General features: G+C 37.6%; 1 protein-coding gene and 1 long non-coding RNA gene across 2 annotated transcripts; both read left to right on the top strand.

Moving 5' to 3' along the window:
- Nucleotides 1–48,046: 48,046 nt before the first annotated feature.
- Nucleotides 48,047–51,002, top strand: LOC114155800 (gastrula zinc finger protein XlCGF57.1-like). The gene is made up of 2 exons (XM_028035909.1): nt 48,047–48,324; nt 48,894–51,002. Exons 1-2 carry the CDS (start codon nt 48,267–48,269, stop codon nt 50,075–50,077), a joined length of 1,242 nt encoding a protein of 413 aa, XP_027891710.1. The 5' UTR covers nt 48,047–48,266; the 3' UTR covers nt 50,078–51,002.
- Nucleotides 51,003–67,005: 16,003 nt separating this feature from the next.
- Nucleotides 67,006–71,409, top strand: LOC114155849 (uncharacterized). Its single transcript, XR_003597845.1, has 2 exons — nt 67,006–67,053; nt 71,335–71,409. It is a non-coding gene; the product is annotated as an uncharacterized LOC114155849 (long non-coding RNA).
- Nucleotides 71,410–72,089: the final 680 nt, after the last annotated feature.

Genomic DNA, 72,089 nt, shown 5'->3' with positions numbered 1-72,089 from the left:
ATTATGACCTGGAACAGGTTTGCAAAACATGTGAAACATGTCAGCTGGAACAGAAGATGCCGCAGCATGTTCCATTGCATCCCTGGGAGTTCCCTGGTGAATCCTGGAAGAGACTGCATATTGACTTTGCTGGACCTTTCCTTGAAAGCATGTTCATGATTGTGGTTGATTCATATTCGAAGTGGTTGGAGGTATTTCGTATGCCACACATCACATCACAAGCCACGATTACAAGGTTGAAGAGACTGTTTGCTTCGTATGGACTTCCTGAACAACTGGTCACAGACAATGCCACCACTTTTACATCTGCAGAGTTCCAAATGTTTGTGACACAAAATGGCATTTTGCACACAACAAGTGCGCCAGGACACCCTGCCACAAACGGTTTGGCTGAAAGATATGTGCAGACATTTAAAGTGGGCATGAAAAAGCTTGCCAGCAAATCAGGCAGCATTGAGGACAAACTTTCATTGTTTTTGCTACAGTACCGTGTTACGCCAAACTGCACGACAGGCCAGTCTCCAGCTGAATTGTTCTTGCACAGACACATCCGCACCAGACTGGATTTCATCAAACCTAACATCAAGGAGACTGTTCGCAGGAAGCAGTATCGACAAAAGGCTCAACATGACTTCACAGCCATGGACCGTTCCTTTTCTGTTGATGATGCTGTTTATCTTCGCAACACAGGGGGAGGAGTTCACAAGTGGACACCTGGACAGGTTGTTAGACAAACTGGTCCAGTCTCTTATGAAGTAAAAGAGTGGTACTCGAACACTGTGCACAGACGACATGGAGATCAGCTTCGTACCCAAGCTGTAGTTGAACCAGATATTAAGGACATTGAAACACCAACAGAAGAGCAAAATGATGTGAACATTACACCGGAACAAAGTGCTCTGGACTCTGGGGAAACCTCCTGTTTCCCCAGATGCTTCAGTGGTTGTGAGGCGTTCCACACGACCACGGAAGATGCCGAAACGATATCTTGAATAGCCTTGTGTTTATCTAGGCATAATAGTTATGCATGTTATGTTCTGTTATGATTCATGTTGCATTAAGGGTTATATCTGAGTTAGATGCAGAGGTAAACAGAAAGAAAAAAAGTCTTGAGTATCAAGTAAATATACATTTGGGTCATTGTTTGGTTCTACATAAAAATGCACTTAAGCTGGAATGAGTGATCTTTAGTTTATTTTAGTTAATATAGATGAAAATGTTATTTCCATCTAAAAGGGGGATGATGTGGTGTATTTACCCCTGTGATTACCTGAGTTGGTACAGTCCTTATATTCTGTGACGTGCAAGCGCGCTCCCTGTAGTTACCAGAAGGATAGCACAACAATAAAGAGCTACGAACACAGTTCGAGCCTCCTCTGTTCTTTAAGACATTACAAAGTGGAAGAAAAGATTTTACGTTTTTTCAAAGAGAACTGGCACTGTATGAGAAATCTTTAGATGTGATGATCGTAAGATCCACAAGGTGGCGGTAATGCAATGACATGAATGAACGACAGTCATAAAATCCCAAAGAAGAAGAAGACAAAGAGGACGGCGCATGGTCTGTTTTGTTGAATGTTTGAGTGTTTCTCTAAAAATATCTTCAGTCCAGCTTAAACGAGTTTATCAACGAGCCGTTAACTGCTGCTGAAGAAACATTCACAGAGTTTAAAGAAATCATCGTCAAGTCGGAGGAAGAGATGGATGATCATCGCAGACTGCTGGATTTCTCCCGGAGGCCCCAGATAATCTTACACCGAATAGGTAGGAACCACCAGCGTTTGGATGCAGGTTAAGGTCTAAATGTCTGCACCTTTCTGTATGAGGATCATTTTAGTAAATGTTCTTTTCCCGTATAAATGTTTTGTTAACCGGTAAATGAACGCAGGAATCACAATTACGCTGTGAAAATGGCTTATTGATGTAGAAATAAAATGACCTTTTATGGCTTTTCCTCCTTTAACTAATCAAACTTACTTTTGAAAACAGCAGAAATGTGAACAATGCAGCGCAAGGTTAGTAAAGCAAACAGCATGAAACAATAATAGTGTGTTAGTAGCTGTAAAATGTAATAATTTGTAATAAATAAATTGTAGTGGCGATTGTTTGTCAAACCAAACATCCTATAAAAGTTCAGTCAACAAGCCACTGCTGCACTGAGGTGATGCTTCGTACGAAGGTAAAAGAAGTTCAATGTCCAAAAAACTTGAAAATTGCTTTTATAGTTTGTTTTTTTCCAGTTTGACAAGCAAATAACAAAGATCAAACTTTACATTAGTGATGTGTTGAGTAATGAAGCGGGTAAGACAGAGAACTCACCTAAACCTGAGCAGTTAAAGTTTTTATGTTTTAGTAATAAATCGTTGTCCCTGGTGACATAGCGAGTAACAAGCCAATCACAACCCTCTTTTCTATTTGTTTCTAGTTTTCTTTTGGATCCAGCCATTGTTTCATACAACCAGATTCATCAGAATTTATGTATCAGAATCACAAACATCTTTTACTTGTTTATTCATTGTAAAGCTTCATGTTGTTTTCACGTCGCCTATTTGGGGCCTGCCCATAGCAATGCATAGGGATGCAATCTCTATGCATTGCATGGCAGGCACCTATTGTTCTACACCTCAAAATAACTGCTGCTTAGACTCAAAATAGACAGAATTTTGTCTGCCTCTCTGAGCTGCTCTTTAGAACCACAGTGATGGCAGAATGTCAGAACTACAGACATGGTGAAACAACTGCTATAAACTCATTGCATCTCTGAATAGTGATGCCCCACATGCTACTGACAGCATTCACATTGAATACACATTGAATTAGTACGGCCATTTAATATGAAGCTTACTGAAGATTTCAAAATAAAAGCCTTAATATTCTTCTAAGGTTAGTGCACTACCATCGACAGTGAAATAATGTTAGCCTGCATTATCTTTGCTAATATCTTTGCTGCATTAGTCTTTTAGCTTAAATAAGCTGTTAGCTAATTTTCTTACTTATTAGCCATGTTTAGTATACCGAATGGAGTAAGTAAAGTACAGACAACATGCTAGTGATGCCCCACATGCTACTGACAGCATTCATGCTAACATTAGCATTTTGGCTAATTTTAGCTGATACACTTACTTTATCATACTGAATGGTGCAAGTACATGTTAGTAAACATTCTGGTCATTCTCCTCATATGATTGCAGCTTTCTTTAGCATTGATACTAATTTTTAGATGGATGGAGTTCCTCAGGGCTTCATGAAGCTGCATCTCACCATCACTACTTTTCATTGTTTCCTCTCCTGGTCTGGTCAAAACCCACAGGCCCAACCCAGTGCATGCTGGTCCTGTACCAGTCCCCATACTTACAGAAAATGGACCCACAGTTCTTAATGTCTAACTTACAAAAGTAAATAACAAACACAAAGCAATAAAAACTAAACAATTATTAACCTACAAATAAACTCTGTAAATAAACCCCAAAATATAAAGTGAACTAAAGTCAAATTTTAACCCAAATAAAAGTAATAACTCCAAATTAAGGAATATCTTGAAATGTTAATATTTACTAGTGAATTTCATTAACATTGGCAACTATTATTAATTTTATAATAAATAAAAAATATTTAATATCCATTCATTTGAGAATTCTCCAATTGTCAGCTGGATTTGTCGCCTGATCTGTCTCTCTGTCTACGCTCTTAAATTTTTCGGTGTGGGTTTTTTCATTTTTTTCATTTCTGTCGTAAACGAACGATTTCTCCCATTTACTTCAATAAAATAACGATTGCTTTTTAAATCTGTTTTCTTGTCCAGATTGCCTGCAGTGTAACATTTATTACCAGGAGAGGAGATCCACTCTGGACCAGGAGGAGTTGGAACCTGTGCAGGTGAAACAAGAACAGGAAGAGCCTGAAGATCATCAGATAAAAGAAGAGCAGGAGGATCTAAAACACCAGCAGATAAAATTGGAAGAGAAAGAAGTTTACTGCAGTCAGGCTGAAGAACAGATTGAATTAAAACAGGAGATTGATACCTGCATGTTGGTTCCTGTGGATGAGCAAACAGACCACACTGAATCAGAACCAAACAGGAACCAAGACATCTTCCAGGAAGCTGCTGAAGCTGAGAACCAAAATCAGGAAAGAAGAAAACCTTTCTCATGTGTCATCTGTAAAAAGCGTTTGACTTCAAAATCTGTTTTTGATGCTCATATGAGAACTCATACGGGTCAAAAGCCGTTTTCATGTGTGAACTGTGGACAAAGTTTTAGTCAAAAACATAATTTAACTAAGCATATGATGATTCACACTGGTGAAAAGCCGTTTTCATGTGTGAACTGTGGAAAAAGTTTTAGTCATAAACAGAATTTAACTAAGCACATGATGATTCACACTGGTGAAAAGCCGTTTTCATGTGTGAACTGTGGAAAAAGTTTTAGTCAAAAACCGACTTTACCTCAGCACATGATGAGACACACAGGTGAAAAGCCGTTTTCATGTGTGAACTGTGGAAAAAGTTTTATTCGAAAACCGCATTTAACTCGGCACATGATGATTCACACTGGTGAAAAGCCGTTTTCATGTGTGACCTGTGGAAAAAGTTTTATTCGAAAACAGCAGTTAACTCAGCACATGATGATTCACACTGGTGAAAAGCCGTTTTCATGTGTGACCTGTGGAAAAAGTTTTATTCGAAAACAGGATTTTATTCAGCACATGAGGATTCACACTGGTGAAAAGCCGTTTTCATGTGGAAGTTGTGGAACAAGTTTTTGTCGAAAACAAACTTTAATTCGGCACATGAGGATTCACACTGGTGAAAAGCCGTTTTCATGTGTGACCTGTTTAAAAAGTTTTAGTCATAAAGGTAATTTAACTCAGCACATGACGCGTCACACAGTTGAAAAGCTGTAGAATTATGTTCCATAAATGTCCTATGTTGTATTTGTTAAATGTGATCATTTTGATCTTCACATTTGGATAGTTGGAGATGTTCAACCATGACACATTTTCCTTCATTGATGTTTTATTTTTCTGGTATATTCTGTATCAAAAAACAATAATGATAAACTGTATGTTATTGTATTAACATACTGTTTATGTCAAACTGTATGTTGTGTGTGTACAACGTGAAGAGCAGAGGGCTCAGCACACAGCCCTGAGGAGTGCCAGTACTGATGCTGATAGATGAAGAGGCTTGGGGGCCCACTGACTATTTCATGCATTAACCGAGTTTGACCGGACATGGACTCCCTTCCAGAACATTCTCACATGATTGGACTTGAGGGATTGATTTGTATTATTCTGTACCATAGAGAGTGAGTGGGGTTTATTTTTGTAGTTTTTTAAATCAACAATAGAATGTATATAATGGTTGAGTGTTTTAAAAAAAAATCTACAAAACAGTATTTGTGTTAATTTTGTGTTTAATGTAAAATGAGATTGAATTTGATTTCATTTCTTTCAAATTATGTTAACCAGTTTTACTCTACCTAATTAAGATATTCAAATAAAAAAAATCATTTGTTCTTTAAAGAAATGCAAAATTCACCGCAAACTAATTTTCATGCATTGATTGCACAAAGTACATGTAATTATTTTTAATATTTTGCTTTTTTCTCTTGTTTTAGCTGTAATATTTTGATCTGTTCTGCTGCAGCATTTAGATTACTGTATTTTAATGTTGAAACTTTTTTTATGTTTATATGTATTTTAGAAAGAAATAAATGTGTAACATTTCATTTAACATTAAAGTTTTGAGTTTTTCTTTAGTGTATGTTGTGCCTTATATTTGAACCCAGTAGATGGTGGTACTAAAGCTATACTGGTTGTAGCCACTGTGGTTCCTGTAACTGATGGGTTGCTGGTTCAAACTTCCCACATCCATCTCAGTTGTTGAGTCCTTGAGCAAGGCACCAAACCTGCCTTGCCTGCAGTTAGTCAGAGGTCCGATGGCGCCGATTGCGTAGCAGCTTCTGTCAGTCTGCCCTAGGGCAGCTGGGCTACAATGTAGCTTACCACCATCAGCATGTAAAGCACTTTGGCATCCTCTGCACTAGATAAATCGCTATACATACATTTACCATTGACTAAACACTTGCATTTTGTCTTTTTGTTGTGTTTTGTATTAAACTTGTCCTGTCTGACAGTGTGACACTCAGCATTGTCGAGTACCAAGGTTAAGCCCTAAAGACTTGCATAAGTGGGCCATTATGGCTTCCACCTGATATAATTACATGAAACTTTATTAGAAACTGCTTTGGGGTTATTTTATTAAATTGTAATGAGACGGAGAAGAAAGCTGGAGAGATAAGAAAGGTGAGAAAAAAGTTTTATAGGGGCCCCCTCCTCTCACCCAACTTGATATAAAGGTGATCACAGAGAGGAGGGAGCCAGAGACCAAACCTGACAGACAGACCAGGCACACAGAGACAAGATCACATGTTCCCATTCTCATGTGTACACCCAGACATTCAAACCCATGTACATAATGTCAAAATAAACAAAACAAAAATGGACGCCATACACCCAGTTGCATTTCTCATACACAGAGATCCAACCAGAACCAGGACCACCAGCTTAGGAATCATTCAAACCAAACCCCTATCCCAAGTCACAAACCCAGCCTGCCAACCAAAGGATCCACCTAGTCCCAATGAAAAAGGTCCAGCAGACATACAGCGCACCGGGTTGACTGAAAGAACCCCAACCCAAGAAATGGACTGACCGACTACTTCTTGAAGCCCATCAAGAAAATGCAGAGTGTGTGCAAAGCAGTAATCACAGCAAAAGGTTGCTACTTTGAAGAAACTAGAATATAAGGGGTATTTTCAGTTGTTTTAAACTTTTTTGTTTAGTGCATATTTCCACATGTGTTATTCATAGTTTTGATGCCTTCAGTGTGAATCTACAATGTCAATAGTCATGAAAATAAAGAAAACTCATTGAATTAAAAGGTGTGTCCAAACTTTTGGTCTGTACTGTATATGGTCTAAAAGTGATCTAAGCTTAGATTTAAAACTTATAAGATGATAAGTTTCTCTTTAAAACAAAATGACATTGTAACTGATGCTGTTATTTGTAAAATTATATTAACCCGTTCAACTCCACCTATGTAATAGCTTAATGAATAAATAAAAAACAATTACTTTTAAAATTCATTATAAATTAATTTTCATGCATTAATTTTTCTTGATTGTAGAAAATATGGTTGAATATTTTCTTCAATAATTTGTTGTGTCTTTTGTCTTAGTTATATTTTTCTCTGTTCTGCTGCAGCTGTTTTCTATGATAGATTACCATGTTTCTAATGCTGGAACTAATTTAACCTCCACACATAGATATATTATTAGTGTCTTAGAAAGTTAGTAGAACATTTGCCTTTCCTGTGAAAATGTCGTGTTAGTGCTGAATGTTACTGCTGAAAATTGTAGAAACATTTGAGTTCAACTGCAGAACACTTGCTGAAATGAAATGAGTAGAAGCAGCAGGAAAAAGTTAAACAGTGCAAACCTGTCAGCTAAACTGAATAATTTAAAATCAGTACCAACATCCCTGCTTAAAAAATTAAATATGGCATAGTAATGCTTGCAAACATAAAATATAAGGTGATATATTGAATAATTTCAGTATTAAAGAGAGTAATAGCATTTAACCCATCTAGTGCAGTGGAAAGAAACTACAGTATTATTTAAATACCGGTAGAAAAATCAAATAGATAAAACCGTTAAAAGTCATTTACACTCGACCACCAGCACCGCACAATTCAGTGAACAAGCCGGTGCTGATCGGCTCTCAATAAGCCACAGGATGGGCGGAACCAGCGGTAACTCCGAACAAAGCAGCAGCGATCATTGTGGATATACGGAAACTATAGGAAAGGTTCTGATCTGGTGGAGTGAAGAAACTGTGAAACATGTTGCGGGATGTAGGAGATACGAATCAGAAGACAATATTAACTTTGGATTTGTGGAAAACTGGAATACTAATATTGTATTTGTTTTATTTAGATAAAGTGGAAGAAAAGATTTTACGTTTTTCAAAGAGAACTGGCACTGTATGAGAAATCTTTAGATGTGATGATCGTAAGATCCACAAGGTGGCGGTAATGCAATGACATGAATAAACGACAGTCATAAAATCCCAAAGAAGAAGAAGACAAAGAAAATGGCGCATGGTCTGTTTGGTTGAATGTTCGACTGTTTCTCTAAACGAGTTTATCAACGAGCCGTTAACTGCTGCTGAAGAAACATTCACAGAGTTTAAAGAAATCATCGTCAAGTCGGAGGAAGAGATGGATGATCATCGCAGACTGCTGGATTTCTCCCGGAGGCCCCAGATAATCTTACACCGAATAGGTAGGAACCACCAGCGTTTGGATGCAGGTTAAGGTCTAAATGTCTGCACCTTTCTGTATGAGGATCATTTTAGTAAATGTTCTTTTCCGGTATAAATGTTTTGTTAACCGGTAAATGAACGCAGGAATCACAATTACGCTGTGAAAATGGCTTATTGATGTAGAAATAAAATGACCTTTTATGGCTTTTCCTCCTTTAACTAATCAAACTTACTTTTGAAAACAGGAGAAATGTGAACAATGCAGCGCAAGGTTAGTAAAGCAAACAGCATGAAACAATAATAGTGTGTTAGTAGCTGTAAAATGTAATAATTTGTAATAAATAAATTGTAGTGGCGATTGTTTGTCAAACCAAACATCCTATAAAAGTTCAGTCAACAAGCCACTGCTGCACTGAGGTGATGCTTCGTACGAAGGTAAAAGAAGTTCAATGTCCAAAAAACTTGAAGATTGCTTTTATAGTTTATTTTTTCCAGTTTGACAAGCAAATAACAAAGATCAAACTTTACATTAGTGATGTGTTGAGTAATGAAGCGGGTAAGACAGAGAACTCACCTAAACCTGAGCAGTTAAAGTTTTTATTTTTTAGTAATCAATCGTTGTCCCTGGTGACATAGCGAGTAACAAGCCAATCACAACCCTCTTTTCTATTTGTTTCTAGTTTTCTTTTGGATCCAGCCATTGTTTCATACAACCAGATTCATCAGAATTTATGTATCAGAATCACAAACATATTTTACTTGTTTATTCATTGTAAAGCTTCATGTTGTTTTCACGTTGCCTATTTGGGGCCTGCCCATAGCAATGCATAGGGATGCAATCTCTATGCATTGCATGGCAGGCACCTATTGTTCTACACCTCAAAATAACTGCTGCTTAGACTCAAAATAGACAGAATTTTGTCTGCCTCTCTGAGCTGCTCTTTAGAACCACAGTGATGGCAGAATGTCAGAACTACAGACATGGTGAAACAACTGCTATAAACTCATTGCATCTCTGAATAGTGATGCCCCACACTCTGTAAATAAACCCCAAAAATATAAAGTGAATTAAAATCAAATTTTAACACAAATAAAAGTAATGATAGTTCCAAGTTAAGTAATATCTTGAAATAATAAAATTTACTAGTAAATATTAGCAACATTGGCAACTATTATTAATTTTATAATAAATAAAAAATATTTAATATCCGTTCATTTGAGAATTCTCCAATTGTCAGCTGGATTTGTCGCCTGATCTGTCTCTCTGTCTACGCTCTTAAATTTTTCGGTGTGGGTTTTTTCATTTTTTTCATTTCTGTCGTAAACAATGAACGATTTCTCCCATTTACTTCAATAAAATAACGATTGCTTTTTTAATCTGTTTTCTTGTCCAGATTGCCTGCAGTGTAACATTTATTACCAGGAGAGGAGATCCACTTTGGACCAGGAGGAGTTGGAACCTCTGCAGGTGAAACAAGAACAGGAAGAGCCAGAAGATCATCAGATAAAAGAAGAGCAGGAGGATCTAAAACACCAGCAGATAAAATTGGAAGAGGAAGAAGTTTACTGCAGTCAGGGTGAAGAACAGATTGAATTAAAACAGGAGACTGATACCTGCATGGTGGTTCCTGTTGATGAGCAAACAGACCACACTGAATCAGAACCAAACAGGAACCAAGACATCTTCCAGGAAGCTGCTGAAGCTGAGAAAAAAAAACAGGAAAGAAGAAAACCTTTCTCAAGTGTCATCTGTGAAAAGCGTTTGACTTTCAAATCTGTTTTTGATGCTCACATGAGAACTCATACGGGTGAAAAGCCGTTTACATGTGTGACCTGTGGAAAAAGTTTTTGTCAAAAATCAAATTTACCTCGGCACATGATGATTCACACTGGTGAAAAGCCGTTTTCATGTGTGACCTGTGGAAAAAGTTTTACTCAAAAACATGTTTTAACTAAGCACATGATGATTCACACTGGTGAAAAGCCGTTTTCATGTGTGACCTGTGGGAAATGTTTTAGTCAAAAACACGATTTAACTCGGCACATGAGGATTCACACTGGTGAAAAGCCGTTTTCATGCGTGACCTGTGGAAAAACTTTTTCTCAAAAACATGTTTTAACTAAGCACATGATGATTCATACTGGTGAAAAGCTGTTTTCATGTGTGACCTGTGGAAAAAGTTTTAGTGGAAAACGGAATTTATCTCAGCACAGGAGGGTTCACACTGGTGAAGAGCCGTTTTTATGTGTGAATTGTGGAAAAAGTTTTTGTCTAAAACACAATTTAACTTGTCACATGATGACTCACACAGGTGAAAAGCCGTTTTCATGTGTGAACTGTGGAAAAAGGTTTAGTGGAAAACAGAATTTATCTATTCACATGAGGACTCACACTGGTGAAAAGCCCTTTTCATGTGGAAACTGTGGAAAGGTTTTTTGTCACAAAGTTAGTTTAACTCGGCACATGAGGACTCACAGAGGCGACAAGCCGTAGCAGTGTTTTACATGTGTGTCCTATGTTGAGCTTCACTATTAAATTGATTTGGTTAAAAACTAGAATTAAAGACTGGAGAGATTTCATGTCTATAAAACATCTTGACATTAGGATACGTAGAGATGTGAAGCAATTTCCTTGAGAGATGCTTTGTTTTTTTTCTGGCATATTCTGTAGCAACAATAATGACAAACTGTATTGTTGTTATATAAACCGTTCAATAAAATGACATGGATTATAACAAAATTGGGTGATAAATTGTACTAGGTGGCATTTAATGCCCCTATGGCTACTGAGTATAAACTGATCTTCAGTCTGTTTGTCTTTGTTTTAATGCTCCTCTATCTGCAGCCAGTTGGAACAAGTTGTAACCTGGGTGTGAGGAGTCTTAAAATGTTCTTGGCTTTCCTGAGGCAACGGACCTGTGGAGTTCCTCGAGAGAAGGCAGAGAGTAGTCGATAGTCCTCTGGGCAGATTTTATGATTCTCTGGAGAGGCTTCCTCTGTGCTGCTATGCAGCTGGAGAACCACGCAGAGGCAATAGCAGAAAACGTCTCTTAGAGGTACCTCCTAAATTACACGGGGAGGCAGCCATTTTGGGTCAAGGGGCAAATTTTGGCCATTTTTCACTTTTATTCAAGTCAAACTTTAACAAACTCCTCCTATGGATTTCAACCTATTGGCTTCATTCTTGGCCAGGATACAGGTAATGAGTGGGGCTTTAAAAGTTATCAAAAAAATTAACTTTTTGTATATGTTCAGGTGGCAACGTAGATTGGCGAATTTGGCGTACTCGCCAATGCAAACAAAACGTTATGACTTTCACTTAAAAAGGTCAATTGGCACCAAACTTGGCATGAATGATCCTGGTTGGATCCTTGACAATCCTATGTCTTCATAATCTGACGTCATCTACTATCAAGGTGGAATAACATCCCCACATAAACTCCCAGGTGCATCAAACTTCATTTGTATCATCACAGACCAGAGCTCATCACATTCACATGGCCAATTAGTGACATCACCACAACCCCTTTCAACAGGAAGTCAGTGTTTTCCCACTCTTTTTCTTCCCTTTACTCGACGGTTCATGCAGATTTCAACCTGTGTTTAATGAAGTAGAACAACATGATGGTAAATCCTTCTCTCAACACTGGCTGGCAGCAGCATGTGGATGTGGCTGAATGGTGAATACTAACCCATCGCTGTTTGCACCTTTACCTCAAAATCATACATGCATCATTGTATTTGCACTAAACTTGTTATAATTGACCTTGGTTAACCTCTTAAGAACCCAATGGCATTAAATTGTCATTTCACTCCACTGCGCCCCCTAGGTTATTTCAACAGCTGTATCTCCTTTTTACATGAACCGATTTGCACCAGATTTTTTTGTGCATCATCAGGAAGCACTACTGAACACATGAGTGTATAACGGACAGGTGTGGGAACTGTGTGAGAGCATTGACGGTGGCGCTGATGGAGCTCACCTGGTTTTTGCATTGGTGAAATAAGAACATGTTTAGTTTACATTCAAGGATGTACTTACAGCCAGGCCCTAGCCATACAGGACACAGTCTTTCATCCCTGTTACCTTTTCCCTTTTGCAAGTTACAACAGTAACAACCTGAAGAACTCTTTGATGGAAGAAAACTTTGAACTTAGTGTTCCCTCGCCCGGATGTGGGTCACCGGTGCCCCACTCTGGAGCCAGGCCTGGAGGGGGGTTACAATGGCGAGCGCCTGGTGACTGGGCTTTTATCCATGGAGCCCGGCCGGGCTCAGCCCAAAGAGGAGACATGGGTCCCCCCTCCCATGGGCCCATCACCTGTGAGAGGGGCAAAAGGGGTCGGGTGCAGTGTGTGATGGATGCCTGCCGAGGGAGGGGGCCCTGGCGGTCCGATCCTCGGTTGCAGAAGCTGGTTCTTGGGACGTGGAATGTCACCTCTCTGGTGGGGAAGGAGCCGGAGCTAGTGTGTGAGGTTGAGAGGCCACCCTAGGCCACAGTTCGATGATCGACTTTGTCACCCTTTCATCGGATCTGCGGCCGCATGTCTTGGACACTCGGGTGAAGAGAGGTGCATAGCTGTCCACTGACCACTACCTGGTGGTGAGTTGGCTCCGGTGGTGGGGGAGGATGCCGGTCAGACCTGGCAATCCCAAACGTGTTGTGAGGGTCTGCTGGGAACGTCTGGTGGAATCCCCTGTGAGTCGGAGCTTTAACTCCCATCTCCGGCAAAACTTTGAACATGTTCCGGTAGAGATGCGGTACATTGAGTCTGAGTGGACCGTGTTCCGTGCCTCCATTGCGGAGGTGGCTTATCGGAGCTGTGGCCGCAAGGTTGTCAGTGTATTTAACAAGTTATTTACTTGTTTAAAATTGTTGACAGTCTTTTTTTTTTTTTTGCTTGTCAAATATGAGATTGCTGTAAAGTCAGAAAAACATGCATTATCCTAGCAAAGTTTTTTGTCTCTCTTCTAAAATGTATAAACTTTCAAATTCATCTATGTTATGAATTCGTACTGTTAAATTCTGTGCTATGTCCTGCAAGCAAGAACAGGTAGAAAGAGACAGCTGAGCTCTCTTCTACAATAATGTGCATTGTTGCAGAAGATGTTTTTGATGTGTATTAAACACATCAAAAACTGATTGATCCAAACAAATGAAAATGTTTCTAACTGAACATTAAAATCAGCCACTGTTTTTCACACAATTAGAAGAAATCTTTTAGAAGAAAAGAAAATCTTCTGAAAAGAAACACTGAGAGTTAAGTTTCTCCTCTAAATATTATGTGTTGACTTACATCAATCACATTAGTTTATGTGATGTAAATTTTTCACGAGTTACAAACATGAAATCCTTTAAATTTCGGGTTAGGGTTTACTGGACCCTTCCTAGCAGACACACTGATTAGACATAAAGGTAATTATATTTGCATAGACATAAAATATTGTGGATCTCACCATAAAGGTTTTCTACAGTTTAACAGGTGGTTTCAGCAGATTCATTTACCATGACATTTCTCATGTTGCATCTAGTTTAGGACTATATTTCTATATAAACACAAATGCTTTTAATACATAAATCTATTAGTTAACAGTGATACTAGATACTCAAAAAGGTCCCAGGCTACTTTACTCCCTAATAGTTTAATAGAGTGGTACAAATCATTCCCGGAATAAGACAACTCTAAATAAGCAAAAATAATAATGTTTTTAAGAGTAAGCTGTAGCAGTTTGTATGTGTTCAATTTAAGAGTAAGTAAAAAAAAATGTTGTTTTCTCCTCTGATACATTTTCATTCTTACTATGTCCTATAGTTGTATTTACTTTAATTTCAACAGCGAGGATATGCTAACAAAGGAATCAAGTACCTTAAGTTGCGCTACCCATGTATATTTAATAGGAAGGAATCTGATGGAGGGCTTTTGTGAAAACATGTATATTGGACAGTTAACAGGCTGGAAATTCGAAAAATTTTATAAAAGTTTTTGCTAACCATAAATGTTCCATTCTACACATTCTTCAATCCCTACTGACCTCTTCTAGTCTGAAGAGAAGATACATCCAATTGCAAGCCCACAGTATGCCTGATTTTAGCATTACCAGACATTCAAACCCATGTAGACAATGTCAAAATAAACAAAACAAAAATGGATGCCATACACCCACTTGCATTTCTCATACACAGAGATCCAACAACCAACCAGAACCAGGACCACCAGCTTAGGAATCATTCAAACCAAACCCCTATCCCAAGTCACAAACCCAGCCTACCAACCAAAGGATCCACCTAGTCCCAGTGAAGAAGATCCAGCAGACATACAGGGCATTGGGTTAACTGAAAGAACCCCAACCCAAGAAATGGACCGACCGACTACCTCTTGAAGCTCATCAAGAAAATGCAGAGTGTGTGCAAAGCAGTAATCACAGCAAAAGGTTGCTACTTTGAAGAAACTAGAATATAAGGGGTATTTTCAGTTGTTTTACACTTTTTTGTTTAGTGCATATTTCCACATGTGTTATTCATAGTTTTGATGCCTTCAGTGTGAATCTACAATGTCAATAGTCATGAAAATAAAGGAAACTCATTGAATTAAAAGGTGTGTCCAAACTTTTGGTCTGTACTGTATATGGTCTAAAAGTGATCTAAGCTTAGATTTAAAACTTATAAGATGATAAGTTTCTCTTTAAAACAAAATGACATTGTAACTGATGCTGTTATTTGTAAAATTATATTAACCAGTTCAACTCCACCTATGTAATAGCGTAATGAATAAATAAAAAACAATTACTTTTAAAATTCATTATAAATTAATTTTCATACATTGATTGTTCTTGATTTTAGAAAGTATGGTTGATTATTATTGTCTTCAGTAATTTAGTGTTTCTGTTGTCTTAGTTATATTTTTCTCTGTTCTGCTGCAGCTGTTTTCTATTATAGATCACCATGTTTCTAATGCTGGAACTAATTTAACCTCCACACATAGATATATTATTAGTGTCTTAGAAAGTTAGTAGAACATTTGCCTTTCCTGTGAAAATGTCATGTTAGTGCTGAATGTTACTGCTGAAAATTGTAGAAACATTTGAGTTCAACTGCAGAACACTTGCTGAAATGAAATGAGTAGAAGCAGCAGGAAAAAGTTAAACAGTGCAAACCTGTCAGCTAAACTGAATAATTTAAAATCAGTACCAACAACCCTGCTTAAAACTTTAAATATTGCATAGAAATGCTTACAAAAGTAAAGTATAAAGTCATATATTGAATAATAGAACTGCTCTAATTCCAAAACTACAACAACTACATATTTCAAACCTGGACTGGATTATTCTGCTCTAAAAGCAGAATATTTTAATCCATGTTTGGGATTAGTGAAACCTTTACGTGATTTGTGAAACTTCACTAAAGTTTAAATTACTATTCACACTTGTTCCATGAAGTTTTTTCCAATTCTAATTCAAAACCACTTTATTAATCCCCATGGGAAATTAAATGTTGGTGTAACTCATTAATTCTTCAAAAAATTATTGTAGATGGAGATGGCTGTTGGAAGGAAAGATCTTCTGCAGCCGTCTGTTAAGTGAAGTTTCACAAATCAGATAAAAGTTTTACAAATCAGAAACATGGTTTTAAATATTGTGCTTTTAGTTGAGAATAATTTAATTTAGGTTTGAAGTATCTAGGTGTTGTAGTTTTGGAATTAGAGCAAATCTCATGTGATCGAGACCTAAAAAAGGGTAAAAATTGCCCTTCATTGCGGTCGACTATTGTGGCAAATAAGTCTAAGTAAGTAAGTAAGTAAGTATCCTCTGGTCTGGAAGAATAGGAGTCTAAAACGTAGTTGCTAAGGTAGTTTTTTCTGGACTCTAAGTTTGTTCTAATCCCTGTTTTGGGTTAGACGTCTGGGTTGCTAGATAATTATAAGTATTCTTTGGACTTTCTAAGTATGCTCTAAATTTGTAAAAGTAATGAGTACTCATCAGTTTCTAAGTAATAATAAAAACTAAATGTTCCTGTTCTGGATTTTATTTTTTCTGGATTCCAAGTTTGTTCTAATTCCTTTTCTGGATTAAAATGAGTACTCCGCAGTTTCTAATAATATTTTGTTGATAGTGTCAGAGTCTCACTGAGGAAAAAACTGCGTTAGGTTTTGTATCACTTTATTATATAACTGCTATAACTGATGTATGTTTGCATATAAAATAAAACAATAGAATTTAATTTACAATTTTTATGTCTTCGTGTCACGAGGTAGATCTCAGCCGGCTGGTGAGAGAAAAAGTAGATCTTGGTCTCAAAAGGTTTGGGCGCCACTAATCTGGGCCAAACTCACCACCTTCAATCCTCAGAGCTAAAAAAAGAAATAAATACAAACTATTATTAAAATACCGGTAGAAAATTCAAATAGATAAAACCGTTAAAAGTCATTTACACTCGACCACCAGCACCGCACAATTCAGTGAACAAGCCGGTGCTGATCGGCTCTCAATAAGCCACAGGATGGGCGGAACCAGCGGTAACTCCGAACAAAGCAGCAGCGATCATTGTGGATATACGGAAACTATAGGAAAGGTTCTGATCTGGTGGAGTGAAGAAACTGTGAAACATGTTGCGGGATGTAGGAGATACGAATCAGAAGACAATATTAACTTTGGATTTGTGGAAAACTGGAAAACTAATATTGTATTTGTTTTATTTAGATAAAGTGGAAGAAAAGATTTTACGTTTTTCAAAGAGAACTGGCACTGTATGAGAAATCTTTAGATGTGATGATCGTAAGATCCACAAGGTGGCGGTAATGCAATGACATGAATAAACGACAGTCATAAAATCCCGAAGAAGAAGAAGAAGACAAAGAAGACGGCACGTGGTTTGTTTGGTTGAGTGTTTCTCTAAAAATATCTTCAGTCCAGCTTGAACGAGTTTATCAACGAGCCGTTAACTGCTGCTGAAGAAACATTCACAGAGTTTAAAGAAATCATCGTCAAGTCGGAGGAAGAGATGGATGATCATCGCAGACTGCTGGATTTCTCCCGGAGGCCCCAGATAATCTTACACCGAATAGGTAGGAACCACCAGCGTTTGGATGCAGGTTAAGGTCTAAATGTCTGCACCTTTCTGTATGAGGATCATTTTAGTAAATGTTCTTTTCCCGTATAAATGTTTTGTTAACCGGTAAATGAACGCAGGAATCACAATTACGCTGTGAAAATGGCTTATTGATGTAGAGAGAAAATGACCTTTTATGGCTTTTCCTCCTGTAACTACACGAAGCTGAAGTTGGTTTCCGATTCCACCTAATTTTTCACTTCCTTTCGCATCTTTAATAGACTCTGGTTTAAAAACTGCAAGAACTACACTCTTCAAAACCTGGACTGGATTATTCTGCTCTAATAGCAGAATATTTAAATCCATGTTTGGGATTTGTGAAACTTTTTTCTGATTTGTGAAACTTTTTTCTGATTTGTGAAACTTTTATCTGATTTGTGAAACTTTATGTAACAGACTGCTGCAGAAGATCTTTCCTTCCAACAACCATCTCCATCTACAATAACTCTTGGAAGAATTCATGAGTAACACCAACATTTAATTTCTCATTAGGATTAATTAAGTGGTTTTGAATTAGAATTGAATTGGAATTTTAAAAAACTGCATGGAACAAGTGTGAATAGTAATCTAACCTTTAGTGAAGTTTCACAAATCCCAAACATAAATTAAAATATTCTGCTATTAGAGAAGAATAATCTAGTCCAAGTTTGAAATACGTAGTTGTTGTAGTTTTGGCATTAGAGCAGTTTTAATATGAGCTGGATGCAAAGATGGGTAAAAATGGCATTTTATTGAAGTTCCACAAATTGGATAAAAGTTTCACAAATCACAAACATGGTTTTAAATATTCTGCTGTTAGTTGAAAATAATCTTGTCCAGGTTTCAAGAGTTTAGGTGTTATGGTAGTTTGGGAATTTGAGCAGTTATACTATAACAGAGATTTAAAAAAAAGTGGTGAAATCAACCTTTATTGAAGTTTCACAAATCAGAAACATGGTTATAAATATTCTGCTGTGAGAGCAGATTAACCCAGTCCAGGTCAGAAGAGTCTAGCTGTTGTAGTTTTTAAACTAGAGTCGATTAAAGATGTGGAAGGTAGTGAGAAATTAAGTGGACTCGCCCTTTAGCCATTTCCTGAATCAGAAGCTGAAATCGGAAACCAACTTCAGCTTCGTCCAATGATCTCAGGTAATTACTAATTGGAACGTGCATATATAAGCTAGTAAAGCCTTGCAAAGCAAACAGCATGAAACAATAATAGAGGTGTTATTATCTGTCAAACTAAACCTCATATAAAAGTCCAATCAACAAGCCACTGCTGCATTGAGGTGATGTTTCATACGTAGGTGTAACACATGAGAAAACCCGGATCGTGACAGACGACGTGGAGTTTCAAATAATGTCAAGTGGCCTAGGCTCTCCCTATTAAAAGTACCCAGGCAAGTCTGGCTTAAAATTATGAAACAGAAGTAGTATACAAAATATATTTTATTTATACATACTTTTATAATATTAAAAATAGACTTTATTATTCTAATTTAAAACCCAATGAAGCACAGCAACCCAGAACAAACACTAGGAGCAGTCTGAGACTTAAAACAACTGCAAACCAAATTAGTAGCACACACCACACACTACAGGATGATCGGTTACGAAATCGCAAGCGACAATCTTAGAGAACGATCAACGTTCTAAAATTGTCGTATGGAGGGGGGGGGGATTGTGTAGTGTGAACTATTGCATCGGGTTGTTGATGTGCCCATCTTCTCTATTTAAATCTAATTATTACTATAGGGCAACATGATATACAGACTTTATAATCTGCACTCTTTTGGTTGAATGCAGTATTTATTTCCACTTTGGCTTTATGTTGTTTAATTTTTGTTCAAGTAGATTTTTTATTAATGGAGACTGAGAATCCATGTTATTTATGGTTTTGGTTGTTTTGTTTTGTTCATCAGTTCCAGTGTTAAATGTTCTTTTGAAAATAAAGTGTATCTATCTTTGGCAGAAAATCGCATGCATTATTACGTCATTTCCATTAAATCAGTGTAAAATGGTCTTCAAACAATATTATTGTTTATCGCAATGATTTTTGAGACGATTAATCGTTCAGCAAAATTTGTTATCGTGACAGGCCTAGTAGCAACAATATAAAAAGCGACACTGATGTTACACAGAACCAGCCATAAGTGACACATCAAAAATCCATTTATCCTACCAGCAGCACATATATTGATGATCCTGCGGCGCCAGCGCTCATCCGACAGACATCCAACTGCACACAACAACACTCATAGCTTGGCTGCCACACCCGGTGCCTATCTGCACTAATAAGCCCGACAATGCTGTGAACCGGAAGTGAAGGTGGGGAAAAGCATAGACATAATATAATGAGTAGACCCCGCATGGCTGCTCTGGCGTAGGAAATACGGCGGCCATCTTGGAGCGGTCGTCCCTCCTACTTGGCTAAACCAAAACAGCAGAAGATGCCTCAGCACTGCCAGATATTTGTGTTCAGATCGACAGACTAATGACGCGAGATCTCGGGGGATAACGTTTCACAAGTAAGATGGACATATTACAGTTTATATTTTGTGATTAGAATATTACTATACTGTATTTATGTCCACTGACAAAACAACAGCTAATATTAGCTATCAGCTTAGTGTAATACCGGGGTTCAGCCCCGCTATGAAGGCTAACCGAGATTTTGTAAATCTTAAGTTTTAATATTCCCTAACATTGATTTAGATTATTCCACACAAGGTGGCAAAGACTCTTATTTATATGAAATTCTTTCACTCTGTCTAAAGTAAAATAGCTCCTGTTTTTGTTTTGAAGGTTTCATAAAGACCATGTGAGGAAGAAGTGGGGAATGTCTTTAAGGAGAGACGGATTCACTGCACTGATGAATCTCAGCTGCTGAATCTCTCTTAAGCTCCTCCTCAGCTGGAAAACATGAATAAAATCTATATAGATATTATGTATATACGCACGTCCATATAAATATGTGTAGTTTAATGCATATTATTCAGCATTAATAATTATTTAATCATCTTTATTTCTCTCTGATTGTATTATTTTGTGTTTGTATATTTATATAAATATGTATTGATATTACTAAATAACATATTTAAAAAATTATGACTGGTTGTGTGCTTTGTAAAATAATCATAATACAGAAATATCAACACATTCTATTCTGACTCTATTCTGTTTTCCCCACTAAGAATAGTTAAATATGCTCAACCTTATATCAGTCATTCAAAAATACTTTAAAAATAATTTCCTTGTAAATGTTGCTAACCTTTTAATAAGGTTTACAGAAAAATTGGTAAATATCTGTTTAGTATTTAGCGAGTTATGATTGATAAATGCGCTGATACGTCATTGAGTCTGTTAAACATAAAGCTGAGTGGAACGGTCGACCGCTCCAAGATGGCCGCCTTAAATCTCTTCAGTAACAATAGGCAAGAGCGGTCCATGAGGCGTTTATTTATAGTCTATGGGGAAAAGGGGCACAATGACGTATGGGCAAAGGTGCATTCATGGGCCCAATATGGGTGGGAATTTACAGCTACTTCATGTAAACACATTTTTCAACTAATACACCAAACAGTTACATAAATAAAAGAAGTTCAATGTCCAAAAAACTTGAAAATTGCTTTTTCCCGTTTGACAAGCAAATAACAAAGATCAAACTTTTCATTAGTGATGTGTTGAGTAATGAAGCGGGTAAGACAGAGAACTCACCTAAACCTGAGCAGTTAGTTTTTATTTTTTAGTAATAAATCGTTGTCCCTGGTGACATAGCGAGTAACAAGCCAATCACAACTCTCTCTTTTCTATTTGTTTCTAGTTTTCTTTTGGATCCAGCCATTGTTTCATACAACCAGATTAATCAGTATTTGTGTATCAGAATCACAAACATTTTAAACTTGTTTATTCATTGTAAGGCTTCATGTTGTTTTCACGTTGCCTATTTTACATATATTGTCCAGTTGATGTCACAGTAGAGCAAATGAAGCACCGCGGTGCATCGGCTCATGAGTTGAATGATTGGATGGAGTTCCTCAGGGCTTTTAAAAATGTGGACTAAAATGAAATTTGAATATAATTTATAGTATTTGTTTAAAATCCGTTCATTTGAGAATTCTCCAAATGTCAGCTGGATATGTCGATTCATCTATATCTCTGTCTACGCTCTTGAATTGTCAAATGGTTTTTTGTTAATTTCTGCCTTAAACTATTTACTTCAGTAAAGTTAACAATTACTCTTTTTCTCTGTTTTCTTCTCCAGATTCCCTGAAGTGTAACGTTTATAACCAGGAGAGGAGATCCACTCTGGACCAGGAGGAGTTAGAACCTGTGCAGGTGAAACAAGAACAGGAAGAGCCAAAAGATCATCAGATAAAAGTGGAAGAGAAAGAAGTTTACTGCAGTCAGGCTGAAGAACAGATTGAATTAAAACAGGAGATTGATACCTGCATGTTGGTTCCTGTTGATGAGCAAACAGACCAAATTGAATCAGAACCAAACAGGAACCAAGTCATCTTCCAGGAAGCTGCTGAAGCTGAGAACCAAAATCAGGAAAGAAGAAAACCTTTCTCATGTGTCATCTGTAAAAAGCGTTTGACTTTCAAATCTGATTTTGATGGTCATATGAGAACTCATATGGGTGAAAAGCCGTTTACATGTGTGAACTGTGGAAAAAGTTTTAGTCAAAAACGGCATTTAACTCAGCACAAGGTGATTCACACTGGTGAAAAGCCATTTTCATGTGTGAATTGTGGAAAAGGTTTTAGTCGAAAACAGCATTTAACTCGGCACATGATGATTCACACTGGTGAAAAGCCATTTTCATGTGTGAATTGTGGAAAAGGTTTTAGTCACAAACAGCATTTAACTCTGCACATGATGATTCACACTGGTGAAAAGCCGTTTTCATGTGTGAAATGTGGAAAACGTTTTAGTCGAAAACAGGATTTAACTCGGCACATGATGAGTCACACAGGTGAAAAGCCGTTTTCATGTGTGAACTGTGGAAAAAGTTTTAGTCAAAAACATAGTTTAACTCAGCACATGACGATTCACACTGCTGAAAAGCCATTTTCATGTGTGAATTGTGGAAAAAGTTTTAGTCAAAAACTTAGTTTAACTCAGCACATGATGATTCACACTGGTGAAAAGCCGTTTTCATGTGTGAACTGTGGAAAAAGTTTTAGTCGAAAACTTAGTTTAACTGAGCACATGATGATTCACACTGGTGAAAAGCCGTTTTCATGTGTGACATGTGGAAAAGGTTTTTGTCAAAAACAGGTTTTAACTCAGCATATGAGGATTCACACGGGTGAAAAGCCATTTTCATGTGTGAATTGTGGAAAAAGTTTTAGTCAAAAACGGCATTTAACTCAGCACATGATGACTCACACAGGTGAAAAGCCATTTTCATGTGTGAATTGTGGAAAAGGTTTTAGTCGAAAACAGCATTTAACTCGGCACATGATGATTCACACTGGTGAAAAGCCATTTTCATGTGTGAATTGTGGAAAAGGTTTTAGTCACAAACAGCATTTAACTCTGCACATGATGATTCACACTGGTGAAAAGCCGTTTTCATGTGTGAAATGTGGAAAACGTTTTAGTCGAAAACAGGATTTAACTCGGCACATGATGAGTCACACAGGTGAAAAGCCGTTTTCATGTGTGAACTGTGGAAAAAGTTTTAGTCAAAAACATAGTTTAACTCAGCACATGACGATTCACACTGCTGAAAAGCCATTTTCATGTGTGAATTGTGGAAAAAGTTTTAGTCAAAAACTTAGTTTAACTCAGCACATGATGATTCACACTGGTGAAAAGCCGTTTTCATGTGTGAACTGTGGAAAAAGTTTTAGTCGAAAACTTAGTTTAACTGAGCACATGATGATTCACACTGGTGAAAAGCCGTTTTCATGTGTGACCTGTGGAAAAGGTTTTTGTCAAAAACAGGTTTTAACTCAGCACATGAGGATTCATACTGGTGAAAAGCCGTTTTCATGTGTGAATTGTGGAAAAAGTTTTAGTCAAAAACGGCATTTAACTCAGCACATGATGACTCACACAGGTGAAAAGCCATTTTCATGTGTGAACTGTGGAAAAAGTTTTAGTCGAAAACTTAGTTTAACTGAGCACATGATGATTCACACTGGTGAAAAGCCGTTTTCATGTGTGACCTGTGGAAAAGGTTTTTGTCAAAAACAGGTTTTAACTCAGCACATGAGGATTCACACTGGTGAAAAGCCGTTTTCATGTGGCAATTGTGGAAAAAGTTTTAGTCAAAAACAGGTTTTAACTCAGCACATGATGATTCACACTGGTAAAAAGCCGTTTTCATGTGTGACCTGTGGAGAAAGTTTTCGTCAGAAGGTGAGTTTAATTCACCACTTGAGGCGTCACACAGGTGAAAAGCAGTAGAAGTATTTTCCATACATGTTCTATGTTGAGGTTCACTATAGAACTGATTTGGTTTAAAACTAGAATGAAAGACTGGAGGGGTTTCATGTCTATTAAGCTGAAAATTGTTGTATTTGTTAAATGTGATCATTTGGATACTTGTAGATGTGCAACCATGACACATTTTCCTTCAGAGATGCTTTCTTGTTTTTTTTTGGTATATTCTTTATCAAAAAACAATAATGATAAACTGTATGTTATTGTATTAAAATACTGTTTATGTCAAACTGTATGTTGTGTGTGTACAACATGAAGAGCAGAGGGCTCAGCACACAGCCCTGAGGAGTGCCTGTACTGATGCTGATAGATGAAGAGGCTTGGGGGCCCACTGACTATTTCATACATTAACAGAGTTTGACCGGACATGGACTCCCTTCCAGAACATTCTCACATGATTGGACTTGGGGGATTGATTTGTATTATTCTGTACCATAGAGAGTTTGTGGGGTTTATTGTTGTAGTTTTTTAAATCAACAATAGAATGTACAGAATTGAGTGTTTTCAAAACATCTGCAAAAATAGTATTTGTGATAGTTTTGTCTTTAAAGTAAAATGAGATTTCTTTCAAATTATTGTGACCAGTTTTACTCTACCTAATTAAAATCTTTTCAAATGAAAGAAAACTCATTTGTACTTTAAAGACAATGCAAGATTCACCACAAACTAATTTTCATGCATTGATTGCACAAAGTACATGTGATTATTTTCAATATTTTGCTTTTTTTCTCTAGTTTTAGCTGTAATATTTTGCTCTTTTTTGCTGCATGCATTTATGTTGAAACAATTTTTATGTGTATTTATATATGTATTTTAGAAAGAAGTTAAAGTGTAACATTTCATTGAAGATTAAAAGTTTTGAGTTTTCCTTTAGTGTATGTTGTGCCTTATCCTTGAACCCAGTAGATGGTGGTACTACAGCTAAACTGGTTGTAGCCACTGTGGTTCCTGTAACTGATGGGTTGCCGGTTCAAACTCCCCACATCCATCTCAGTTGTTGAGTCCTTGAGCAAGGCACCAAACCTGCCTTGCCTGCTGTTAGTCAGAAGTCCGATGGCGCCGATTGTGTAGCAGCTTCTGTCAGTCTGCCCTGCTCAAAAAGACAACCATACACAAGTTATTTCAAAAAGATGCATTACAGAAACTACTGCCGATCAATTTATTCAGGCTGTTCCTTCAACTGCTATACACTCCTGTACTTCTCTGAGTGATTTAACAGACAAGTTTATTTTTACAATTCAGAAGGTTATTGACACCATTGCTCCTGTTACTACAAAAGTAATCTCTGGGAAACGTAAACCACCTTGGAGAAATTTTGAGTCAGTTAGAAAAGGGGGGGAAAAAAGAGTCCCGGAAAGCAGAACGTCGGTGGCGTAAAACTAAAGTACAAACCCATTTAGATATCTTCAAAGATAAACTGAGAAATGCAAGAGTTTTTTTTTTTTCCAAATGTCATCTCTACCTCTGTCAACAACTCTCGTGCTCTGTTCTTGATTGTTGACAGATTGACAAATCCACCTTCTTCTGTTAACTGTAAATGTTTCTCCTCTGAGGCCTGTGACAAATTGACCACCTTTTTCATTAATAAAACGGTGAAAATAAGGGAGACAGTGAACTCCTCTGTGTCTGTTGTTAGGAAACAATTAACTATATTTTCCACCAAACAGGACTTACCTAGGATCACAGCAAAAAGCCCAGTGTTAATTTAACTCCCACAGAGTGGATTTTAACACTTTTTCAGTGTTTATATCGTCCACACTCTTCAGAGTTAAATTAACACTTTAAATATAGTTAAAATTTTAACACTTTATCAGAGTTACTTATTTAACTCACAAAACAGGGTTCATCCATATAATGGATAACACTGATCCAAGAACAAAATGTACCACTTTTAGTGTTGATTTAACACTTTCAAGTGTTATTTACTCCAAAAAAAAGTTACTTTATGATTATGATTAATTATAATAATTATTAAGAAAAAACATTTGACACAAGTACATCAATTTTGAACACTTTATTTTTGCAGCTGTGTTTCCAACATTTTAAATTGTGGTACGATGAACAAGCATTCATTAGAAACGCCATAAGAGTTTTGAATATCAAAAGGCTTATGAAATTTAAGTTTTCTTTACTAAATTCTTCACTTTGAACAATCCTGAAAGCATGATGATGATCATCAAATGTTTCTGTGAATAGCTGTTTAGATAACAAAAGAAAGGTATTGTCAACTAAAAGTACATCACTTATCTGACAAAACACTGGCATCTCATCTTGAATTGTGCTGCAAACAGCAAGTCCTGGTCTGTATTCAACACCCTCAACTCTAACCCAGCTGGTTGAGAAAACATCTCCTGATGAAATCATTTGAAGCATTTCTTTGTTGACCACATCTTCATCTTTAAGTGAAAATGGTTTGAGAGGCCCATGCTCATTTTCTTTAATACTTATTGTTTCCCAACGATAAGCTATGGCCATCTGATGCTTTTTCGCAAGTGATTTGGTTATATTTTTAAAGTTTTTAAAATATTCTTTAAACATTTTGTGTTTAGCCTCAAACCTCATAGACCACATATGTAACAATGGACCTATTTTCCTAATGGAAGATGGATAGTGGATCATAAAATGATGCTTAGGTATCAAATTTCGATGTGAATATAAGAACTTAAAGAGTCTATGGTGTTCAACAATCAAATGCTTCAAATATATCGTCATACCCATAGTGAGAATAGGAGAAAAGACAATGTTCACAAAATGTGCTTTGAATAGCTCATCAAATGCTCCAAGAGAACCGTTTGTCTGGCATGGGATGAGGCACTTATCCATGACGATGTAGAAGCTGTCAATCTTGCTTCTCTGACGCCCAACAGCAAGGAGGTATGGCTGCAGACCCTGTTGACCCCGGAGATGCTCCTCTAAACTGCAGCATGACTAAAATTAAAAAGATATACACCAAACATAAGAAACAAAACATACAACTTTACGATACACGTTACATCGAAAATAAATGTAATTATGCCCAGACATCTTCAAAGCTGTCATTCAAACATCTGTATTTATGCATGTCTATAAAAGGAAATAGACAGATAATTTTGCATATTTTAAATTTCAATTACCTTATGAAAGACAACAAGTCTCTCAACTGCATCACTTGCACTGATTTTTGGAGACTTCTGTCCTCCTGGTTGCGGTGGAAGGAGATGTAAGAGAAGTAACAGCGAGGCCATTTCTTGGTCATAGCCTGAGGACAAATTTATAAAAGTTTTCAGATATAATATCAGAACTTTATGAGTACTCCGAACAGTCAACTATCTTCAGATATATCTAGGTACTTACTAGATGTGTTAGCAGACAAAAAATATTGTTACATTCTTAGCAGACACTGAGTTATTAGGATTCTCAGGTTTTTGCTTCTTGCGTGGTATCTCATCCATTACTATTGTTGATGTTGATGCATTTGAGTTGAAGCTCGAGTCAGACTCAGAAGCAGATGACCATTCTGAGAACTCTGAAGCAAGAGACAATAGACATCAGTGACATTCTTTGGTAAAATCTGTATAACAGTTGATTTAATTTGCTTTGGTATCTCACCATCATAGCAGAAAACTGTCAGTACCACATTGCCTTGTCTAAGGAGGTCACTGAATATTTCTTTGTCTACTTCAGTACCTGTTTGTATGTAACTTTGCCTTCAGGTGGCAGACAAAATCGTTCAATGACTGAAAAAACGAGGCAAGATTTAGAGCCTAATTCTGTTATTAGCTGGATTTTTTTAAACTAACAGTTACTTGATATGGATCATGTGATTAGTATGAAACATATTAATGAAAATACAATGGATTACTCTTTTTACTTACCACAAATCTGTAAAATATGTGTTAAATAGACATACATTGAAAAGAATAATGCCCATGCCCCACACAGGTGTTAAATAAATAACAAACCTTTCTCATGAAACTGATTAAAGTCATCCATCTGTTCCCTTGACTTTATACCCACAAGTTTATTCCTAAAGGTCTTTTATGTTTTTGCTCCTGATCTTTTACAAAAAATTAATAAGTCACGCTCCTCTGGAGTCTTCCCTCTGGCTTTAAAGACAAGTGGTTATGGGATTTTTTACGGGATAGAAATATTCAAGTAAAAATAGGATGTCAGTTTTCGAAATGATGTAAAATAGAAAATGGAACACCTCAAGGAAGTGTGGTAAGTCCAACATTATTTTCAGTTATGATCAACGACATTTTTAAAGAATTATCCATCGGTTTTGGTAAGTCACTTTTTGCTGATGATGGAGCATTATGGAAAAGGGGAAGAAATGTGGACCATCTTATTGTTAAAATACAGGAAGGTATAGATAAAGTGGGTAAGTGGGGAGTAAAGTGGGGCTTTAAATTTTGAAAAGACAAAAGTAATGTTTTTCACAAATAAAAAAATAGGGGTTGAAAAAAAGTTGTGTTTATATGAGAAAGAGTTAGAAAGGGTTGATTGGTTTCGTTTTTTGGGAGTAGTTTTTGATAAGAAACTAACTTGGGGAAATCATATAGAACATATTATGGAGAAGAATAAAAAGGTTCTAAACATTATGAGGTGTTTAGCTGGGTTGACATGGGGTGCGAATTTCGATTCCCTTAAAAATATATATGTGTCTCTAATTAGATCAAGAATAGATTATGGGAGTGTGGTGTATGGATCAGCAGCTAAAACTAGGTTAAAAAAGTTAGATGTTATTCAAGCCAGAGCACTGAGAATATGTTTAGGGGCAGTTAAATCAACACCAATATGTGCATTACAAGTAGAGTCAGGAGAAATGCCATTATGCATTAAAAGACAGCAGCTAATGGTCAATTATTGGATAAGTTTAAAAGGACATAATGCAGATCACCCGGTTAAGAAATTATTAGGAGAGTGTTGGGAAAGAGGAAAGAAACAAATGGATAGTTTTGGGTGGGTTGGGGATGATAGAGCGAAAATTTTTAATGTATATTATAAGGAATTTAGTCCAACTGTATTGTGGCCTTTGAGACCGACATGGACTTGGAAATATATTAATGTAGACAGAACACTAACAAATATTAGGAAAAGGAACACATTAGATACTTGCCAAGAATTTTATAATCAAATGCAGAATAAATATAATGAATATTTGCAAATTTATACGGATGGGTCGAAAGACCCTAAAAGTGAAGCAACCAGTATAGCCATAGTGATTCCTGAATTAAAGATTAGTATTTCAAAAAGAACATCTGATTATTTGAGTGTATTTGTGGTAGAACTAGGTGCTATTTTAGTAGCTTTAGAATGGGTGGAGGAAACTGATAGGAATAAAATAATAGTTTGTAGTGACTCTCTATCTGCGTTGACGAGTATCGGAAAGGGACGTACAAAAAATCATCAAAATATTTTATATGAGATTATGGCGGTTCATCATAGGATATGTGAACAAAATAAAAATGTTGTATTATTCTGGACTCCTGCTCATGTAGGTATTATGGGGAATGAAAGAGCAGACAGGCTGGCGAAGGAGACAATTAAACAAGATGATATTGTTATGCAAATAAAATTATCTAAATCTGAAGGCAAAAGTATAATTTGGAAAGAAAGCAAGAAGATATGGGAAGCTAGGTGGGTAAATAAAATAAATGGAAGACATTTATTTAGAATACAAAATACAGTCGATGTAGAAAGGATCAGTGGATTAAACAGGAGGGAAGAGATAATTATAAATAGAATAAGAACTGGGCATAGTTTCCTAAAAGGAACTCTTTTTAAGATGGGGAAACACCTTACTGGTTTATGTAGATGGTGTGATGAAGTAGAAACAGTGGAACATGTTTTGATTAAATGTAGGAAATACGCAAGTCAAAGAAGATTATTAAAAACAGAACTAGGTGTTAGTAGGGAATTGAAATTTGAGAAGGTGATCGATCAGCTAAATAGTATTGAGGGGAAAAAGAAGATTTTTCGTTTTTTAAAAAACACTGGGATTTTTAAGAGAATTTGAGGTGTAGATGGTAGGAGTCAATAGAGGGCAGTAGTGCAACGTAAATGGATGCAAGCTGCCGTTAAAATCTAAAGAAGAAGAAGAAGAAGAAAAACCCCGACAAAGACAAAGAGGACGGCCGGCACGTGGTCTGTTTCGAGTTTCTCTAAAAATATCTTCAGTCCAGTTTAAACGAGTTTATCAACGAGCCGTTAACTGCTGCTGAAGAAACATTCACAGAGTTTAAAGAAATCATCGTCAAGTCGGAGGAAGAGATGGATGATCATCGCAGACTGCTGGATTTCTCCCGGAGGCCCCAGATAATCTTACACCGAATAGGTAGGAACCAGCAGCGTTTGGATGCAGGTTAAGGTCTAAATGTCTGCACCTTTCTGTATGAGGATCATTTTAGTAAATGTTCTTTTCCCGTATAAATGTTTTGTTAACCGGTAAATGAACGCAGGAATCACAATTACGCTGTGAAAATGGCTTATTGATGTAGAAATAAAATGACCTTTTATGGCTTTTCCTCCTTTAACTAATCAAACTTACTTTTGAAAACAGGAGAAATGTGAACAATGCAGCGCAAGGTTAGTAAAGCAAACAGCATGAAACAATAATAGTGTGTTAGTAGCTGTAAAATGTAATAATTTGTAATAAATAAATTGTAGTGGCGATTGTTTGTCAAACCAAACATCCTATAAAAGTTCAGTCAACAATATTATTTCAAAATAAAAGCCTTAATATTCTTCTAAGGTTAGTGCACTACCATCGACAGTGAAATAATGTTAGCCTGCATTATCTTTGCTAATATCTTTGCTGCATTAGTCTTTTAGCTTAAATAAGCTATTAGCTAATTTTCTTACTTATTAGCCATGTTTAGTATACCGAATGGAGTAAGTAAAGTACAGACAACATGCTAGTGATGCCCCACATGCTACTGACAGCATTCATGCTAACATTAGCATTTTGGCTAATTTTAGCTGATACACTTACTTTATCATACTGACTTAGACTTAGACTTGTACTTTATTGATCCCTTGGGAAGACTCCCTCAGGAAATTGAAGTTACCAGCAGCTCCCAGGCAAAAAACAAAGATAACACACAGTAAGCAAAAATGCAAAAGAATACAAAATTACAAATTAAATACTAAGGTACACACTAAATGTGAGTAACCAAAACCTTAAATTATGCAAGCAAAACCTTAAATTATGCAAGAAACAGGGAATAGGAATAAAGAATATAAGAATATAAATAAATATATATACAACACAAAAAAAATATAAGAATTTGGCGGATAGACTGACCAGTGATATCGTATTGCACTATGTGGTGTAAAGGAAGAATAATTATTAAAAACTTTAGACAAATCGTTTGGCTCGTCTTCTTCCTTAAAACCCGGGTCCTCTCAGCGGGCGGGGCAGCCGCTAGAAAGTGGAACCACCACACTGCGCGTTGACGTCACAGATCACAGAGTTTAATCTCATACAAAGCAATCAACAACAAAGCTGCAGAGGAACAGAGATATGCATTTTTCTCATAAAAATAAAGACACACAAGGGGAGACAAAAACACGAAACAAAGACAAACAGCAAAGACGTCTTTGGAGAGAGAGCCAATGCAAAAAAGCAAAAAAGTGGCAACTTTCTGACAATTTAGTGATGACACTAAATTTTATACTGAGTGGGTGTTTTCCTATTTAATTTATGCATTCTAGGCGTTCCTCTTGTTGGCCAACTGGAAACTCCCAGGGAAACTTGGAAACTCCCCTCAATCTACGCAAAGATCAAAGGACCATCTGCCTTCTACCAAAACAAAAGAGCGGATAGCTGGCCCTAACCCCCGTGGCTCCCACAGTCATTCTGAGTACAGAACGATCCTGAGATAAGACCTCACAGATACCTGAGAAATCTACAGTCTCTGTCTCCCAAGGAAAATGCTAATTTTATGGCTTCGCCTGTGGCCTGGCCTCACAGTGGGGTCCCATTGAGAGATCTCCCTTAATCTGCATTTGGTTCCTGTGTCTCTGAATGCTTACCCCTCTGGTTTAGTTTTAAATGCTTAACACAAACCTGTTCAAAATAAGAGTGTTCCATATATCTTTTAAGATTAACTGTATTAAGCATTAAAAATAATCATATTTCCTTAACAGTGGTTTGACCTGATAAGTATGGAGAAAAATACAAGGGGTCACTTCTCCCTCTACCCTGTGTCCTGTGTCACCCCCCCCCCCCCATTGAGGAATTGTACAGTCTGAAGGCATGGGGGACAAAAGATTTCTTAAATCTATTGGTCCGGCACTTGGGAAGCAGCAGTCTGTCACTGAACAGGCTCCTCTGGCTCCTCTGGTGCAAGTACATGTTAGTAAACATTCTGGTCATTCTCCTCATATGATTGCAGCTTTCTTTAGCATTGATGCTAATTTTTAGCATCAGAACGCTGGGTCCAAACCGATGGGCACACTTTGGCAGGCCCCGGTTAAATTTCTTCAGGAATTTTCTATTTTACATATATTGTCCAGTTGATGTCACAGTAGAGCAAATGAAGCACCGCGGTGCATCGGCTCATGAGTCGAATGATTGGATGGAGTTCCTCAGGGCTTCATGAAGCTTCATGTCACCATCACTACTTTTCATTGTTTCCTCTCCTGCTCTGGTCAAAACCCACAGGCCCAACCCAGTGCATGCTGGTCCTATACCAGTCCCTATACTTACAGAAAATGGACCCACAGTTCTTAATGTCTAACTTACAAAAGTAAATAACAAAGGAACAAAAACTAAACAGCTATTAACCTACAAATAAACTCATGTTTATAAATAAACCATAAAGATATAAAGTGAACTAAAGTAAAATTTCAATATAATTCAAAGTAATAAAAATAAATAGTATCTTGAAATAATACAATTTGCAGGTAAATATTAACAATAATCCCTACTACAATTAATTTTGCAATAAAATATTTTTTTTCATATCCGTTAATTTGAGAATTCCCCAAATGTCAGCTGGATATATCGACTGATCTGTATCTCTGTCTACGCTCTTGAATTATCAATTGTTTTTTTAAATTTATTTCTGTCTTGAAAGATGAACAATTACTCGTATTTATTTCAGAAAAGGTAGCAATTACTCTTTCTCTGTTTTCTTCTCCAGATTCCCTGAAGTGTAACGTTTATAACCAGGAGAGGAGATCCACTCTGGACCAGGAGGAGTTAGAACCTCTGCAGGTGAAACAAGGACAGGAAGTGCCTGAAAATCATCAGATAAAAGAAGAGCAGGAGGATCTAAAACACCAGCAGATAAAAGTGGAAGAGAAAGAAGTTTACTGCAGTCAGGGTTAAGAACAGATTGAATTAAAACAGGAGACTGATACCTGCATGTTGGTTCCTGTTGATGAGCAAACAGACCACAGTGAATCAGAACCAAACAGGAACCAAGTCATCTTCCAGGAAGCTGCTGAAGCTGAGAACCAAAATCAGGAAAGAAGAAAACCTTTCTCATGTGACATCTGTAAGAAGCGTTTGACTTCAAAATCTGTTTTTGATGCTCACATGAGAACTCATACGGGTCAAAAGCCGTTTTCATGTGTGAACTGTGGAAAATGTTTTAGTCAAAAACAGCATTTAACTCGGCACATGATGATTCACACTGGTGAAAAGCAGTTTTCATGTGTGAACTGTGGAAAAAGTTTTAGTGAAAAACGGAATTTAACTAAGCATATGATGATTCACACTGGTGAAAAGCCGTTTTCCTGTGTGAACTGTGGAAAAAGTTTTAGTGAAAAACAGAATTTAACTAAGCACATGATGACTCACACTGGTGAAAAGCCGTATTCATGTGTGAATTGTGGAAAAGGTTTTAGTCGAAAACTTAGTTTAACTGAGCACATGATGATTCACACTGGTGAAAAGCCGTTTTCATGTGTGAACTGTGGAAAAAGTTTTAGTCAAAAACAGAATTTAACTCAGCACATGAAGACTCACACTGGTGAAAAGCCGTTTTCATGTGTGAATTGTGGAAAAAGTTTTAGTCTAAAACAGCATTTAACTCAGCACATGATGATTCACACTGGTGAAAAGCCGTTTTCATGTGTGAACTGTGGAAAAGGTTTTAGTCAAAAACGGAATTTAACTAAGCATATGATGATTCACACTGGTGAAAAGCCGTTTTCATGTGTGAACTGTGGAAAAGGTTTTAGTCAAAAACAGAATTTAACTCAGCACATGATGATTCACACTGGTGAAAAGCCGTTTTCATGTGTGAACTGTGGAAAACGTTTTAGTCAAAAACAGGTTTTATCTCAGCACATGATGATTCACACTGGTGAAAAGCCGTTTTCATGTGTGAACTGTGGAAAAAGTTTTAGTCAAAAACAGCATTTAACTCAGCACATGATGATTCACACTGGTGAAAAGCCGTTTTCATGTGTGAACTGTGGAAAACGTTTTAGTCAAAAACAGGAGTTAACTCGGCACATGATGATTCACACTGGTGAAAAGCCGTTTTCATGTGTGAACTGTGGAAAACGTTTTAGTCAAAAACAGGAGTTAACTCGGCACATGATTATTCACACTGGTGAAAAACCATTTTCATGTGTGACCTGTGGAGAAAGTTTTCGTCACAAGGTGAGTTTAATTCACCACTTGAGGCGTCACACAGTTGAAAAGCAGTAGAAGTATTTTCCATACATGTTCTATGTTGAGGTTCACTATAGAACTGATTTGGTTTAAAACTAGAATGAAAGACTGGAGGGGTTTCATGTCTATTAAGCTGAAAATTGTTGTATTTCTTAAATGTGATCATTTGGATACTTGGAGATGTGCAACCATGACACATTTTCCTTCAGAGATGTTTTGTTTTTCTGGTATATTCTGTATTAAAGAACAATAATGATAAACTTTATGTTATTGTATTAACATACTGTTTATGTCAAACTGTATGTTGTGTGTGTAGAACATGAAGAGCAGAGGGCTCAGCACACAGCCCTGAAGAGTGCCAATACTGATGCTGATAGATGAAGAGGCTTGAGGGCCCACTGACTATTTCATGCATTAACAGAGTCTGACCGGACATGGACTCCCTTCCAGAACATTCTCACATGATTGGACTTGAGGGATTGATTTGTATTATTCTGTACCATAGAGAGTTTGTGGGGTTTATTTTTGTAGTTTTTTAAATCAACAATAGAATGTACAGAATTGAGTATTTTCAAAACATCTGCAAAAATAGTATTTGTGATAGTTTTGTCTTTAAAGTAAAATGAGTTTTCTTTCAAATTATTGTAACCAGTTTTACTCTACCTAATTAAAATCTTTTCAAATGAAAGAAAACTCATTTGTACTTTAAAGAAAATGCAAGATTCACCACAAACTAATTTTCATGCATTGATTGCACAAAGTACATGTGATTATTTTTAATACTTTGCTTTTTTTCTCTAGTTTTAGCTGTAATATTTTGCTCTTTTTTGCTGCATGCATTTATGTTGAAACAATTTTTATGTGTATTTATATATGTATTTTAGAAAGAAGTTAAAGTGTAACATTTCATTGAAGATTAAAAGTTTTGAGTTTTCTTTTAGTGTATGTTGTGCCTTATCCTTGAACCCAGTAGATGGTGGTACTACAGCTAAACTGGTTGTAGCCACTGTGGTTCCTGTAACTGATGGGTTGCCGGTTCAAACTCCCCACATCCATCTCAGTTGTTGAGTCCTTGAGCAAGGCACCAAACCTGCCTTGCCTGCTGTTAGTCAAAGGTCCGATGGCGCCCATTGTGTAGCAGCTTCTGTCAGTCTGCCCTGCTCAAAAAGACAACCATACACAAGTTATTTCAAAAAGATGCATTACAGAAACTACTGCCGATCGATTTATTCAGGCTGTTCCTTCAACTGCTATACACTCCTGTACTTCTCTGAGTGATTTAACAGACAAGTTTATTTTTACAATTCAGAAGGTTATTGACACCATTGCTCCTGTTACTACAAAAGTAATCTCTGGGAAACGTAAACCACTGTAATGAAGGTCTTCATTACTGGTCAGGATAATACTTTAATTATGTGTAAATGATAATGAGACGGGTACAAATAGATTGAAGTATTTTATTGGGTGTTTTATGCAGGGCATCTCAGTGGGTATTGAGGGTGTCCTGGGGGGGAATAATATAAATGAAGTAGGTATGGTAATTATGAAATGTATTACAAATGTTTGTAGATTATGGCTTACCTCTGTCTGTTCCTCTGTAGGGTGTTCAGGCGAAAAGAGTCCCCGGGGGCCTGAACACCTGATAAAGATTCCGGAAGAGACCAAGTGCAGATGGAAGAGGGGGAACAAAGCCTGCGGCATTTTAGAAGTGATGAATAAATTAATATTTATATGAGGGTAGTTTTAGATAGCAAATGAGTATGTAACCATGAAGAATGTTTGTTATTTATGTGTTGAAGATTGGTTGTTTTGTTAAGTTGTTTGGTGTATATGTGGTTTGTTCTAACCTGTCTTTTGAGAAGTGTGTTAATTGGTGCCGCCCAGGATTACAAAGCCTGCATGTTGGCCACATGATAGGCGTAATAGGTGCGGGTGCTGCGACACCTCATGACCATGTAAGCAGGAATGTCATCTTTGTTAAATGTTGGAGATTAAAACACCTGGTAGGTTGCACTACCCCTGCCTCCAGACTCCTATTTCAGCCTCCCGCTAAGGGCCATCCTAACAACCACCTTGGAGAAATTTTGAGTCAGTTAGAAAAGGGAAAAAAAAGAGTCCCGGAAAGCAGAACATCGGTGGCGTAAAACTAAAGTACAAACCCATTTAGATATCTTCAAAGATAAACTGAGAAATGCAAGAGTTTTTTTTTTTCCAAATGTCATCTCTACCTCTGTCAACAACTCTCGTGCTCTGTTCTTGATTATTGACAGATTGACAAATCCACCTTCTTCTGTTAACTGTAAATTTTTCTCCTCTGAGGCCTGTGACAAATTGACCACCTTTTTCATTAATAAAACAGTGAAAATAAGGGAGACAGTGAACTCCTCTGTGTCTGTTGTTAGGAAACAATTAACTATATTTTCCACCAAACAGGACTTACCTAGGATCACAGCAAAAAGCCCAGTGTTAATTTAACTCCCACAGAGTGGATTTTAACACTTTTTCAGTGTTTATATAGTCCACACTCTTCAGAGTTAAATTAACACTTTCAATATAGTTAAAATTTTAACACTTTATCAGAGTTACTTATTTAACTCACAAAACAGGGTTCATCCATATAATGGATAACACTGATCCAAGAACAAAATGTACCACTTTTAGTGTTGATTTAACACTTTCAAGTGTTATTTACTCCATAAAAAGTTACTTTATGATTATGATTAATTATAATAATTATTAAGAAAAAACATTTGACACAAGTACATCAATTTTGAACACTTTATTTTTGCAGCTGTGTTTCCAACATTTTAAATTGTGGTACGATGAACAAGCATTCATTAGAAACGCCATAAGAGGTTTGAATATCAAAAGGCTTATGAAATTTAAGTTTTCTTTACTAAATGCCTTTCTTCACTTTGAACAATCCTGAAAGCGTGATGATGATCATCAAATGTTTCTGTGAATAGCTGTTTAGATAACAAAAGAAAGGTATTGTCAACTAAAAGTACATCACTTATCTGACAAAACACTGGCATCTCATCTTGAATTGTGCTGCAAACAGCAAGTCCTGGTCTGTATTCAACACCCTCAACTCTAACCCAGCTGGTTGAGAAAACATCTCCTGATGAAATCATTTGAAGCATTTCTTTGTTGACCACATCTTCATCTTTAAGTGAAAATGGTTTGAGAGGCCCATGCTCATTTTCTTTAGTACTTATTGTTTCCCAACGATAAGCTATGGCCATCTGATGCTTTTTCGCAAGTGATTTGGTTATATTTTTAAAGTTTTTAAAATATTCTTTAAACATTTTGTGTTTAGCCTCAAACCTCATAGACCACATATGTAACAATGGACCTATTTTCCTAATGGAAGATGGATAGTGGATCATAAAATGATGCTTAGGTATCAAATTTCGATGTGAATATAAGAACTTAAAGAGTCTATGGTGTTCAACAATCAAATGCTTCAAATATATCGTCATACCCATAGTGAGAATAGGAGAAAAGACAATGTTCACAAAATGTGCTTTGAATAGCTCATCAAATGCTCCAAGAGAACCGTTTGTCTGGCATGGGATGAGGCACTTATCCATGACGATGTAGAAGCTGTCAATCTTGCTTCTCTGACGCCCAACAGCAAGGAGGTATGGCTGCAGACCCTGTTGACCCCGGAGATGCTCCTCTAAACTGCAGCATGACTAAAATTAAAAAGATATACACCAAACATAAGAAACAAAACATACAACTTTACGATACACGTTACATCGAAAATAAATTTAAGTATGCCCAGACATCTTCAAAGCTGTCATTCAAACATCTGTATTTATGCATGTGTAAAGCAGTGCATAAATGTTCCAAAAGAGGGTGCTGCTGTTTTCTGTAATTGCTGGCACTACCGCAATTCCGACATGTTTGTCCTGCCGGGGACACCGTAGCGCAGGGGATTTCTGCGCGCGAACTGCCATATTCTTTACAGTGTGTTTACTGCCTGTAAGGTAAGCAGCAGCTCTGCTAGCTCGGTGTAACATATACGGTATATTAATATACCGATCCATCTCTGTTTGTTCAGTTTGCCTGTTAAGTATAAATTACATTTTGTTTTGGTGATGTTTGATTATTTTGTAAAAAGAAAAAAACGATTGAATGCTGACAGTGTGTTTACTGCCTGTAAGGTGAACAAAATAAACGCGCCAAAGTCTCCCCACAACGACGAGCCGCCTGTCTGATTCCTCCTGCACGGAACACATCCCACCCTCACACAAACACAACGCAGAGTCCAACGGGTGTCTTCCAGCAGCTGCAGGGTTAAAGAGGGAAAGCCTGGGTTACATCTTGGTGCCATGACCCGGATTGTGGTTCTTGGAGACCAACAGGTTGGAGGGATTCTGTTGTAATCAAAATAAAAATAAAAAAAGAGAGACTTTATTCCGGTTGACTGTGCCTCCACTTGGGCAGAATCACATTTCCTGTGTATTATTTAGAGATTCGAGTAAAATGTTGTGGTGTTAATTTGTTTTGTGATAGTAATGTAAAAAAAAAAAAAAAAAAAAAGACTTTCCAGCTAGCCATTCAAAGGGGCCGTTGTGACTCAGTATTGAATATACATATTTATTGTTGTGGCATTTTATTTTTTTATTCTCTTTTAAATGTCTGTAAGATGTGCTGAGTAGTGTGTTGAATTTATTTGCTGCAAAGAACACTATAGTGAACTTCCTGAAACACAGGCACAAGATCTGTTGTGCCCATAATTCTACTTAAGAGTAAAATAATAATAAAGAAAGAAAGGGCAAATATGTGGCATCATCACTCAGTTGAGCCCCTGAGTCCAGGATCTCTCGCAGAGTCCCAGCAAAATAACCTCAGTGCCATTCCAGGTCACACACAACCGCAGCCATGGCCACGTGAAGGGCAGCTTACTCCTCCTCCTCCTCATTTGTCCTTCTATAGTGACCAGTACCCTGTCCCTCCGCAGCCGTCTCTCCTTCCTCTCCCTCCTCCTACTGCTCCAGCTGCACCAGCCCACGTTGGTCATCAAAGCTATTCTAGTGCATTCCAAAATGCACCTCAGTTACTACAGCAGCCCAGCACACAACCTCCAGGGGTTAACCAGACCGGGCAGCTTGTGGGACATAGCACCCACACCTACCCAGACCACCTACATTCCACCCCTCACTCCCAGCCCAGACCCACATTCCAGCCCTCTCAATCTGTTGCACCTATATATCAGGGTTGCACTCAGGGGGAAGCACGAACACAAAATATACCCCAGTTTGCCTCATATGGAGCCCCCAACCACGTTGGGCACGAGCAGGCCAGTGTACCACAGCACATGCAGCCGCATGCATTGGGGTTTAACACATATGACCGCTCAGGAGCTGCCCAATACATTCCTCGACCCCCACCTGCTGCCATGGCCTCGTATGTATACCATCCTGACCCTCAGTTAGATGACTGTGGGAGGACTACCATCAGTCCACGCCTCCCCCAAGCAATATATGGTGGTTTCCTGCAGACTCACCAAGTAAAGAACGTGCAAGTCTTTACTGGTAACGCAGACAGTAAGATGCTCGTGGAAGACTGGATCCGTGATATGCAATACCTGCTGGATGCCATTGACCTCCCTGTACATCTTCGCTTCTCCACAGTGGTTCGACACCTCAATGGAGAGGCCAGAAAGCTGGTTCTCAACCTCCCACCCAATGACCAGACCCCCGAGAAGGCATTTAACGAACTGAGGGCAGAATACGGTGATACTCAAGGCTCGTTAGATCCTTTAGCCGACTTTTATGAGTGGAGCCAGAGGTCATGCGAGTCAGCCTGCTCGTATGCCATAGCGCTGGAGGCAATCTTGCGGGCTGTGGAAGAACACCAGAGGGGTGGTAGGCCCTTTCCAGATCGAGATAGTAAACTGACTCGCCAGTTTTTAAGAGGGCTGATAGACGAACAGGTATATGCACGAATAGCTCCAATGAAGCCCATGTTACTGAGTTTCAGAGAACTGCAGTCAGAGTTACGAAATATGGCAAGAGAAACAAAGAAGTTCCAGCCACAAAATAAAATAAAGAAGACATTTACTCAGGTGCAGATGACCTCAGAAAGCTCAGCTGTGAGGTTGGAAGGAAAACAATGCACTTCTGAGCTCTCTGAACTGACTGAGATTGTCAGAAAATTAGCTCTTAACCAAGAAGAGCAAATGGCCAAGCTGTCCAAACTGGAATCAAGTATAAAATCCTCCAAGTTGCCCCCAAACACATCCCCCTCATCAGCACATTCTACGAGCCACAGTTCAAGTGTTACATGTCATCGCTGTGGAAACCGAGGGCACATAGCTAGATTCTGCCGAGCAGTACTTCCTGATTCCACCTCCACTGGGACTCGCCTTGCTCAGTGGTCAACCTCGGCAGAGGAAATCAGCATTCCCCCAGCTCAGGGTTTAAACGCTTAAAGCCCATGTTAGCAGGGGCAACCATGGGCAAGCAGGAAGCCCCACACAGAGATGATAAAGGCAATGCTAATAGAGCAGAGGGAACTCCTCTGGTGGGCCCAAGAAATGAGGGAGAAGTGGAGATAAATGGCATTAAATGCAGGGCTCTGATTGACTCTGGATCTCAAATCACGAGCATCACCCATAGCTTCTGGCACAACCACCCAGACCTTCAAAAACAGAATCTACACCCATCCAAAATAACTATAGAAGGTGCTGCAGCTCAAAATGTGCCTTATTATGGTGTTTTGCAGATCAAACTTAAGGTCTTTGGAGAGGACTGTATGACTGTCCCCACATTTGTTGTCCCTGATTCTGAATATCGCTCCTCAGTGCCTCTGCTCATTGGAACCAATGTCATCCGTGCATCTAGAAGTCACCTACAAGCAGTTTACGGTGTCGAGTTCCTCCACAGGATAAAAGAGAGCCATCCAGAATGGCATTCTGCTGTGATGGAGGTTGAAAACACAGAAGAAGATCAGATGCATGGCATGGTTGGCCCCGCTGTCTTCACTGGTCGGGCTATCTGTATCCCTAGTGGTAAAGAGGTGGATGTGAAATGTAGGATTAAGGCAGGCCCTCAGAAAAAAATCTATACAGCACTGATTGAAAGCCCTTCTCCACACCAGCTCCCCCAAGACCTACTAGTGGCTAAAGTTCTCACAGATGTAAAGAGGGGATATGCTCCAGTCAGAGTCATGAATGCGTCCCGGAAAAACATCACTATTAAGCCCAACACTCAGCTTGCCACAGCCTTCTTGGTGGACAAAGTGGTTGAATCTTCTGACACAGGAGGAGACAAACATCAAAGTGAAATGAAAGAAGAGCTGTGTCTGAGCCTGGGTCAAGTGGTGGCAAGTTTTGAGGTGGACCTGGGTGGAGCAGCAGTGGAAAATGAAGACCAGCGTGCTCTCCTCAGGAACCTAATGGAGAAAAATGGGGATGTCTTCTCCCAGAATGCTATGGATTACGGTCATACAAAGACTGTGCAGCATGAGATTCCTCTGGTGGACTCAAAGCCATTTCGACTTCCATATCGTAAGATCCCCCCTTCTCAGTGGCAAGAGGTGAGGAACCTCCTGACAGAGATGGAAGCTGCAGAAGTTATCCGGCCAAGCAAAAGCCCATATGCATCACCAGTGGTGATTGTTACTAAGAAAGATGGGTCATTAAGGCTTTGTATTGACTACAGAAAACTGAATTCCTGCAGCACACGTGATGCATTTCCGTTGCCACGAATTGAAGAAGCATTGGAGGCACTGGGGCAAGCTAAATACTTCTCCACACTGGATCTTACGTCAGGCTACTGGCAAGTGGAAGTGGCAGAGCATGATAAACACAAAACTGCATTCAGCACGCCCATGGGGCTTTTTGAGGCCAACAGAATGCCATTCGGGCTCCAAAATGCCCCATCCACATTTCAGAGGCTCATGACATGCTGCTTTGGGGACCTGAATTTCACTCACCTGCTCATTTATCTTGATGACCTCATCATATTTTCCAAAACATTTGAGGAGCATCTGGAACGCCTCCAGCTGGTTTTTGATCGACTGAAAGAACATGGCTTGAAGTTAAAACCCTCAAAGTGTCAGCTGGTGAAGAAGGAGGTGCAGTATCTGGGCCACATTGTGTCTGCGGAGGGAATCAAGACAGATCCAGAGAAGATCAGCAAGGTTAAGAACTGGAAAACGCCCACTAATCGTAAAGAGGTCCTGCAGTTTTTGGGATTTGCAGGGTACTACAGACGCTATGTGAAAGGTTACTCCACGCTGGCTGCTCCCTTGTACCGTCTCACCTCTGGCGATCCCAGAAAGAAAAAGAGAAAGACATATAAACACACTGACTCTGACCGACCCTATCTGTGGACTGCTGAGTGCGAAGAGGCATTTCAGCGTTTAAAGGATAGACTGGTGACAGCACCCATACTAGGCTACCCAGACTACAACCTGCCTTTCGTGCTGCAGACTGATGCTTCGGGGGAGGGACTGGGTGCTGTGTTGGCTCAAGTTCAGAATGGGGTCGAGAGGGTCATGGCTTATGCCAGCAGAGGCTTAAGCCCACCTGAAACCAGATATCCGGCACACAAGCTGGAATTTCTGGCCCTAAAGTGGGCCGTCACAGACAAGTTCTATGACCATCTTTATGGACGTTGTTTCTCTGTCTTGACTGATAATAACCCCCTCAAATATGTGATGACGACAGCCAAGCTTGATGCCACAGGGCAGAGATGGGTGTCCCAGCTATCGTCCTTTGAGTTTGACATCCAGTACAGAAGGGGACAGAACAATGCAAATGCTGATGCTCTTTCACGCATGTCCAACCAAGAAGTCACACAGATCTTACAGTCATGCCCTCAGCATGTCAGGGTCTCTGAATCGAAGCCTCCAGGGCCCCAGTGTGTTCCAAAGCCCCAGCATACATTCAACAACGCTGCAGTTTCGAAGGTGCCAGATAGCTGTGTTTTCCCAACAGTGAATCAGCTGTATTTGGACGTGGGAACAGATGCACTTCCAGCCATGACAATTCAACAAATCCGTGCAGAACAGAAAGATGATTCCATTATTGGCCAAGTTCTGTATTTCAAAAATAATAACAAAAAACCACCTCGAAGCGTGAGGATCGGCCTGGGAAGACATGGGAGCCTTCTCATAAAAGAGTGGAGGAGGTTGGTGGTCAGAAATGGCATCCTATACAGATGCATCACAGATGGGCAAAGAGGACGCATTGAGCAACTCATCTTGCCAGAGAAGCTGCGGGTCGTGGCTAAAACTGCTCTGCATGATGATTCAGGTCATTTAGGCTTTGAGAGAACTCTACAGCTGATAAGAGAGCGATTCTACTGGCCAAATATGTCCCTGGAAGTCAAATCGTGGTGTGAGCAGTGTGAAAGATGTTGTCTTAGGAAGACCCCCACAAGCAGTATTGGAGCTCCTCTTGTCAGCATCCACAGCAATGCCCCCATGGAGCTTGTGTGTGTAGACTTTCTCTGCCTGGAAAAGTCAAAGGGGGGCATTGAAAATGTTCTTGTTGTAACAGACCACTTTTCTCGTTACGCTCAAGCCTACCCCACCAAAGACCAAAAAGCACGCACTGTGGCCAAGGTTCTGTGGAAGAATTTCTTCTGCCGGTTCGGCTTTCCAGCAAAGCTCCATGCAGATCAAGGACGCAATTTTGAGAGTGCAATTGTAAAAGAACTATGCAAGATCACTGGCATCACTAAGACTCACACCACTCCATATCACCCACAGGGCAACGGGACCACTGAAAGGTTCAACCGGACCCTAATGAATATGCTGGGAACTCTGCCACCTCACCTAAAGCCCAGGTGGCATGAATATGTGGATGCCATGACCCATGCTTACAACTGCACAAAACATGACTCAACTGGATACACTCCGTACTATTTAATGTTTGGGAGACATCCCAGACTTCCAGTGGATCTGGTGTTTGGGACCTCAACCTCTAATAGCCAAGCGGGCTACAGTGACTATGTGCAGACACTCCATGACTGCCTGCTGGAGGCTTATGCACAAGCTAATCACAGTTCTAGGATTGCCAAGGAACAACAAAAGAAGTACTATGATCAAAAAGCAAAGGATCAAGTGTTCAGCCCAGGGGACCGGGTGCTGGTCAAAATATGTCATGTGGAAGGACGGCAGAAGCTTGGAGACAAGTGGGAGCCACGTCCATATGTGGTGGTGAAGAAACAGCCTAAAATACCAGTATACGTGGTACAACCGGAGGATGGTGGCCCAGAAAGAGTGGTTCACAGAAACCTTCTCACTCAGTGCATGTTTATCCCGATAGAAGAGGTGGGCAAACCGACAGCTGAGGAGGAGGAGTCAGATTTAGATCTGAACGAGACAAGTTTAGAGGAAGACCTGCAACAGAATGCGGATGCAGTCAGCATGGAGGAAACTGGACCCTCTCTGCAGCGTGGAGAGACTAACCAAAAAGAAAAACAAGCCAGCCAAGAGGAAGGGGATACAGCAGGAGAAAATGAACCCCATGACACTCCAGAGTCACTGCAGAGCAGTGGGATTCCAAGAAAAAACCCACCCAGGACTAGACGTCCTCCCAAAAAGCTGTCATATGAAGCACAGGTCACAAAAACAGAAGATGTGCTGCAGAAGATAGAAAGAGGATGGAAGCTGTGGCAGAGGGAAAAGGCAAAGAGAGCTCACAGACACACATAAAACACTCAACGGCACACAAACATACATATCATACAAGATAAATTTGAGCAATACATTTTATTGAGCAATACATTTTATTGCTGATGTTACGACTGTTAAGGGTTCTTTCAGTTAATTCTTTTATGTTCTGTTTAGTTTTATGGCAGGGACGCCATCAAATAAAGAAGGGGTAGATGTAAAGCAGTGCATAAATGTTCCAAAAGAGGGTGCTGCTGTTTTCTGTAATTGCTGGCACTACCACAATTCCGACATGTTTGTCCTGCCGGGGACACCGTAGCGCAGGGGATTTCTGCGCGCGAACTGCCATATTCTTTACAGTGTGTTTACTGCCTGTAAGGTAAGCAGCAGCTCTGCTAGCTCGGTGTAACATATACGGTATATTAATATACCGATCCATCTCTGTTTGTTCAGTTTGCCTGTTAAGTATAAATTACATTTTGTTTTGGTGATGTTTGATTATTTTGTAAAAAGAAAAAAACGATTGAATGCTGACAGTGTGTTTACTGCCTGTAAGGTGAACAAAATAAACGCGCCAAAGTCTCCCCACAACGACGAGCCGCCTGTCTGATTCCTCTCCTGCACGGAACACATCCCACCCTCACACAAACACAACGCAGAGTCCAACGGGTGTCTTCCAGCAGCTGCAGGGTTAAAGAGGGAAAGCCTGGGTTACACATGTCTATAAAAGGAAATAGACAGATAATTTTGCATATTTTAAATTTCAATTACCTTATGAAAGACAACAAGTCTCTCAACTGCATCACTTGCACTGATTTTTGGAGACTTCTGTCCTCCTGGTTGCGGTGGAAGGAGATGTAAGAGAAGTAACAGCGAGGCCATTTCTTGGTCATAGCCTGAGGACAAATTTATAAAAGTTTTCAGATATAATATCAGAACTTTATGAGTACTCTGAACAGTCAACTATCTTCAGATATATCTAGGTACTTACTAGATGTGTTAGCAGACAAAAAATATTGTTACATTCTTAGCAGACACTGAGTTATTAGGATTCTCAGGTTTTTGCTTCTTGCGTGGTATCTCATCCATTACTATTGTTGATGTTGATGCATTTGAGTTGAAGCTCGAGTCAGACTCAGAAGCAGATGACCATTCTGAGAACTCTGAAGCAAGAGACAATAGACATCAGTGACATTCTTTGGTAAAATCTGTATAACAGTTGATTTAATTTGCTTTGGTATCTCACCATCATAGCAGAAAACTGTCAGTACCACATTGCCTTGTCTAAGGAGGTCACTGAATATTTCTTTGTCTACTTCAGTACCTGTTTGTATGTAACTTTGCCTTCAGGTGGCAGACAAAATCGTTCAATGACTGAAAAAACGAGGCAAGATTTAGAGCCTAATTCTGTTATTAGCTGGATTTTTTTAAACTAACAGTTACTTGATATGGATCATGTGATTAGTATGAAACATATTAATGAAAATACAATGGATTACTCTTTTTACTTACCACAAATGTGTAAAATATGTGTTAAATAGACATACATTGAAAAGAATAATGCCCATGCCCCACACAGGTGTTAAATAAATAACAAACCTTTCTCATGAAACTGTTCCCTTGACTTTATACCCACAAGTTTATTCCTAAAGGTCTTTTATGTTTTTGCTCCTGATCTTTTACAAAAAATTAATAAGTCACTCTCCTCTGGAGTCTTCCCTCTGGCTTTTAAGACTGCGGTGGATAAACCACTTCTCAAAAAACATAATCTAGACTCATCCATTCTAAGCAATCATCAACCAATATCAAATGTACCTTTTTTGGCTAAAATATTAGAAAAAATAATTTTTCAACAGATAAAAGGCTTTCTAGCCCTGAACAACGGTTTTGATGTCCATCAATCAGGCTTCTGTCAACATCACAGTACTGAAACTGCTCTTGTCAAAGTATTCAATTCAAGTTAAACCACTTCTCAAAAAACATAATCTGGAAGTTTAAAGCTGTAATTATTGGCTCTTTTCTGCTGCGCATTTAGATTACTGTCTTTTTATGTTCAAATTATTTTTATGTGTATTTATAAATTTATTTTATAAAAGGGACCAATTAAAATGCAAACACCAGCCAACACAAGCACTTTCACCACTTCATACACAAATAAGCCAAAAACACAAGCCTCTCAACTCGCCGACTACACCACCAGTAGGAAGGATGCTACAGAAAAGCCAACGCACCAACTGTGAAAAAGGAAGCAGCCCCTCACAGGTCCATAAACATCCCAGCCGCCAAGTGATAAGTAAAAAAGCCAATCCTAACCTGGTACAAGACGATGGTTGTTGTGAAGTCCCACATAATGAGAGCTCAGCGACCCCAACCCTGACAGACCCACACAGAGACAGGCTCACATAGAGACTGCTGGATCATCCAGACACAGGACCACCACCACCCCACTGCGATCCACCTCACAACTGAGGACAAGACGTGGCATAAAGAGCCCAAAACCATGTTGAAAATCCACAGTGCAAACATGCAGTGCATGAACCGGTCCCAAATCCAGACTACATACTGATCAGAACCCAAGTCTCAGGGTTCAGCCAGGATCCAGGGAAAATACGCCCCCAGAATCCCAAGACTACCCCAGGAACAATACAATAAAGGCAGATTAACCTCACCGTGCAATAGACAGTGGCGTGTGTTATAAGGGACATTGCTAACAATAAAGTGTCTTATGAACTGTCTAAGTAAACAACATGTTTTCAATCATTACACTATAATAATGCTACAAAATTACAATTTTCCGACTTACACAGGCAATATCTAATTATCTTAGACAAATGCATGCGTTTGTAGGATTTTATACTAAAGTGACGCTGCAGTCTGTCCTCCAGACCAGTTGGTGGCGATAATGACCTGATTCGTTGTTTGCCAACCGTCAATAAACACCAAAAGAATTAAGCTAAATGTGATGCTAGCAGCATTAGCTTTCTTTCGTTCTGCTTGAAGCCATCCTAGGGAGTCAGGCCATCTGTGAGCTGAACATGTGAGTGTTTGCAGTAAAAATATCTCCAGTCTGGATTCAACACGAGGTTTTAAACGAGCTCCTGCTGAAGAAACATTCACAGAGTTTAAATAAATCTTCAAGTCTGAGGAGGAGATGGATGATCAGATACTGGTTTTTACCCGGACACCTCAAATCATCTTATATCGAATAGGTATGAAACACCCGCGATGGTAACTTTTTACCGATGAGATGCAGATTGTGGATATAAAGCTTTCATTTGGGAGCTTTATTAGCGGAGATTATGCAACGAAGCTAAAGTTTGTTTCCGGCCGGTTGTGGCTTCCACTTTAAAAACAGACTAAAGGGCGATTCCACCGATTGTTTTCAAGTTCAAAAATACTTTATTGAGCCCAAAGGAAGAATAAATGTTGTTGTAACTGATATTAATCCTAATTCTTAAGAGAGTTATTGTAGATTACAATGACTGTAAACTGCAATAGAGATTGTATTGGGAGGAAAGATCTCTTGTAGCTGTCTGTATTACAGAGAATTTGAAGAAGCCTCTGACTGAAGACACTCTGTTTTCCCAAGACAGTCTCATAAAGAGGATTGTCAGGATTATGAGGATGGTCAGGGTTGTCCATAATTTTCTTTTTATTGCTTTTACCATCTCCAGTCTGCTCTAATTGGTAAGCTTCAAAACTTAGACTCTTTAATCATAGACTGGATTGTTCTAGACTGAGATTTTGATGTTTCAGACCATTTTTATATGTTTTTCAGACCACCTACTGGATCGGTTTTGGAAAGAGGAGGTTTGCTCTGACCAGCAGCTCTGTAAACCTGAGACAGGTCCCAGTTTGGACCAGGAGGAACCAGAACCTCTGCAGCTGAAAGACAAGCAGCAAAAGCCAGAACATCCCTGGACTAAAGAGGAACCATTGGAGCTCTGCATAGGTGAACATAAAGAGCATCTTGAGCTGAAGCAGGAGACTGAAGATTCATTAATGTTGACTCCTAATCATGAAGAAAAGAACCACATTCAACCAGAACCAGTCAGTAACCAAGTGCTCTCTCAGATCTTTAAAAAAGATTCCTTTATTCCAAAGAAAAACTTGACTCAAGACTTGAAAAGTCATACAGGTGAGAAACGTTTTCCGTGTCGGACATGTGGAAAAAGTTTTTCTAAAAAAAGAGATTTAACAGATCACATGAGGATTCATTCAGGTGAGAGACCTTTCAAATGTTGGCTCTGTAGAAACAGTTTCACTACAAAAGTTGTTCTGGACTCTCATGTCAGAACCCACACAGGGGTGAAGCGATTTTCTTGTGCCATTTGTGGCAAAGGTTTTAGTCGAAATTATACTATGAATTATCACATGAGGCGCCACAAAAATGAAAGGCCTTTTCCCTGGAATACCTGTGAGAAAACGTACACATCAAAAGATCCATTGAGCGATAATACAGTTGAGAATCCCTTTTTGTGTGGGATCTGTGGAAAAGCTTTCCAAGAAAGCAATAGCTTAAGAACTCACCTGATGACTCACACAAAAGAGACACCGTTTCAGTGCAGAACATGTGGAAAAAGTTACAAAGAAAAAGTACATTTCACAATTCACATGAAAACTCATACAGATGGGAAGCTTTGTTCTTTCTGTGGAAAAACTTTCACAACCAAGTCTAATTTTGAAAGACACGTCAGAATTCACACTAGTGAGAAGCCTTTCTCTTGTACAATTTGTGGCAAAGGCTTTATTCAAAAAGAGCATTTGGCTTATCACATGACGCATCACACAGATGATAGGCCTTTTCCCTGTGATATCTGTGAAAAATCTTTTAAAAGAAAGGATGCATTGAAAAGACACATGAGAATTCACACAGGTGAGAAACCCTTTTTGTGCAAGACCTGTGGAAGAGCATTCATCCACCATAACAGCTTTAAAGCTCATTTGCTAACTCACAAATGAGAACCCTTTACATTGTGTGATGTGTGGATAAGGTTATGAGAAAAACATATTGATGCTTGGCATGAGGCACAAATGCTTAGGGGCATTTGTCAGAATGTTTCTCTTTATTTGGTGGTAGAAAATGAAATCAAAGACAACGGATTTTATTTGATATTAAAATCCAAGTATAAAGGATAATAAATGAATGAATAATAAAGAAGTACGACTCATGCCATGGTGTCCTGTTAATGCAGTACTTGTTTCTGTGCAGTTTTCACATGCTATCTCAACCAGATTTTATCACAAAGCTCTATTTAGCACCAAGCTAACTGTCATAACAAAAACATGACAATCTTGTTCATAAACAATGGTGTCAGGACTTTTCATTTTGATGACATTGACACTTTCATTGATATGAATACTTGCTTTTAAGGAAGAAGCTTTTAATTGTTAGCAAGTCGCTCACTCCTACAGGTTATCAACTGTGTTTTGTATTTATTCTTTTAAGAAATGCAGTAGTTTTTGTGCTAATGTTAATGTATGAAATGCACAAAAGTGACAGGAAAAACTGTAGAACTAAAAATCCTCAGGCTTCTCACTAGTTTATAAGTTATTTTAGACTAATAGACTGCTTTTCAAAATTAAACATCTTTGTCAGATGACAGAATTAAGATTGCAGATAGATACAATAGTAAAAGTGTATGTAAAACTTGATGCATTTGACTGCTTTGTTAATATCTACATTGATTTAAAATAATAAAATTAAAGAAGAAACATTTTTGTTTAATATATTTCCAGAAAATAAAGCAGAGTTAAGCTACAGGTACCATCAATTTTGTCCAGACCTGTTTCATTAATTAGTTTTTTCAAATGATTTTGTTGATCCACAGTTCAAAAGCAATATCTAGTTTTCATTTTTTCATTTTCAATAAATTTTTATTTATCATTTCTGTTGTCCATTTCAACTTATTTCAGCTTTCCAGTTATAAACAGAAGGTAGATAACCAAGAATGTTATCTACAATTAATTTATGAAACAGATGATTTTTGTTACTGGATGTGAGAGAAATAAAATCTGGGTTAAGAAAAAGTTGAAACCAGAAGTTTACATACACTAAGTAAAAACAAAACGTTTCTTCTCATTGAAGTTAAATAAAACCTAACTTCTCTTGTTTTAGGTCAGAATTATCAAACAAATTTGAGTACTGTGAAGATGAGGGGACAATATTATCATCTTATATAACACTGTTAGAAACAAAGAATTGATCTAAACAGAATTATAATAAAACTTATTTACTTTAAAATGATTCAGAAACGTTTTCTGGCTATATTTGATTATCTTCGATCAAAGTGACGTTGCTGTTCACCCTCCAGACCATTCGGTGGCTCTAATTATCTCATTCGTTGTTTCTCAACCGCCAATAAATACCGAGAAGAAGAAGAATGTTGCTGTACACTCTTGTAAGGTAGATGGCGATATTCACTTTGAAATCCGCTATAATATAAAAGAAGAAGAAGAAGAATGTGTTGCTAGTAGCGTTAGCTTCTCTTCTACTTGAAGTCATTGTGGAGAGTCTGATCATCTGTTGGCTGAATATGTGAGTGTTTGCAGTAAACATGTCTTCAGTGCAGCTTCAATGAAAGATTATCAACGAGCAGTTAACTCCTGCTGAAGAAAGATTCAGAGTTTAAAGGGATATTCAAGACCGAGAAAGAGATGGATGATCAGCGCAGACTGCTGGATTTCACTAGGACACCGAAAAGGTACGAAACACCTGCGATTGTAATGTTTTACTGAAGAGGAAGGACGCATACTGTACGCATAAGAACTTAAATTGGAAACAGTTACAAGGATGCAGTATTCTCGTTTCCTGTCCGCTTTCAAAATAAAAGCATTTTGAAAGGTTTGCCAATTTGCATTATAATTTTTCCATCTGAAACAGCAGTATTTATAAACACGTAAAGTCTTATTGGTTGTTCGGAACAGGTTTCCTCATTTCCCAACTGTTTTTCCATCTAAATCTTAGATTTTAAACATTCATTCATAAATTGGAGCCTTAATACTCCGGCCAGCTCTCACTCCAGGGAGAACGGGCTCCAGTTTTTGGGAGCTTTGGCGACACCTAGTGACTATCCTGCAGAGCTGTTGTCAAAATTATGTACAAAGACACACTGGATATTTTTTTCACGTGTCCATATTAAATAAGGTGGGAGGTAAATATTTTAAAAACACAAATTATTATGGAGAATTATATATATTGACTCATATGAAATACTTATATTGTAATTTTTCCCCAGCTCTCATTATTTAACATAGGATGCCCTCGAGGACAGGATTCTATGTGTTAATTTGATAACTGTGTTTTATTTCATATAAATAAAATCATTAAGATGTGTTTTATTTTGCTTTTTTGTCCTCTCAGACCTCAAACAGGAACATGTTTGGAAGGAGGAGGCGCTCGCCGACCAGCGGAGGAACTCTAGTTTTGACGAAAGTGAGCTGGAACACTTTCAGATAAAGGAAGAAGATAAGGAAGCCTGTATTAGTCAGGATGAAGAGGAGCTTGGGCAGAAGCAGGAGACTGAAACCTTAATGGTGACTCCGACTCATGAAGAATTTCACACTGAGTCAGAAGCAAACTGGAACCAACTCAACTTTCCTCCTGAAACTGAGAATGAAACAGGAAAAAAGCAATCCCAAAGTCTCAGAAGTAATGATGGATGAAGAGCAAATACATTGGAAAACTAGACACCATAATGACACAAGAAGTTCACCAGAAAAAGGGCGCACAGAAACTCATAGCGATGAGAAACTTTACTTTTGTGAAATGTGTGATAAAGGTTTTTCTTTAAATAAAAACTTGATCGCGCACCTGAGAATTCACACAGGGGAGAGGCCTTTCTCATGTAAAACCTGTGGCAAATGTTTCACCAAAAAAATCCAATTTAACTCGCCTCTTAAAAGCTCACACAGGCGAGAAGCCTTTTTCATGTGATGCATGTAAAAAGACATTCAGTCTAAAATGAGATCTGGTCAAACACATGAGAACTCACACGGGTGAGAAGCCTTTTTCATGTGACGCATGTAAAATGACATTCAGCCTTAAAAGAAAGATGGTGAAACACATGAGAAACCGTGGAAAACATCTTAAATCTACAGGTTGTTTTGATTCAAGTCGGATAATGAGATGAGATCGCTTTGTCTGGCTGAACATGTCACAAACATCTTAAGTCTTTTTGCCTACCAATGTTGAAAATATTGGAGATTAGTGAGGTTATTCCTGCTAGTATTACAGATTGACAATTTAACCTAAATTAAGAGATTATGTTTGCTGTGTCAATGCATTCTTATTTAATATGTGTCATTTGAAGGGGCAGTATGATATAAAATCAACTTTGAGCTTTAGATCATATTATGTTAGTCCGTCATCAAAAACATATTTGGAGTGTTGCCTTGATTTTTAATTTTTTTTTATGTTTGAGAAATTGCCCACTCAGCTCCTTCAGACTAGCCAGCAACAATTAGCAAGCGCCTGGTGGAACTGTCCATCTGCTGAGGTCATTACATGACTACTTTTCAGTAAACCGCTGGTAAAAACATTGTTAAAGTGTTAATAGAGATGATGTGATGTGGCGACATCCTGAAGGCAGAGTTTCAGTTTTTAAAGAGACAGAAGCCTAATTTCAAGACTTTAAATTGTGATGTCAAATCTCTTTTAAATCATATTTGATACATGCAGCAATCAAGCAACTGAAGACAACAGTTGCTTGATTGTGATATAAAATGACACTCTGTGTCCATTCAAAAGATTTGTTATAAAAAAATAGACTTCTAGTGTAATTTGCTCACTAGCTGATAAAATGCTTTGATTCATTAAAAATAAAATGAAGTGAATTCTACCAACCAATTTTCACGTTTTTTCTTCATGTTTCTATGTTTAATACTTGTCTTATAACGTTTGTCTTTGAGAGAATTAATCTTGTGCAACATTTAACTATTATTTTTAATAATAGTGTTAACGGGGCCCGCGGATGGATTGTAAAGGTGCAGGATAATAACCACTCCAGGAGGGAATAATGTTAATCCTTCTTTAATGAAGATAACCGAATAGGAGTACAGCTGGGTGGTTTAGGTGCTCTAACGCCGATGCAGGCGAACTTTATACGTCCACACCAGAGTCAGCGAGCGTCCCACAGAAAAAACAGTCCCACCACCAAAACATTCCCCTGGAACACACACCCACTGCATGCAGAGTTCCGTTAACGAGATAAATGCACAGTAACGCACCTAAACTCAGATCGACCTAGCAAGCATGGAAAATAGTGCTGGCATAAGCAGAAACATACAAGTACTACAATAGTTAATATATACCGTTTTTATATACCGTTTTCCATCTTTAGTTGGAAAAAACAACAATAACATTAGAATAAAAGTAATATTTGAATGCTTTATATGGACCAATTACGAAATTGGTTTCTAATTTTTATGGGGGGTTTAATCTATATGAAGAAAAAGTTAAGAAATGTATTAGATTTTCTCCTTATATTTTGTTATCTTCTGCTTTCATCCAATAGGGGGTGGTAGTGTGTTCACTCTCTGGAAAAAAAAACAAACGCCAGTAGAAGAAGAGGCGGCGGATGTAAACGGATTGCTGAACGCTTTAAGGAAAACAAAAAATTCTTCTCCAGGAAAAGACAATATTTCTTATGTTATGATTAAAAAACTTAGTATTTCATCTAAAAAGATATTATTAGATTTCTTTAATAAGATATGGGAAGGGGGTTATTTACCTGTGGCATGGAAGGAAGCAATTATAGTTCCAATCTTAAAGCCAGGGAAAGAGAAGTCAAATCCTACAAGTTATAGACCTATTGCGTTAACTTCACATATATGTAAAATAATGGAAAGAATGATAAATGAAAGACTGAGTTATTTTGTGGAGAAGAAGGGGTATTTGTCAAAATTTCAAAGTGGATTTAGGAAAGGTAGAAGTACTATGGACCCTATTTTGTGTTTAGAACATGAAATCAGAAAAGGGCAAGTTAATAAGGAGAGTGTGGTGGCAGTTTTCTTTGACATAGAGAAAGCCTATGATATGATGTGGAAAGAAGGGTTTTTAATTAAATTAAGGAAAATGGGGGTTAGAGGGTCAATGTTTAATTGGATAAAAGATTTTTTACATAATAGATCTATACAAGTAAGAATAGGTCAACAGTTGTCAGAAAAATATTTTGTGGAAAATGGAACTCCTCAAGGAAGTATTGTGAGTCCTTTGTTTTTCTCTATTATGATTAATGATATGTTTGACAATTTGGAGAGTGGTATGGGTTGTTCATTATTTGCTGATGATGGAGCAATTTGGAAGAGAGGTAAGAACTTGAAATTTATAGTTAAGAAATTACAAGAAGCAATATATAGTATAGAAGAGTGGTCATATAATTGCGGTTTTAAAATTTCAATAGATAAAACAAAGACCTTATTTTTCACTAGAAAGAAAGTATCTAATGATCTAAAATTGTATTTGTATAAACATGATTTAGAAAGAGTAAATGAGTTTAAATTTTTGGGTTTGTGGATGGATGACAAACTCACTTGGAGTAGACATATTCAAAAAGTAGTGGATAAGTGTAAGAGAGTTTTAAATGTTATGAGGTGTTTGGTGGGAAGAGAGTGGGGCGCTGAGAGGAAAGCATTGAAAACAATATATACGGGTTTAATAAGATCTGTATTAGATTATGGTAGCCTGGCCTTTGGATCAGCATCAGAAACACTACTTAAAAAATTAGACATTATTCAGTATCAAGCCTTGAGGTTGTGTACAGGAGCCATCAGAACAACTCCGATCTCAGCTTTGTTAGTTGAAATGGGGGAAATACCACTTTACCTCAGAAGATTACAGTTAAGATTATCTTACTGGAGTTATTTAAAGGGTCAGTATGAAAACCATCCATGTCAAGAAATTTTAAAACCTAGCTGGGAAAAGGGGAAAAAGACTTTAAAATCCTTTGGTTGGGAGATAGAGAGTGACGTGAAAGATTTTGATTTATCATCTATAAAAATGAGTGAAACAGTTCCACTATCACCGGTTCATCCATCTCTGTTTCATGAAATCATTGTGGATTTATCTTTGTTGGAGAAGAGGAAAAAAGGAAATATTTCAGAATCATACTCAGTGCAATCATATATACAAAATAAATACTTTGATTATGTTCAAGTGTATACAGATGCGTCTAAAAGTTTAAGTAGCAACAATGGGGTGTCGTTTATCGTTCCAGGATTTAATATTAAAACATATAAGAGGATTTCTGATGGCGTTTCAGTGTTTACAGGGGAGATGATGGGAATAATTCTGGCATTAGGATGGATTGAAGAGGTTCATCCTCTGAGAAGTTTAATTTGTTCTGATTCAAGTTCATCGTTATATTCAATTAAACATAATCAGTCTAATAGTAGGCCAGACCTTTTATTTGAGATTCAGTTAATACTTTATAGAATTCAGGCCATGGGATTAATTGTCATTTTTACATGGATTCCATCGCATATAGGAATAAAAGGAAATGAGTTGGCAGACAATTATGCAAAACAAGCTTCAAAAAATAGTTGCATTGAGATACTGATTCCTTTTAAAGTAAAGAGGAAATAAAATCTATTATAAAACAAAAGGTTAAGGGAAGATGGCAGAAGCAGTGGGAAGAAGAAAGAACTGGTAGATGGCTTTATAGTATTCAAAGGACAGTTGGTGCAATGAGGGCAACAGGAAGAAGTAGAAAAGAAGAAAACATTATATCCAGATTACGGTTTGGTCATACAGGTTTAAACAGTACACTATTTAAAATGGGGAAACATCCATCAGGTAATTGTGATCTTTGTTTTCAAGAAGAGACAGTAGAACATGTTTTATTGTTATGTCCAAAGTACTCCGAGGAGAGAAGGAAATTAGAATATAGGCTTCTAAAGAATAAGTTACAGTTTAAAATACCAGATATTTTGGGATATTCCTCTTCCTCTGAATATTTATGTTATTTCATAAAATTTCTTAAGAAAACTAAACTAATAGCAAGGATTTAATGTTTTTTTGTTGTTTTTTTTAAGTTGCGTCCTGATGCACACTCCATACCAGTAGGTGGCGGTAATGCACACCATTAAGTTGCTTGCCAACCGCCATTAAAAACAAAAAGAAGAAGAAGAAGAAGAAGACAAAGAAGACAAAGAAAATGGCGCATGGTCTGTTTGGTTGAATGTTCGACTGTTTCTCTAAACGAGTTTATCAACGAGCCGTTAACTGCTGCTGAAGAAACATTCACAGAGTTTAAAGAAATCATCGTCAAGTCGGAGGAAGAGATGGATGATCATCGCAGACTGCTGGATTTCTCCCGGAGGCCCCAGATAATCTTACACCGAATAGGTAGGAACCACCAGCGTTTGGATGCAGGTTAAGGTCTAAATGTCTGCACCTTTCTGTATGAGGATCATTTTAGTAAATGTTCTTTTCCCGTATAAATGTTTTGTTAACCGGTAAATGAACGCAGGAATCACAATTACGCTGTGAAAATGGCTTATTGATGTAGAAATAAAATGACCTTTTATGGCTTTTCCTCCTGTAACTACACGAAGCTGAAGTTGGTTTGGGATTTGTGAAACTTTTATCTGATTTGTGAAACTTTTATCTGATTTGTGAAACTTTATGTAACAGACGGCTGCAGAAGATCTTTCCTTCCAACAACCATCTCCATCTACAATAACTCTTGGAAGAATTCATGAGTAACACCAACATTTAATTTCCCATTAGGATTAATAAAGTGGTTTTGAATTAGAATTGAATTGGAATTTTAAAAAACTGCATGGAACAAGTGTGAATAGTAATCTAAACTTTAGTGAAGTTTCACAAATCCCAAAAATAAATTAACCCTCCTGTTATGTTCGTTTCTAGGGTACAGCAAAAATGTTCGTGGGTCAATTTCACCCGGGGAGTGTTTAATCATGCCATAGTGTCAGAAACCAAAAAATTCCTCCAAAACATTTTTGTATCTGATTATTAACTCCAATACTAACCATTTCTATCAATATTTGTGCAATGATGTTTTTTTTATTTCTCAGCAATTAAGGATCAATGACGACAACCTACTCATTTACTCATTTGGACATAAAAAATGGAATTTACATTTTTAATGTCCACTGAAAAAAACCTAGACACAAAAAATATATAATTTTCTTGAAATGATCTTTGGTAAATTTTTTTTATATTACACTTCTTTTTTTTTTTTAATGGGTGGTCTTTATAATTGAATTTGAGACACACAAACTGTTCAGGGTCAAATTGACCCGCTGATTAAAATCAAGACAAATGAGTCATGCAGAGAATATTTATGTTTCCCTCCACTTCTGCTGAGTGTCACTCAGTGTGGGTGGAGTTTGTCCACAAGAACAGAAAATATTCCTGACAAAAGTTGTCTGCTTTCTCGCAGTTTCCTAGTGAAGTAAAGAGAGTGGTGAGAAAGTGGGCGTGTGTGTGTCGGCGTGTGCAGGGTTGTGTGTGGTGAAATATGGTTCATAGCTGCAAGGAAACATATAGAAATGGACATTTTTAATCTTTTTTTGCACTTTAACCTGACTGCTGGGTCAAATTGACCCGAACAGTATCTATGTAAAACGTAGACCTAGGGGTTGGTACAGATGTGTAAAATGAATTAATTTTCAATTTATATGTAGAGTGCACCTTTTAGGACAAATAGAAAAAGTTTCATGCAAAAAAAATACTTCCAACTATTTAAAAAAATTTTTTTAACTTTAAAACGGGTCAATTCGACCCGGAACATAACAGGAGGGTTAAAATATTCTACTATTAGAGAAGAATAATCTAGTCCAAGTTTGAAATACGTAGTTGTTGTAGTTTTGGCATTAGAGCAGTTTTAATATGAGCTAGATGCAAAGATGGGTAAAAACGGCATTTTATTGAAGTTCCACAAATTGGATAAAAGTTTCACAAATCACAAAGATGGTTTTAAATATTCTGCTGTTAGTTGAAAATAATCTTGTCCAGATTTCAAGAGTTTAGGTGTTATGGTAGTTTTGGAATTGTAGCAGTTATACTATAACAGAGATTAAAAAGTGGTGAAATCAACCTTTATTGAAGTTTCACAAATCAGAAACATGGTTATAAATATTCTGCTGTGAGAGCAGATTAACCCAGTCCAGGTCAGAAGAGTCTAGCTGTTGTAGTTTTTAAACTAGACTCTATTAAAGATGTGGAAGGTAGTGAGAAATTAAGTGGACTCGCCCTTTAGCCATTTGCTGAATCAGAAGCTGGAATCGGAAACCAACTTCAGCTTCGTCCAATGATCTCAGGTAATTACTAATTGGAACGTGCATATATAAGCTAGTAAAGCCTTGCAAAGCAAACAGCATGAAACAATAATAGAGGTGTTATTATCTGTCAAACTAAACCTCATATAAAAGTCCAATCAACAAGCCACTGCTGCATTGAGGTGATGTTTCATACGTAGGTGTAACACATGAGAAAACCCGGATCGTGACAGACGACGTGGAGTTTCAAATAATATCAAGTGGCCTAGGCTCTCCCTATTAAAAGTACCCAGGCAAGTCTGGCTTAAAATTATGAAACAGAAGTAGTATACAAAATATATTTTATTTATACATACTTTTATAATATTAAAAATAGACTTTATTATTCTAATTTAAAACCCAATGAAGCACAGCAACCCAGAACAAACACTAGGAGCAGTCTGAGACTTAAAACAACTGCAAACCAAATTAGTAGCACACACCACACACTACAGGATGATCGGTTACGAAATCGCAAGCGACAATCTTAGAGAACGATCAACGTTCTAAAATTGTCGTATGGAGAGGGGGGGGATTGTGTAGTGTGAACTATTGCATCGGGTTGTTGATGTGCCCATCTTCTCTATTTAAATCTAATTATTACTATAGGGCAACATGATATACAGACTTTATAATCTGCACTCTTTTGGTTGAATGCAGTATTTATTTCCACTTTGGCTTTATGTTGTTTAATTTTTGTTCAAGTAGATTTTTTATTAATGGAGACTGAGAATCCATGTTATTTATGGTTTTGGTTGTTTTGTTTTGTTCATCAGTTCCAGTGTTAAATATTCTTTTGAAAATAAAGTGTATCTATCTTTGGCAGAAAATCGCATGCATTATTACGTCATTTCCATTAAATCAGTGTAAAATGGTCTTCAAACAATATTATCGTTTATCGCAATAATTTTTGAGACGATTAATCGTTCAGCAAAATTTGTTATCGTGACAGGCCTAGTAGCAACAATATAAAAAGCGACACTGACGTTACACAGAACCAGCCATAAGTGACGCATCAAAAATCCATTTATCCTACCAGCAGCACATATATTGATGATCCTGCGGCGCCAGCGCTCATCCGACAGACATCCAACTGCACACAACAACACTCATAGCTTGGCTGCCACACCCGGTGCCTATCTGCACTAATAAGCCCGACAATCCTGTGAACCGGAAGTGAAGGTGGGGAAAAGCATAGACATAATATAATGAGTAGACCCCGCATGGCTGCTCTGGCGTAGGAAATACGGCGGCCATCTTGGAGCGGTCGTCCCTCCTACTTGGCTAAACCAAAACAGCAGAAGATGCCTCAGCACTGCCAGATATTTGTGTTCAGATCGACAGACTAATGACGCGAGATCTCGGGGGATAACGTTTCACAAGTAAGATGGACATATTACAGTTTATATTTTGTGATTAGAATATTACTATACTGTATTTATGTCCACTGACAAAACAACAGCTAATATTAGCTATCAGCTTAGTGTAATACCGGGGTTCAGCCCCGCTATGAAGGCTAACCGAGATTTTGTAAATCTTAAAAAGTTTTAAATATTCCCTAACATTGATTTAGATTATTCCACACAAGGTGGCAAAGACTCTTATTTATATGAAATTCTTTCACTCTGTCTAAAGTAAAATAGCTCCTGTTTTTGTTTTGAAGGTTTCATAAAGACCATGTGAGGAAGAAGTGGGGAATGTCTTTAAGGAGAGACGGATTCACTGCACTGATGAATCTCAGCTGCTGAATCTCTCTTAAGCTCCTCCTCAGCTGGAAAACATGAATAAAATCTATATAGATATTATGTATATACGCACGTCCATATAAATATGTGTAGTTTAATGCATATTATTCAGCATTAATAATTATTTAAGCATCTTTATTTCTCTCTGATTGTATTATTTTGTGTTTGTATATTTATATAAATATGTATTGATATTACTAAATAACATATTTAAAAAATTATGACTGGTTGTGTGCTTTGTAAAATAATCATAATACAGAAATATCAACACATTCTATTCTGACTCTATTCTGTTTTCCCCACTAAGAATAGTTAAATATGCTCAACCTTATATCAGTCATTCAAAAATACTTTAAAAATAATTTCCTTGTAAATGTTGCTAACCTTTTAATAAGGTTTACAGAAAAATTGGTAAATATCTGTTTAGTATTTAGCGAGTTATGATTGATAAATGCGCTGATACGTCATTGAGTCTGTTAAACATAAAGCTGAGTGGAACGGTCGACCGCTCCAAGATGGCTGCCTTAAATCTCTTCAGTAACAATAGGCAAGAGCGGTCCATGAGGCGTTTATTTATAGTCTATGGGGAAAAGGGGCACAATGACTATGGGCAAAGGTGCATTCATGGGCCCAATATGGGTGGGAATTTACACCTACTTCATGTAAACACATTTTTCAACTAATACACCAAACAGTTACATAAATAAAAGAAGTTCAATGTCCAAACAACTTGAAAATTGCTTTTATAGTTTATTTTTTCCCGTTTGACAAGCAAATAACAAAGATCAAACTTTACATTAGTGATGTGTTGAGTAATGAAGCGGGTAAGACAGAGAACTCACCTAAACCTGAGCACAGTTAAAGTTTTTATTTTTTAGTAATAAATCGTTGTCCCTGGTGACATAGCGAGTAACAAGCCAATCACAACTCTCTCTTTTCTATTTGTTTCTAGTTTTCTTTTTGATCCAGCCATTGTTTCATACAACCAGATTAATCAGAATTTATGTATCAGAATCACAAACATTTTAAACTTGTTTATTTATTGTAAAGCTTCATGTTGTTTTCACGTTGCCTATTTTACATATATTGTCCAGTTGATGTCGCAGTAGAGCAAATGAAGCACCGCGGTGCATCGGCTCATGAGTCGAATGATTGGATGGAGTTCCTCAGGGCTTTTAAAAATGTGGACTAAAATGAAATTTGAATATAATTTATAGTATTTGTTTAAAATCCGTTCATTTGAGAATTCTCCAAATGTCAGCTGGATATGTCGATTCATCTATATCTCTGTCTACGCTCTTGAATTTTCAAATGGTTTTTTGTTCATTTCTGCCATGAACGATTTACTTCAGTAAAGTTAACAATTACTCTTTTTCTCTGTTTTCTTCTCCAGATTCCCTGAAGTGTAACGTTTGTAACCAGGAGAGGAGATCCACTCTGGACCAGGAGGAGTTAGAACCTGTGCAGGTGAAACAAGAACAGGAAGAGCCAGAAGATCATCAGATAAAAGTGGAAGAGAAAGAAGTTTACTGCAGTCAGGCTGAAGAACAGATTGAATTAAAACAGGAGACTGATACCTGCATGTTGATTCCTGTTGATGAGCAAACAGACCACACTGATCCAGAACCAAACAGGAACCAAGACATCTTCCAGGAAGCTGCTGAAGCTGAGAACCAAAATCAGGAAAGAAGAAAACCTTTCTCATGTGACATCTGTAAAAAGCGTTTGACTTTCAAATCTGATTTTGATACTCACATGAGAACTCATACGGGTGAAAAGCCGTTTTCATGTGTGAATTGTGGAAAATGTTTTACTCTAAAACTGACTTTAACTCGGCACATGAGGATTCACACTGGTGAAAAGCCGTTTTCATGTGTGAACTGTGGAAAAAGTTTTAGTCAAAAACGGGATTTAACTCGGCACATGATGATTCACACTGGTGAAAAGCCGTTTTCATGTGTGAACTGTAGAAAAAGTTTTAATCGAAAACGGCATTTAACTGAGCACATGATGATTCACACTGGTGAAAAGCCGTTTTCATGTGTGAACTGTGAAAAAAGTTTTAGTCGAAAACAGCATTTAACTGAGCACATGATGATTCACACTGGTGAAAAGCCGTTTTCATGTGTGACCTGTGGAAAAAGTTTTAGTCAAAAATTTAATTTAACTCTGCACATGATGATTCACACAGGTGAAAAGCCGTTTTCATGTGTGAACTGTGGAAAAAATTTTTGTCAAAAAGGTAATTTAACTCAGCACATGATGATTCACACAGGTGAAAAGCCGTTTTCATGTGTGAACTGTGGTAAAAGTTTTAGTCACAAACAGCATTTAACTCAGCACATGATGATTCACACTGGTGAAAAGCCGTTTTCATGTGTGAAATGTGGAAAAGGTTTTAGTCAAAAACAGAATTTAACTGAGCACATGATGATTCACACTGGTGAAAAGCTGTTTTCATGTGTGAACTGTGGAAAAAGTTTTAGTCGAAAACAGCATTTGACTCTGCACATGATGATTCACACTGGTGAAAAGCCGTTTTCATGTGTGACCTGTGGAAAAAGTTTTTGTCAAAAACAGGATTTTACTCGGCACATGATGATTCACACTGGTGAAAAGCCGTTTTCATGTGTGAAATGTGGAAAAGGTTTTAGTCAAAAACAGCAGTTAACTGAGCACATGATGATTCACACTGGTGAAAAGCCGTTTTCATGTGTGAACTGTGGAAAAAGTTTTAGTCGAAAACAGCATTTGACTCTGCACATGATGATTCACACTGGTGAAAAGCCGTTTTCATGTGTGACCTGTGGAAAAAGTTTTTGTCAAAAACAGGACTTAAGTAAGCACATGATGATTCATACTGGTGAAAAGCCGTTTTCATGTGTGAACTGTGGAAAAAGTTTTAGTCAAAAACAGGTTTTAACTCGGCACATGATGATTCACACTGGTGAAAAGCCGTTTTCATGTGTGACCTGTGGAAAAAGTTTTTGTCAAAAAGGTAATTTAACCCAGCACATGACGATTCACAATGGTGAAAAACCATTTTCATGTGTGACCTGTGGAGAAAGTTTTCGTCACAAGGTGAGTTTAATTCACCACTTGAGGCGTCACACAGGTGAAAAGCAGTAGAAGTATTTTCCATACATGTTCTATGTTGAGGTTCACTATAGAACTGATTTGGTTTAAAACTAGAATGAAAGACTGGAGGGGTTTCATGTCTATAAAGCTGAAAATTGTTGTATTTGTTAAATGTGATCATTTGGATACTTGGAGATGTGCAACCATGACACATTTTCCTTCAGAGATGCTTTCTTGTTTTTTTTTTTGGCATATTCTTTATCAAAAAACAATAATGATAAACTGTATGTTATTGTATTAACATACTGTTTATGTCAAACTGTATGTTGTGTGTGTACAACATGAAGAGCAGAGGGCTCAGCACACAGCCCTGAGGAGTGCCAGTACTGATGCTGATAGATGAAGAGGCTTGGGGGCCCACTGACTATTTCATGCATTAACAGAGTTTGACCGGACATGGACTCCCTTCCAGAACATTCTCACATGATTGGACTTGAGGGATTGATTTGTATTATTCTGTACCATAGAGAGAGTTTGTGGGGTTTATTTTAAAAGTTTTTAAAATCAAAACTAGAATGTACAGAATTGAGTGAGGTTTTTTTTTAAAATCTGGAAAAAAATATTTGCGATAATTTTGTCTTTAAAGTAAAATGAGATTGAGTTTTCTTTCAAATTATATTAACCAGTTTTACTCTGATTAAAATCTTTTCAAATGAAATAAAATGGATTTGTACTTGAAGGAAAATGCAAGATTCACCACAAATTAATTTTCCTGCTTTCATTACCAGAGCCGGCACAAGGCATTAGCAATCTAAGCAGCCACTAAGGGCCCCAGGGCCACTAAGGGGCCCCCTCAGTGGAGCTGATTTTATTTATTTTTCTTAGTAATAATTTCTGTCATAATATCAAAACCACACAATGTCACTATTAAGTGGTTTGTTTTTACAATAATATATATATTTGATAATGTATGTAGAAATTATTATTTTATTGATAGAAAGAAACAATATGCTCTTGGCGGCCCCTGGTGGCCGCGGTAGGTACCGCACGCTTCGCTGGTAACATGAGCCTCATCCAAAGGTGAAAAGATCCGGTCAGAAGATAAATCAGCAAAACAATGTCTCCAAAAAGGACTTATCCTTCAGGAAGGGAGAAAAGAAAGGAAGAATAGAAAAAAGCCAAGATAAAGGTTTGTTTTAATGTGTCTTGGTAATGTCATGTAAAAGATTTGTAAAGCTGCTAACAGAAAATTAGCTTGAATGGTCCAGTTCAACAGCCCAACATTTATAGGGTCTTTGTGTTTGTGTGAACCTGAGTTTAAACTTTAAACGAGTTGATTCTCATGGTTGGCTCTGTATATTTCTCAGGTATTTTTGGCTTCAAAATTCCGTATTTGATAAGGTTTGAAAACAATAACTTAAACTTCTCAATGTTTGACATTGTCTAGCAAAATGTTTTTACATCAGGCTACATAGCTGCTACATGGATGAGCTGCTCTATGCTGTAGTTGGTGATTTGTTGTTTGCTGCTGAGCATAATCATTTTGTGGCCAAAACAAACATTATTTTTACATCAACTTCTAAGTTATGTTAAAATCATTTGAAGGATCAGAATCAGTCCAGTACTGGTACCGGTCCACATTGTAGGGGAGAAAGACTCACCTGGTATAAATTACAATTTTTAGCTATTTGTTAGATTTTAAATTTCTTATTTTCATATGTACTCATTTATCTTACTTTAATTTGCTTTTTCTAGCAGCTGTTAACTTCTGTAACTAGGGTTTCCCAAGTCTGAATAAAAAGAGGAGCAGCGAGAGGGGAAATTTAGAGTGAATTGCAATAGACACTGTTTCAAAGTTATAATAATTTATTAAAATAAAAACAGTAAAATTAAATAATACTTCTATGTAGATGAGAAGAAGTTAGGAAAAACTAAGCTGAGTTGCCGAGGCTTGGCGGTAGGTGCTGACAGGTTCTGGATCGGAGGCTCCCGAGCAAAGAATCACCAAACACCGTGACGTCACAAACACTCGTTGGATTTCCCTCAATCGATTTATGTTGATCACGGGACAGCCACAGCAACAGGGGGCGCCACCATCTGGGCCAAACGCACCACCTTCAATCCTCAGAGCTAAAAAAGAAAAAAATACAAACTATTATTAAAATACCGGTAGAAAAATCAAATAGATAAAACCGTTAAAAGTCCTTTACACTCGACCACCAGCACCGCACAATTCAGTGAACAAGCCGGTGCTGATCGGCTCTCAATAAGCCACAGGATGGGCGGAACCAGCGGTAACTCCGAACAAAGCAGCAGCGATCATTGTGGATATACGGAAACTATAGGAAAGGTTCTGATCTGATGGAGTGAAGAAACTGTGAAACATGTTGCGGGATGTAGGAGATACGAATCAGAAGACAATATTAACTTTGGATTTGTGGAAAACTGGAAAACTAATATTGTATTTGTTTTATTTAGATAAAGTGGAAGAAAAGATTTTACGTTTTTCAAAGAGAACTGGCACTGTATGAGAAATCTTTAGATGTGATGATCGTAAGATCCACAAGGTGGCGGTAACGCAATGACATGAATGAACGACAGTCATAAAATCCCAAAGAAGAAGAAGAGGAAGACAAAGAAAATGGCGCATGGTCTGTTTGGTTGAATGTTCGACTGTTTCTCTAAACGAGTTTATCAACGAGCCGTTAACTGCTGCTGAAGAAACATTCACAGAGTTTAAAGAAATCATCGTCAAGTCGGAGGAAGAGATGGATGATCATCGCAGACTGCTGGATTTCTCCCGGAGGCCCCAGATAATCTTACACCGAATGGGTAGGAACCAGCAGCGTTTGGATGCAGGTTAAGGTCTAAATGTCTGCACCTTTCTGTATGAGGATCATTTTAGTAAATGTTCTTTTCCCGTATAAATGTTTTGTTAACCGGTAAATGAACGCAGGAATCACAATTACGCTGTGAAAATGGCTCATTGATGTAGAAATAAAATGACCTTTTATGGCTTTTCCTCCTTTAACTACACCAAGCTGAAGTTGGTTTCCGATTCCACCTAATTTTTCACTTCCTTTCGCATCTTTAATAGACTCTGGTTTAAAAACTGCAAGAACTACACTCTTCAAAACCTGGACTGGATTATTCTGCTCTAATAGCAGAATATTTAAATCCATGTTTGGGATTTGTGAAACTTTTTTCTGATTTGTGAAACTTTTTTCTGATTTGTGAAACTTTATGTAACAGACGGCTGCAGAAGATCTTTCCTTCCAACAACCATCTCCATCTACAATAACTCTTGGAAGAATTCATGAGTAACACCAACATTTAATTTCCCATTAGGATTAATTAAGTGGTTTTGAATTAGAATTGAATTGGAATTTTAAAAAACTGCATGGAACAAGTGTGAATAGTAATCTAAACTTTAGTGAAGTTTCACAAATCCCAAACATAAATTAAAATATTCTGCTATTAGAGAAGAATAATCTAGTCCAAGTTTTAAATACGTAGTTGTTGTAGTTTTGGCATTAGAGCAGTTTTAATATGAGCTGGATGCAAAGATGGGTAAAAATGGCATTTTATTGAAGTTCCACAAATCGGATAAAAGTTTCACAAATCACAAACATGGTTTTAAATATTCTGCTGTTTGTTGAAAATAATCTTGTCCAGATTTCAAGAGTTTAGGTGTTATGCTAGTTTGGGAATTTGAGCAGTTATACTATAACAGAGATTAAAAAGTGGTGAAATCAACCTTTATTGAAGTTTCACAAATCAGAAACATGGTTATAAATATTCTGCTGTGAGAGCAGATTAACCCAGTCCAGGTCAGAAGAGTCTAGCTGTTGTAGTTTTTAAACTAGAGTCGATTAAAGATGTGGAAGGTAGTGAGAAATTAAGTGGACTCGCCCTTTAGCCATTTCCTGAATCAGAAGCTGGAATCGGAAACCAACTTCAGCTTCGTCCAATGATCTCAGGTAATTACTAATTGGAACGTGCATATATAAGCTAGTAAAGCCTTGCAAAGCAAACAGCATGAAACAATAATAGAGGTGTTATTATCTGTCAAACTAAACCTCATATAAAAGTCCAATCAACAAGCCACTGCTGCATTGAGGTGATGTTTCATACGTAGGTGTAACACATGAGAAAACCCGGATCGTGACAGACGACGTGGAGTTTCAAATAATATCAAGTGGCCTAGGCTCTCCCTATTAAAAGTACCCAGGCAAGTCTGGCTTAAAATTATGAAACAGAAGTAGTATACAAAATATATTTTATTTATACATACTTTTATAATATTAAAAATAGACTTTATTATTCTAATTTAAAACCCAATGAAGCACAGCAACCCAGAACAAACACTAGGAGCAGTCTGAGACTTAAAACAACTGCAAACCAAATTAGTAGCACACACCACACACTACAGGATGATCGGTTACGAAATCGCAAGCGACAATCTTAGAGAACGATCAACGTTCTAAAATTGTCGTATGGAGGGGGGGGGGATTGTGTAGTGTGAACTATTGCATCGGGTAGTCGATGTGCCCATCTTCTCTATTTAAATCTAATTATTACTATAGGGCAACATGATATACAGACTTTATAATCTGCACTCTTTTGGTTGAATGCAGTATTTATTTCCACTTTGGCTTTATGTTGTTTAATTTTTGTTCAAGTAGATTTTTTATTAATGGAGACTGAGAATCCATGTTATTTATGGTTTTGGTTGTTTTGTTTTGTTCATCAGTTCCAGTGTTAAATATTCTTTTGAAAATAAAGTGTATCTATCTTTGGCAGAAAATCACATGCATTATTACGTCATTTCCATTAAATCAGTGTAAAATGGTCTTCAAACAATATTATTGTTTATCGCAATAATTTTTGAGACGATTAATCGTTCAGCAAAATTTGTTATCGTGACAGGCCTAGTAGCAACAATATAAAAAGCGACACTGACGTTACACAGAACCAGCCATAAGTGACGCATCAAAAATCCATTTATCCTACCAGCAGCACATATATTGATGATCCTGCGGCGCCAGCGCTCATCCGACAGACATCCAACTGCACACAACAACACTCATAGCTTGGCTGCCACACCCGGTGCCTATCTGCACTAATAAGCCCGACAATCCTGTAAACCGGAAGTGAAGGTGGGGAAAAGCATAGACATAATATAATGAGTAGACCCCGCATGGCTGCTCTGGCGTAGGAAATACGGCGGCCATCTTGGAGCGGTCGTCCCTCCTACTTGGCTAAACCAAAACAGCAGAAGATGCCTCAGCACTGCCAGATATTTGTGTTCAGATCGACAGACTAATGACGCGAGATCTCGGGGGATAACGTTTCACAAGTAAGATGGACATATTACAGTTTATATTTTGTGATTAGAATATTACTATACTGTATTTATGTCCACTGACAAAACAACAGCTAATATTAGCTATCAGCTTAGTGTAATACCGGGGTTCAGCCCCGCTATGAAGGCTAACCGAGATTTTGTAAATCTTAAAAAGTTTTAAATATTCCCTAACATTGATTTAGATTATTCCACACAAGGTGGCAAAGACTCTTATTTATATGAAATTCTTTCACTCTGTCTAAAGTAAAATAGCTCCTGTTTTTGTTTTGAAGGTTTCATAAAGACCATGTGAGGAAGAAGTGGGGAATGTCTTTAAGGAGAGACGGATTCACTGCACTGATGAATCTCAGCTGCTGAATCTCTCTTAAGCTCCTCCTCAGCTGGAAAACATGAATAAAATCTATATAGATATTATGTATATACGCACGTCCATATAAATATGTGTAGTTTAATGCATATTATTCAGCATTAATAATTATTTAAGCATCTTTATTTCTCTCTGATTGTATTATTTTGTGTTTGTATATTTATATAAATATGTATTGATATTACTAAATAACATATTTAAAAAATTATGACTGGTTGTGTGCTTTGTAAAATAATCATAATACAGAAATATCAACACATTCTATTCTGACTCTATTCTGTTTTCCCCACTAAGAATAGTTAAATATGCTCAACCTTATATCAGTCATTCAAAAATACTTTAAAAATAATTTCCTTGTAAATGTTGCTAACCTTTTAATAAGGTTTACAGAAAAATTGGTAAATATCTGTTTAGTATTTAGCGAGTTATGATTGATAAATGCGCTGATACGTCATTGAGTCTGTTAAACATAAAGCTGAGTGGAACGGTCGACCGCTCCAAGATGGCTGCCTTAAATCTCTTCAGTAACAATAGGCAAGAGCGGTCCATGAGGCGTTTATTTATAGTCTATGGGGAAAAGGGGCACAATGACTATGGGCAAAGGTGCATTCATGGGCCCAATATGGGTGGGAATTTACACCTACTTCATGTAAACACATTTTTCAACTAATACACCAAACAGTTACATAAATAAAAGAAGTTCAATGTCCAAACAACTTGAAAATTGCTTTTATAGTTTATTTTTTCCCGTTTGACAAGCAAATAACAAAGATCAAACTTTACATTAGTGATGTGTTGAGTAATGAAGCGGGTAAGACAGAGAACTCACCTAAACCTGAGCAGTTAAAGTTTTTATTTTTTAGTAATAAATCGTTGTCCCTGGTGACATAGCGAGTAACAAGCCAATCACAACTCTCTCTTTTCTATTTGTTTCTAGTTTTCTTTTTGATCCAGCCATTGTTTCATACAACCAGATTAATCAGAATTTATGTATCAGAATCACAAACATTTTAAACTTGTTTATTTATTGTAAAGCTTCATGTTGTTTTCACGTTGCCTATTTTACATATATTGTCCAGTTGATGTCGCAGTAGAGCAAATGAAGCACCGCGGTGCATCGGCTCATGAGTCGAATGATTGGATGGAGTTCCTCAGGGCTTTTAAAAATGTGGACTAAAATGAAATTTGAATATAATTTATAGTATTTGTTTAAAATCCGTTCATTTGAGAATTCTCCAAATGTCAGCTGGATATGTCGATTCATCTATATCTCTGTCTACGCTCTTGAATTTTCAAATGGTTTTTTGTTCATTTCTGCCATGAACGATTTACTTCAGTAAAGTTAACAATTACTCTTTTTCTCTGTTTTCTTCTCCAGATTCCCTGAAGTGTAACGTTTGTAACCAGGAGAGGAGATCCACTCTGGACCAGGAGGAGTTAGAACCTGTGCAGGTGAAACAAGAACAGGAAGAGCCAGAAGATCATCAGATAAAAGTGGAAGAGAAAGAAGTTTACTGCAGTCAGGCTGAAGAACAGATTGAATTAAAACAGGAGACTGATACCTGCATGGTCGTTCCTGTTGATGAGCAAACAGACCACATTGAATCAGAACCAAACAGGAACCAAGACATCTTCCAGGAAGCTGCTGAAGCTGAGAACCAAAATCAGGAAAGAAGAAAACCTTTCTCATGTGTCATCTGTAAAAAGCGTTTGACTTTCAAATCTGATTTTGATGCTCACATGAGAACTCATATGGGTGAAAAGCCATTTTCATGTGTGAACTGTGGAAAAGGTTTTAGTCAAAAACTTAGTTTAACTCAGCACATGATGATTCACACTGGTGAAAAGCCATTTTCATGTGTGAACTGTGGTAAAAGGTTTAGTCGAAAACGGCATTTAACTCAGCACATGATGATTCACACTGGTGAAAAGCCGTTTTCATGTGTGAACTGTGGTAAAAGTTTTAGTCAAAAACTTAGTTTAACTGAACACATGATGATTCACACTGGTGAAAAGCCATTTTCATGTGTGAACTGTGGTAAAAGTTTTAGTCGAAAACGGCATTTAACTCAGCACATGATGATTCACACTGGTGAAAAGCCGTTTTCATGTATGAACTGTGGAAAACGTTTT

This window comes from Xiphophorus couchianus, chromosome 13, assembly GCF_001444195.1.
Source record: "Xiphophorus couchianus chromosome 13, X_couchianus-1.0, whole genome shotgun sequence".
NCBI classification, from domain to species: Eukaryota; Metazoa; Chordata; class Actinopteri; order Cyprinodontiformes; family Poeciliidae; genus Xiphophorus; species Xiphophorus couchianus.
Note: the sequence above shows the minus strand (reverse complement) of the source record. Positions and strands in the feature narration are given on the sequence as shown.

Excerpts from the sequence above, each read along its gene's own strand:
- LOC114155800 (XM_028035909.1), top strand. The coding sequence starts at position 48,267 with ATGGATGATCAGATACTGGTTTTTACCCGGACACCTCAAATCATCTTA. Across the intron at positions 48,325-48,893 it reads AATCATCTTATATCGAATAG|ACCACCTACTGGATCGGTTT; the intron begins GTATGAAACACC and ends TATGTTTTTCAG.